Raw genomic sequence first — 57,844 nt, 5'->3', positions numbered from 1 at the left:
GTGGGAAGTTGAGAGCCAGGACACGGGCAGCTGAAGGAGGGTGCGAGCTACCTGGGAGCCCCATGCACTCCCAACGTGGCCACCATCTCTGTGTGATCCTGAGATTGCAGTATGCAATAGCTGGGGGCAACCAAGACTGATGAGAATTTTTTATGACCAGCAGTGGTCACTGGGTCCAACGGGTTTTCTGTTCAGGGATCCTGCAAGTTGTCATTAAAAAGAAAGGTGCCGATGTGAGGTTGGAGATTCAGCCTCACTCTGCTGTGGCCCAAATAACTGTCCCCCGACCCTGCCCCAAACCTATGCCGAAGTCTCAACCCCCACTGATGGTGTCAGGAGCAGGGTCTTTGGGCAGTGCTTAGATCACCAGTGTGGCGCTCACAAATGCAACTGGTGTCCTCGTAGCAGGCCCTAGAGAGTTCCCCCATGTCCCTCACCACATGTGGCTGCAGCAAGGAGGCCCACTGAAGCTGGCGGCTTTGGACTCCTGGACTCCAGAACCAGCCTCAGAACCGGAGCAACAGCTGTCTGCTGTCTCTAAGCCTCTGGTCTGTGTGTTTTGTTACAGCGACTGGGATGGACTAATACAAGCCTGGGAGCTCTGCCTGGGGGCTCTACCTCAGCAGAAACCCCCAGCATCTGCCTGGGGTCTCAGCCAAGTTGCTCAGGATCTGCGCTTTCTTCTGCAGGATGAACCAAGACAAAGGTGTTGCTCCGGGCACAGGGATCATGGACAAAACAGCTTGCTTCCTCTCCTTCCCTGTCCTCTCTGCACCCTGCCCACCCCCAGATCCCGCCCTCAGGGGCCCTTGAGTCTCACTCACTCTCTCGTCTCCCAGGCCCAGTGAAGGATTCTGGAACGTGCAGGGCCAGTCTATCTGTCCTAGGACTCTGAAGAAGGCAGAGCTGCCAGTGGCCAGTCGCCATGGCCCCATCAGACAGCACCTTCTGTGGGATCCAGGAGGGCCACCAGGGAGACAGACATCGCTTTCTGGTGGCCCCTCAGCAGGGAAATGAAGTGTCCCTTTCAAGGGCCCCAGCGTGGGGAAGGGGCTTGGAGTGCACTTGGCACTGTCTGGGGCTGTGTGGGGCTGCCTGGCGTGCCTGTCCCAGTTCCAGGGACCTGTGTTCCCGTCCTCCCGCCTGGGCCTACGCAGGAAGAGCCTGTCCCCTCACCTCAGCTGCCAGGCAGTCAGCTGCACTGAGGTCCATGACTGTGGCCAGAGGCCTTGAAGGGAGGACTGCAGCCTGCTTGGCAGCCAGGGCTTGAGCTCGGCCTGCCCCTGCTCCCCAGGACCCCGCCATGTCTGTCACCACTGGGGCATCCTCCCCAGCCCCCAAGTCCTGTTCCTTGGGAAGCCATGACCGACCACAGGCAGCCAGCCCCACTGTGCTGACCTTTCCTGCAGAGCTCACTGTGCAGGTGACTCAGCATCTGACCCCACCCCAGCTCAGTCTGCAGGTGCTAAGCACAATGGACTCTCACTTCCAACAGAGAGCTGCCACTTGCCTGCTTCCCCAAGCTGTCCATGTGCTGGCCGTCACTGCCGCAGAGGCTCCTGTGCTTGCACCACCTCCCAGGTTAAAGTGAGACCCTCGCTTCCTGCTCCCATGACCTGCCTCCTGGAACACCTCTGCACCCCCCTCGCCCTGTCACAGACCAGCTACCACAAGCCTCCCGCTCCATGGGAATGAGCCTGTCCAGGCCCTGTAGGGGCAGGTCATCCCCTAAGGTGACGGCTACCCACCCAGATCTCCCTAGCAACCACTGTTCTTCAGGGGGATGCCTCATCTTTGGCCTTAGCTATCTTGGAACCAAGTCTTTGTCCCGGGGCAGTGCAGTATGGTGGCCTGGCTGGGCAGTGGGCATGGGCTGTGCCTGCCATGCCAGTGTGCACCTGAGGTGTGGCAAGCCAGGGCTGAGGTGAGCAGGGCGCCTGACCTGTCACATGGTGGAGGCTGGCCTGGGCCAGGGCAAGGCCCACTCCACACAGCACGGCAGCAGGAACCCCAAGCATCCCGTGACCTCACCCTCCCACTTCCCAACCAGTGGCAGGGAGATAGATACAGGGCAGAGCTGAGGGGAGTTTCAGGCTCAAGACCTGGCCAACAGTGACCCACCACTGGGTTGGAGAGAGCCTGGAACTGCGGGTGCGCTTTGCCAGACTCTGATGACTATAAGTTTGAACCATTAGAAATTGCACTTTTCCAAACCCCAATTAGCTTAAATTTGGACCCACAGCAGTGACCCAATTGCTATATAAACCCTGGACTAGCACCCTAGGGGGCCAGCCCTCGGGGTTCTTGAGCCTCTGCCATTGGCTGTTCCTACTTGCTATTGCCTTCTGTTGTTAGGTAAACTCCATTCTCCAGATCTGTCAGATGTGAGCTGCTGGGTGAGCAGCGACCCTGCACCCTCGGTCTGGCTGCCACCCTCAGCCCATGTGGTAGTCGTTCCTGCTGTGGTCAGCTGCTGTCACTGACAGGGCTTCCTTGGCTGCACAGGCCTACAGCACACAGATTCCACCCAACAAGAGAGCAGAAGTTACTCCAGTTTCAGTCCAACTCTGGTGCTCCCAGGGACCTGGCAGCACCCAGGTACCCAAATCTCCAAAAAGAGGGTCTAATGAGGACTCAGGCTTCGACACGGGGAGCATCCCAGACGGCTCTGACCAGGGAGGCTGCTACAGAGGTGAAAAGGCAAGCTCACATGCATGCCAGGTCATGAGCTGACCATAGACCCTCCTTACTTGAGTTGAGCAAAAGAGCCCTCAGCTCAGCTGGCTGGTGCCAGCTGCTCCTGGAGAAGAGAGCTTACTCCATACATGGTCATGCTGCAGGACAAGCTGTGCCCTGCTGCTAGGTGGGCACTGGGTGGGCAGTGGCCTTAGAGATTGTGACCCACTACTGGGTTAGAGAGAGCCTGGAGCTGCGGGTGCACAGGCGGCCGGGGACCCAGAGTGTGCCGGCTGGGAGCCTCCCTCAGCCCCAGACGAGGTCCTTTCTCCTCACCAGGAGGCTGCGGGCCAAAGCCATCAGAACACCTGAGTCCCAGGTGCAGACCCTCAGCCACAAGGGGCAGTGGAGGACCAACCGGAAGTGTCACCCTGGTGAGGGATCACACTTGGCTGGCTCCCTGTGGCTCCAGATCAGGGAGCCGACTGAGATGGTGAAGGCCTAGAGCTGAGGGGGGAGGGAGTGATGGCTGAAGAACTTATATTTCCAGTGACAGAATGTTCTAGAACTGCCTGCTTTGTCACAACACATACCAAGCATCAAGCTGCATTTTAATAGACAACCGCATAGCATGTCAATCATACCTCAACAGCGCAACGTAAACAAAGGAGCTGTGTCCCATTGAGAGCCTCAGTTAACTCCAACAACAACAAGTAGCTTCTAAATATTATTTTTTCTTGTCCACTCCAGGCAGGGCACACCAGGAAGAAGACCCCAGTGTGTGTCAGGTTCTCACTATAAGTGGCACAGGTGGTGGGCACAACCTCCGAGGGTCTCAGCCGGGCATTGCCCTCGGTGGCACATGGTGGCTCTGCATGTGGTGCTTTCCACAGCAGTGCTGCCCTCCAGAGTGTGGCTCACAGCAGCAGCTCCCCGCCAGGTCTGCCAGGTCCTCACCTGTCACTCTGAAGGGTGGGAACAGCAGGAGTCAGGTCTGCCCAGGTGGGAAGATCAGAATCAAGCCTTCTGCTGGTGTCAGGAGACCCCGGGGGTTGCACGGAGTTTGCTACCTGGGTGCTCATCCAGGTCACTGTGAGGGTCTAGGTCTATGTTAACCCAGGTGTTGGGAAAGGACTGATGCTATTGGTTAAATTTTATGTTAATCAGGGTTTAGAAAAGTGTCAATGTTATTGGTCCAAATTTATACTAATCAGGTTTGGCAAACTTCTGATTCTATTGATTAGAACTTATGCCAATCAGGGTTTGGGAAAAGTACCAATGCTTTTGGTTAAACCTGGAGTCTGGATGTCCAGGCAACTCTGCTCCATTCCCTGTCTCCCTGTGGTTGGGAAGCGGGAGGTTGAGGTTGCTAGATGGTGGATATGGTGCTGTGGGCTTCCACGCAGGGCCAGGTAGGGCTGCTCTGCCCTGCAGGTTGATGCTCCCTGCCTCGCCTGGGCCTCAGGCTCACGCTAACATGGCGGGCTCCCTGTGGCTGCCGCCCAAGCTTGATGCCTGCACTCCCATGGGCTCCGGCTGCTATCCTGCTGCTCCAGGACAAGGGCCTGGCTTCATTACTGTTCAAAGAATTGAACACAAGAGATGGTATCGTGTGGCCGATTGAGAAACAACCCTGCGGTAGAGGTGACATCTGGTGAAGTCCTAAAGCTGGGAGCAATGATGTTTCTTCCTGGCCCAGTCCCCCTTTGAACCGGAGACCTATGTTCACCCTCCTTGATGTTTCAAAAATACAGGAGGAGCTGGGTGCGTGATGCACACCTATGATCACATCAGCTCCAGAGCCTGAGGCAGGAGGATGCCAAGGAAGGTCAGCCTCAGCAACTTAACAAGACCCTGTTTCAAAATAAAAGGGTCTGGAGATGTAGAGTGGTTAAGTGCCCCCTGGATCAATCCCTGGTACCAAAAAAAAAAAAAAAGAGAGAACAAAATATTGAAATAACCCTTATGATCAAGACCAAAATGATAAGGAGTCAATTGAGTTAGAAAAAAGAAAAAACTTCAGACCAAACATTCACATGTAAATTGAGGAATCGTTTCCAAGACTTGACAGCAGGAAATGGTTGTAGGAGCTGGTTTCTCACCACCCTGGCCTGAGTAAGAAGAGCTAAGCTGCCCTCTGGCTGAGGATGGCACTGTCCTTCCTGAAGTTTCAACACTTCTGGACCTCCAGCCGAAAGGTGGCAGAAGTTCTCTAGAGTAGGGAAGTCAGGGTCCTGGGGAGAGAGAATGGGGGCAGGGGAGGCTGGACTGATGTGGCAGAGCCCTACCCCAGGGGCTCCAGACCCCAGGGGGCTCTAGACCCCAGTGGACGCCCTGGCCACAGGAGGAAGCCAGGACACAGCTCCAGCACCGGGGAGGGGAGCTCGGCCAATACCGCCACCACCTGTTGTAACAAAGACCATGGTGTCTCGCGGACTCCTCACTCTGGAGCCCCCTGTCTTCAGGCTGTGCTTGGGTGGTCGTGACTGAAGGGACAGTAGGCAAGGTCTCAGGGATGGCCGTCCACTGCGCTCACAAAAACCACCCTAGCCTGCAGGGCCTCCTGGGCTCTGAGCAGCAGGTGCCCTGGGCCCCATCTGAAGCGGGGGAGCAGAGCAGCTTCAGAACAGAGAGGGCCAGGAGCTGAGGGGAGGACAAGGCCTCTGAGGCCAGCTGGGGAGAGAGGCTGCAGAGTAAGGGTCCAGGAAGCTGGGAACTCTACCAGCACCCCAAGTCAGGCACAGAGGACGGCAAGCAGAGCAAGAGGGTCTGAGGATGGCCAGCTCAGGGCTAGGGCGATGGGTTGCAGGCCTCCTTCAGGTGGGGCCATGCAAGAGTGGGCAGGAGGGATGATCTAAAAAGGACTATGTAGCCAGGTATGCTGGCAGGCACCTGCCATCCAAGTGCCCAGGGCCTCTGGAGGCTGAGTAGGAGGATCGAAGGTGGAGGCCAGCCCAGGCAACTTGGCAAGACCCTGTCTCAAAATAGAAAATAGAAAGGGCTGGGGATGTGGCTCCATGGTAGAGGACCCTGGGTTCAATCCCCAGTACCAAAAGAAAAAAAAAAAAAAGGACTGTGTTATCATTTCCATAGTAACTTTTAAAAGAAAATGTAACATTACTAAACACAAGTGGAAATCAGTTAGTTTTGAAATTTGGTGAGAATTCCTTTTGTGCACTAGCCAGTGACCCTGGTCAGTGAGGCCAGGTTGGTTCACTCTAAGGAGACAGGAGGGACAAATACATCCCATCCTGTAGTAAGCTGCACCAGGAAGAAAGGTCCTGCTGACCAGCAAGACAGCTGACCACTGTCCCATTGGACCACGGAGGCTGCCCGCGGAGAGCCCAGCGTAGCCCTCTGCTGCCTCTCTGCTGGGGCCTGTGTTCCCTTAGGCTGTGCGTCCTGGCTATGAAGCCAGCTCTTCCCAGGGGGCGGCTCTGCCCTGCACATGGGGAGCGGGGGGGCCCTCCTGTCACCGTCAGCCCTCAGCACCCAGGGTACATCCAATTCGGCACAGCACATATTTGGAAAGACATTCATCTGTGCTGGAAGTGAAAGCACTCTTTCTTTGCATAACTAAATGGTACAGTGTAGCGACAGTTGATACAGTGTTTCCATGGCCTTCTCAGGTATAAGGAGTCTGGAGAGGACTGGAGAGCATGGGGTGTGTGTAGAATATGTGCAAATAGATAAGGAACGCTAACGTCCTTGGATGTGTGTATCTGAAAGACACCCTGCAGACAGCAAGGACAGACACATGGACAGGCAGTCTCTCTCACACACATACACACACACACACACACACACACACACACACACACACACTCATGCTCAGACCACAGCATGTGCCGAAAACGCCTGGGTTGGAGGGTCACCTGTGAAAGAGACACTGGAAATGGCCCCCAGGGTCGAAGGGCAGGCTGCTGGGGCCCACCCCAACCCACCCACTCACCTCAGAAGCAGAACCCAGCCTGTTTCCTGGTCCAGCCTCTCCTCCTGAGGACGGGCGAGGTCCCCGAGTGGCTGGCAGAGCACGTCTGGGGCATGGCCTCCAAGTGGAAAGGGGCCACACTGAAGTGGGGACTGGGAGGCCAGCGAGATGAGGACAGCTCCGGTCCTCAGGCCCTCCAGTGGCCCCATCACACCAGAGAAGCACAATGGTTGCAGAAACGCATAATCCTGGATTTAGCCCCACCTAGCTTCATGCCCAGGCTCTCTAGGGGGAAGGTTGTCCCTCAAGAGCTTCTGCTGGCACCTGCTAGCTCAGAGTAGCGGCAGAGGAGACAGCCTTGGCGTGTGGGTGGACACCAGCTGTTCAGTGGGAAAGTCATTCTCTTGACCAAAGGCTCTCCCGGAGGTCGCTCTCAGCACCGGTGGTGCCATTTCATGTGATCACAGGCACGGAAGTGCGGTGGTGAGCTGGTGGGGCGGGGGCCTCCGGGTGGACATGGTGCCTCTCAGTGTGAATCTTAGCTGAGAGAGGGACAAAGAACCAGGACGAGGCTGGGTGGTGGGAACATCAGCATCCCACCTGCATAAGACAGGGTCCCTGTGTTCAGGGTACAGGGCAAGGCCAGCATGACTGGGGCACAGGGTACACGGAGAGGCTGTTCCAAGCCTCAGAGAGGAGGGCAGGGCTGGATGGTATAAGTGACTAAAGGTGGCCAGGAGCGGGCTGTGTGTCTTTGCTGAGGGTGGGCTTGGGGCCTGCTGCTGGAGACGGGGCGTGGCACTGCTGCTTGAAGGACACAGTGGTGGATGGCTGCAGGAGTCTGGCTAGGAGCCTGGGGACGTCCCAAAGCTGTGGGTGTCCCCAGCCACAGTGCTGAGGCATAGAATTGAAGCTGACATCTCCTACCCAGAAGTCTTCTCTGCAGGGGCAGCAGAGAAAGCAAGCCTTGATGGCCGAGCACACAGACCCAGAATGCTGCTCACCAGAGCCGGTGCTAAGAAACCCTGGGGGGCAGGAAGGGGCTGCCCACCTGTGCCAGCAGGCTGCCCGCGCCTGAGAGCCTAGGGAGGAGGAGCATGCCCGGGAGGAGCTGGACAGCAGCACACGTCTCGCAGCCCACCCCAGCCACACACAGGCAGCTGGAGACCCTCAACCCCATGAAGACCTTCTCACACCTTCACGCATGTGTGTAACGCCTCCCAGGCTGGTGCTTCTTGGGTGGCACTCCTGCCCCTCCCCACAGAGACAGGCAGGTGAGGGCCGCATCCTGGGGGGATTCCAGGAGATGCCCTGGGGCCTGTGGACACTCCTGGGTCCTACTGCTGGTGCAGGTCTTCCTGGTCTTTGAAACGACTTGGCACACATTTCACAGTGGAGAAGCCACCTCCAATGGCGTGTCTTCAAAGGTCGAGAGGAAGGGAGCCCATTCCTCCACCTCCAGCAGGGCCAATGGAGCCTGGTGGCTTCTGAGGAGTGTTTGTCTCGACAGTACCCCTGGGGGTTGGCACCGCTGCCCGGGCTGCAGAGGGTCCTGGGGGAGACTGTGGGCCCTGGGCTCTGGCTCCTGTGGATCAGAGTTCAGGAGGGAAGGGGAGGAGGCCAAGGGGCCGGTGGAGCGGAGGTTGTGTCAGGCAGAGCTGGGAGCAGATCAGGGTGGATGGTCAGCTGCCTTACCTTGCTCACGCAGCTGGCCTAGCTGTTTACTAGCCCAGTGCCTAGCTGGCCCCTGACCCACTGTAGGAACCCACCTCCTGGCAGAGAAAAGCATCCCACGCTCCTATGGGCTCACACTCAGTGTGCCAGGCCCTGTCCTGACTCGCCCGCCGCCTGCCCTCCGTGCCTCCATCCTCCATGCCCACCAGCTGTGGCTACTTTAACCGTTTCTCAGGTCTAGGAGTCGAGTCCCTTTGCCAATGGAGCCATCATGGTGCTTCTTCGCAGAACTTCTCATCATGTGGACAGAGACCATTGGACGCTCACTCCTCCCCAAACCTCAGCTCTGCTTTCTGTCTCTGAATTCGACTTCAGGGCAGGCATGTGCTTTTGTGACTGGCTTGTGTCACTGCACATATGGTGCTCAAGGTTTGCTCACGCAGCATGCCTCAGAACTCCACTCTCCTCAGGGGCGGATAATATTCCACTGCCTGGATGTGCCACTTGCCGTAACTCTGACATACGCCTATCACAGATACCGGGCCTGAGGCCTCTGAAGCCCACGCAGGATCCTCTCCTGCGACTTGCAGAGGCTGCTGGGCCAGGGTGAGGTAGCTTGGAGCTCCACACTGATGGCATGAAGTTCTGTGTGGTCTGCTGTCTCATTTCCTGACCTTTGCAGCTGATGACCTGTGCTGGGTAAATGTTTGCTGGCATCTGATTGATGGCTTTAGGTGACAGTTGTGGAAGAGCCCGTGAGGGCCTTGGCCGTCTGCCTCCTGGGAGGACATTCCGGGTCACACCTTGGAGGCCTGGTATCTGAGGGTCCCCTGGCCAGGGCCACCCAAGTGCGGGAAGGTATAGGAGCCCCTCCTGTGGAGGTGGCCGGTGTCTGGAGCAGGGACTGGCTGAGGCAGGTGTGTTTCTGTTCCTATGATCTTTGGGGAGGAGCTTTATGGGTGTCAAGCCATCCTGGGGTGCCACTTGGGTGACCTCAGGGCTCTCCGAGGCCACTGGGTTCCAATCTCATGCTCTGTCCCACAATCCATGGTGGAGGTGAGAGATGACAGCCTCCTGTGTCCATGACACATAAGCTCCCCATTCGTCACTGAGATGCCCAGACAGCTGGCGCAGGGGCCTGCTCCCTTTTGTGTGCCCTGCCATGGGCCACAGGAGCCTGCGCCCCAGGAAGAACAGGAGGCAGGCAGGCTCACCTGGAGCACGGGATGGTCAGTCCAATGACGGACATGTGAGAGCCCCGCTGGGTTCTGGGGTGGCCTGGGGAGGACAGTGGAGGAGACAGGGCCTCCCAGTGGGCTCCTCGCTGCTTTAAGGACTGGGTAAGATGGTGTAGGAGGCCAGCAGGAAGCTTTCCTTCTGCTCGTTCTACACAAGGGGAGGCCTCTCCCCTGCGGCCAGTGCTGGTCCTCCTAGGCCACGTCCTCTGACTCAGCCTGGCCATTGCCATGAAGCCCCTGTAAAGCAGGTGGTCCTGCTTGCCATCGAGAGGAGCACAGCTACCATCCCTCACACTGAGGTCCAGCCAGGAGGTGCCGCCCGGCCTCAGGCTGCGGTCCCAGTGCCTGGGCCTTCTCAGTGTCCCAGAGCACTGGCCTCCCGCCGCCCGCAGCTCTGCCCTCCTTCTTGTCCGAAGTAGGAAAACACTAATATTTATCTTTCCAAATTTCTTTGCTGTGTTTTTGTTAAAGAACTGAGCGTTAAATAAACACCATTGCTGGAGTTCAGCTTTTGCAAGAGCTGGCGTGCCGGCCCGCAAGGACAGCCTGTGTCATCACACCGGGGGCTCTGTGGGGAGAAGGGTGACAGCATTTTTCCGTTCGGATGTCCCTGCTCCTTTGAACTCACTGGGTGGTGGACACAGCATCTACTGAATCCCCAGCCATGAGGGCCAAGGCAGGCATGGGACTAGACACGGGACCAAAGCAGTCCAAGAGCAGATGAACCTGAGGAGAGGCCACGCAGAAACAGGACCCTCCGGCTCTGAGTTCCCACGGCACTGACCCAGAAATAGCGCCCCAGGTACGTCCAGGCAATCCTGAGCTGGGAGGAACCACAGAGCCACCAAGAACACCCGGGAACTGGGCACTCGATCCATGAACGCTGTGTTCAGATCCATGAGACTGCGGATGGAATTTTATTGAAAAGGTCTTTTCAGGAGTGAAATCCATAAGCCAACTTAATGCCTTTAATAATTTTCACATACTATAGTTACGACATCTTGATTTTAATTAAACTGTTGAATGAAACAGTTTCCTCTTTTATTTCTCAAAAGTAATACTCCTCGGGCAGGTTCTGTTCCATCAGGTCTCTAATGAAGACCTGGCTGGCTCTGCCAGGGCTCCTGACCGGAGCTTCCTCTCATGACCATATCCAAACTCCCTCTGGTTCTCCTCCTTGGCCTGCAGCTGCGTCCTTCACTCCCACTCAGAATCCCCTGAGGCACGTTCAGCTGGTGCAGTTTGTGACATGTATTGTGGCCACTCCCCAGCTTCGAAGTCAACACATCTCCAAGGCCAAGTGTTCCTGGAAAGGACTGTGTCCCAGCATAGATCAGGCTGTTGCAGCACGTCGGCGTCCACAGCCACACTACATCCCCAAGTGCATCTGAGCTGCAATGACACTTTATTCACACTGAAGCCCAGGGGCCAATCCCCAGCCTGGACGGCTGCTCAGGCCATCGCTTGCTTCATGGAAGTGCCCTTTTCTTGCTAGCCACAACTAGGGACAGCTCCTGGTGGTGCAGGCGGCATGTTTGAGGCCTTGGCTGTCACGGAGCCCAGATGCCAACAGTGGGTCCCCAGAGCCGCATGGCTTTCTCAGAGCAGTCAGTGCCCTTCAGACCCAAGTCAAAAGCCGAGCTGTCCTGGGAGTGGGTGAAGGTGAGGTGACCGTCCTCCATCTCAAGAACACAGCAATTCCCAGGCCTGCATGGCAGGGCTGACCGGGTCAGCATGGACCAGGACAGAGCGGTAGCTGAGGGTGGGCAGGGCAGCTCCTCACCTCAGGCTCAGGCTGGTGCCGTGCGAGGACACACGTCTGTACTCAGCTGGAAAGTGTCCCTTCTACACCTGGAGTCCCGCCCTGAACTGTCAAAGGCAGACTCTTCAAGGAGGTTGGCCTAACAGGAAGCGCTATTTCTAGGGGAGTTGAGTCCTTGAAGAAAGTCTCTGGCCTCTAGCAGGGTCCAGTGGCTATTTCAGCTTGTTTTAGCTACACGTGACCGTCAGCACTGCCACCACAGAGCTCTAGCTGCAACCTCTAGAGGCGGCCACCCAGGGTGCTAGTGTGCAGCCACCCATGCCTGCCAGGAGCCCGGTGTCTTCACACCCTGCACCACACACATGCACACCCCACACCACACACATGCACACCCACACCACACACGTGCACACTCCATACCACACGTGTGCACACCCACACCACACACGTGCACACCCCACACCACACACATGCATACCATACGTGCTGCATGCACACCACACACCACACACATGCACACAAGCCACACCACATGCATGCATACCCCACACGTGCTGTGTGCACACACCCCACATCACACACATACACACCCTACACCACACACATGCACACCACTTGAGCCATGTGCACACACCCCACCCACACGCATGACACTCATGCACACATAAACACACCACACTACATGATGTGCACAAGCCTCCCATGGGTGCACATGTCACATGCACACACACGCACAGCTTTCCTTGAAGGGAAGGTCTTCCCATTGCGTTCTGCTCACTGCCTGGCCCCAGTTGCACACCCATTGAGCCGGGGATGTGGGTCGCTCCTCGGTGACAGAGTGGGCCTTGGGCTCTGGGAATGGCAGAGGTTCCGTGAGCACCCTGTGGGAGGTGTGATCCTCGAGGCCAGGATGCAGGCTCAGTGCCAGGCAGGGTGTGGTGCCTGGCAGGCGGCCCATGGGCATGGGGCAAGCCTTGGGGCGACAGTGCCAAAGACAAGGCTCGCCCAGGTGGCGAGGCCCGGGAGCCCATGGCCAGTGAGGTCTGTGGACGTTGTGGAGGGCGGGGCCTGGGTGAGCGGTGCAGGCTTCCTCCAGTGTGCAGCCAGGAGGCTGCGTAGTGACTGGGCTGTGGAGAAACAGGAGGAGGTGGCCCCACGGGATCTCCCTTCCCGAGGCCCCAGGGCAGAGATGGGCACCACCTGCAGGTTCTCCAACGGTCACTGGGGATCGTCATTGCAATGCCACTGGCAGCCTTACCCCCCGGGGCGTCTAGCCTTGTCCCCTCCAGGCATCAGTGGGCTGAAGACCAGCCATGACAGCAGCATGGCCGCTCTGGCAACCATCCCCCAGAGCTCCAGCCACCAGACCTCATGAGCCGACCCAAAGCCACCAAAGCTCTGGAAATCCCAGGTGCTTAAGGGCTCTGAGGCCAGGAACTCGGGATTAGGGCAAAGACCACAGGGCGGTGTCCCTTGACCCCCACTCAGGAGCTTGGTGCCTGGAGCTGGGGGCAGAGCAGACAAGGCCTCCAACTGTTGCACCAACACCTCAGCCCACAGCTCCCTCCTGGGCCTCATAGCTGGCCGCCAAATGTCCACTGCTTCTCCTTGAGACTCCTCAGAAGCTTGAGCCAGGCCTGCTTCATCCCTCCCCTGGTGGCACTGACCCCTACTGGCCAGTCCAAGGGCATCTGTGGCCCACAGCTGCCAGCCTTCCTCTGTCCCTGGCAGCTTTCCTGGGTGTCCATCCAGCTCCCCAGAGCAGTGGCCTCTATGCCAGTGGGTGGCATCTGGTTCACACACAGTGAGCATTTGCACCCAGTGTCCTCAGCTGTCCCGCACCCCTCACCTCTTTATCCGAATCACACAGCTCTCCCCTCGAGAGTCCATCAGTGTCCAAGCCCACCATCTGCACCCACAGGGTGGACGGCCAGGATAGACCTGAGAGCACTTTCGTCCTTTTGATCTGGCCACACGTTGCCGGTGTCGAGCAGCCCCCCAGCCCTGTCCCTGCCCTTGTCCCCTCTTCCGGCATGACCTTGGCCCCCTGGGGGGGGCTGATTCAGGAGGCCTGATGGTGGGCCTCAGGCTCACAGCCCAGCTGAAGGACAAGAGGGCCCCAGCTCTGGTGAACTTGGGTCAATGTGTAACTGGACGCTGCACCAGCCCATCTGCTCAGCTGAGGGGCCACATTGATTGCCAGGACTTCCTGGAAGGGGTCCCAGAGCGGCCAGTCCTGGCTAAACCTGCAGCCCCCGCCCTGGTCCTCCCCCACTTGTGTACAGAGTGGCCTGGGAACGGCTCCACCCCGCTCTTGAGTATAAAGAGGGCCTTGGTGGCCGGCCAGGGCAAAGCTGCACTGGTCCAGGGCTGACGCAGGAGGTAAGTGGAGACCTCAGCTTCCCCTGGCTGCAGCTGAGCCATGGGCTGAGCCAGGTGGCCAGGGGCAGAGCTGCTGGAGGGGCTGTTCTCCTTCATCCGGGATCAAGAATGAGGGTTTGTGGCGGCCACGCTTCACAGGGGACGTGCCACCTGCAAGGCCAGACCCTGAGATGTGGCCGTCCTCCCCAGCCATTACCTGGGCTCTGGAGAGGGCTTCTTCCTAGCTGCAAGCCAGGATCGCCTCTGGCTCCTGCTTCCTCTGGTGACCTGGGGCTCGAGGGTGAAGGACCTGGCCCAGGACCAGTGTCCCTGTGGCCAATAGTCCACTGCGTCTCTTCTCATCTGAGGGGACAGCAGGCTTCATGTACAGGCAGTGGACAGAGAGGGGCTTGGTCTCAGGGCCCTGCAGGGCTCAGGGTGTTCCACCTGCATGACCCTTAAGCAGAGTCTCTCTCTGGTCCTGGGATCGAGGTCTGAGTCAGTGCAACCTGTTCACCACTCTGTTCCTGAATCTACATAAAGCCAGACTCCAGACAATGCTGGCTCTTGGGCTAGGCCCACAGGGACAGAGCCTGACCACGCAGAAGTGCTTCCTGCTCCTATAGGTGGCGGAAGGCGGGCCTTGGTGTTCCTTAAGAGGCAACGTAGTTGGGCCTCAGTGCCACCTGCTGCACCCCGGGGTCTGGCTGAGTCTTGATTCTGTCTCCTACTGGCTGTGGGCCCTGGAGCAAGCCCCTGGATCTCTCTGTCCCTTGCGACATGGCACTGATGACTTTGCCCAGCTGCCTGTTTGGGGCCACCTTGGAAACGAGGCGGAAATGGCTCTTGTGGGGCTGCCTTCACGTGGGAGGAGACAGACAAACCTTCACTTCTGCACAACACAGCAGTAGTGCTTCCAGGCAGCCTCCAGAAGGCCAGGGTGACCGAGACTAGCTGGCTGGACAGCGGAGACACCGCCTGCCAGGGTGGCAGTGTACAAGTGTGCGCCACCCTCGGGGGAAAGGCTGGACAGGGAAAGGCTGGGAAGGAGGGCTGCCCCCTTCGCTGGCCCTAGGTCCCTGCTGAGAGTGAATTCAGGGCCACCATGCTGCTCCCAGAGGATCAGTATGCAGGAGCAGCAGGTGGGAAGGCTGTGCTCCCCACGTCTCCAAGCCCACAGGGTGCCCCATGAGGCCAGCAGGGGCCTGTCTGCACAGGAGATCCTGGGGCGGGGGCAGAGGCCCTGCCCTTTTGTCCACTGCATGTTTCATGAGAAGAGTAAACTGGGTCTGATGCATGGGGAAGAGGGGGAGGAGGTGCCAAGTCAAAAGTCAAAGGTCGTTGGCAATAGGTGAACTGAGCAGGAGGGGACACAGGGAGGCCTCAGTGTCCTGGTGGGGGTGTGGAGGTCAGGCAGGTGCCGGCAGCTTTGCCTCACCAGGAGATTCTGAGATAGTCAACTGTGACACGAACAGTTTCATTTTGGCTCAGATTTGGAATTTCCAGCCCAGGATAGGACAGACCTATGATGGGGTGCCGTGGAGGCCAATGAGGCCACTCCTTCGAAGGGCTCTGCCACCTCCCAGCAGCACTGCCCTGGGGCCAGGCCTTAGGGGTGTTAATCCAAGTACCAGTTAACTCAAGGACCTGGGGTGTTAATCCAGGCCCACAGGGTAAGGCGCAGACAGCTCGCCAGGCAAGGCCCATGAATCAGGGCTGAGATGGGTAGGACAGGGAAGGCCAGGCACAGCAAGGTGGGCAGAATGGCCTCAGTGACAGGGCAATGTAGCACGCCCCCTGCAAGCAGAAAATGAGATGCCACATGTCTTGACCTGAGCCACCAGCAGGACGAGCTCCCTCCCCTCAACCCAGAGGAGCAGACAGTGTGGAGGGCTGGGCAGCCCAGCTACCTTCCCCTGCCCAGCCTGGATAGCTCCATCCCTGGCCAGCTCCATCCCTGGCCAGCTCCATCCCTGGCCAGCTCCATCCCTTTCTGCTCAGCTGAGGCTGGAGCCGTCTGGGCACTGAAGGATAGGCCTCCAGGGCTCACCTGGCTGCCCTGTCCACTGTGGCTCGGGCAGGGCTCTGAGCCCTGGCTGCACGTCAGAGCCATCAGAGACTTAAAGGATCTATTCCTGGCCCAGCACAGACGAGTGAGGCCAACTACAAGGAACAGGACTAGACAGGCATTGTCCTGGAGACCAAAGGGCCACTGGATGGGAGGGTGAAGATGGCCTGGAGCTGGGGATGTGGGGAGAGCCGGGGTTTGGGTCAAGCCCTACAGCAGTTAGGATCTCAAGGACACTAAACCATCCAGAGTCACTTGATGAGCATCTCAGCAGGGAGCACAGGGGTTCCACCTGGATCTACTGCAGGCCCTTCCTGCTCCCTGGGAGGAAGCCTCAGCCCCCAGGGCTCTCGCCCACAGCCTGGGGCTTCAAAGTCTGAATCAACTGTCTCACAGCCCAGATGCTGGTGTCCAGGGTCAGGGTGCAGCAGGCTTCTCCTGCTGAGGCCTCTCTGGTCTTGCAGACACCGCCCGGTCCTAGTGTCCTCAGTGGCTGTCCCTCTGTGTGTCCCACTGTTAGGATCCCATCATAACTTAAGCACCTCTTTAAAGACCCCATCTCTAACTATGGCCACTTGCCGGGGTCCTGGAGACGACTTCAATGCATGGACGGAGACAGGGCAATTCGGCCCCCAGCCAGGTGTTGGCGCCTGGGCTGTGAGGAGTCTGGCTCCCCACCTCCTGTCCACCACCAGAGCACCCTGGGCACCTCTTGGCTCTGTAGTTCAGGGAATGTGGGGTAAACTGAAAGTCTGGCTGGGGACCTCCTGGAAAGTCACCTTTACCCTTCACAAAATGTTGTTTCAGGGTACAGACGAGTGAGTGCTGCTGTGATCAGAGATGGCTCCTGCTGGTGTGGCCCTGAAGGCCACAGTCCTGTGCCTCCTGGCCTGGGTTGGCCTGGCCACTGGTGACCGGGTGTACGTACATCCCTTCCACCTCCTTTTCTACCCCAAGAGCACCTGTGTCCAGCTGGAGAAACCCGACCTGGAGACACCCAAAGAGCCGACCTTCACGCCTGTGCCGATTCAGGCCAAGACAGCCCCAGTGGACGAGGAGGCCATGCGTGCCCAGCTGGTGCTGGTGGCTGAGAAACTGGAGGCTGAAGACAGACTGAGAGCCCAAGAGGTGGGGATGATGGCCAACTTCATGGGCTTCCGCATGTACAAGATGCTGAGCGAGGCATGGGGCGCAACCAGCGCGGCTGTCCTCTCCCCAACGGCTCTCTTCGGCACGCTGGCCTCCTTCTACCTGGGAGCTCTGGACCCCACGGCCAGCCAGCTGCAGTCATTCCTGGGTGCACCTGGGGAAGACCAGGGCTGCACCTCCCGGCTGGATGGGCATAGGGTCCTCTCTGCCCTGCAGGCCACCCAGGGCCTTCTGGTGGCCCAAGGTGGGGCTAGTGGCCAGGCCCCACTGCTGCTGTCCACAGTGGTGGGCCTGTTCACAGCCCCTGGTCTGCGCCTGAAGCAGTCCTTTGTGCAGGGCCTGGCCACCTTTGCCCCTGTGGTCCTCCCGCGCTCTCTGGACTTGTCCTCAGACCCAGAGCTGGCCGCTGAGAAGATTGGCAGGTTCTTGCAGGCCGTGACAGGGTGGACAACAGGCAGGCCTCTGGCAGGGGCCCGAGCAGACAGCACCCTGATTTTCAGCACCTCTGTCCACTTCCATGGTGAGGAAACCCCTGGTCACTCTGCTGTGCTGCCACAGGGTGGTGTTCTAAGTCCCACACCCTTAGCAGACGGCGGGACGGGGACAGGTGTGCTGCTTGGGTGTCCTTGGTCCCTGAGCTCTCTGCAGCTCCAGTTTCCATGGGAGCTGACCGCCAACTGCAGGGACTCTCTCCGCCTCTGGGGCAAACGCTGAGCTGAGTGGCAGGAGGGGCACCACCACCTAGGCTAGCTGCGGGGGTTTACTTCCGTCACTGTGGCTAGAGGAAAAATCCTGTGTCCCTCTAGGCAGCTCCACTGAGATACCTTGGGGACCACGCAAGGGGATGCTCTGCTTCTTGCTCATATGGCTTCACACAGTGGCCCTTGTCACCCTCCCACCGAAGGTTCTGAGAGTCAAGGACAACGCCACTCCACTTTCACAAGGCCCCAATCCAGAGAGCAGAGCTGTGTTCAGCCTCTTAGGACAGGGCGATGTACAAGTGAGGCCAAGCAGGGGTCAGGGCCGTCGTGGGGCCCCTGTTGACCAGGCTTCCCTGGGGCCTCCTGTGGGCTGCCTTCACCTCACTCCACCACCCCAGTTCACTGGTCCTCAGTCCTGCCTGTCCCTGGGCAAGAGAGGTGCAGAGCTGGAGCCTGGATTCCAGGGCTGGGGCCTGGTCAGTGAGCGGTAGTGGGGGCTGAGCACCACCAGCAGGTTTAGGGGCTGCATGAGGACCTTGGGCCTCAGGCAGGAAAGGCTGTGAAGCTGCCATGGTGGACGGTCACCACTGTCCACTGTCCAGTCCCACTGGGTACAGCACCAGGGTGAGCCCTTGTGAACTGTGGCTTTGGGCAACAGCTGGCCACTCTGATGAGTGGGCTGCTGTGGTAGGGTGTCAATGGCCGAGGCTGGGTGTTGGGAGATCTCTGTACTTGTACTTGAACTATGGCCCTAACGCTGCTTTAAAGGGTCATGTTGAGTAAGGAAAAGCTAGGTGAGCCTGGGCTGGGCAAGGCAGGTCTGGTGGGCTCTTCATCAGGAGCCCAGGGCCAGTCCCTGAGGGTGGTTTTGGATCTCAGCCTCAGGGCTGGTATCCCGGGTGCAGCAAGTGCACCGGCTCAGCAGCCAGGCTTGGGTGGAAGACGGGCAGCCCTCGGGTTCTGGCAGGTGTGGGCCTGAGCCCGGGGCAGTGGTGGCCGCTGGGTGGGGAAGGAGGCTAAGGGTGGGGAAGGAGAGGAGCAGAGCAGCCTGGCCAAGGCTGCCCAGGCCCAGGCCCCACTGTTGCTGCTATGGTCTACAGCCTGCCCGGCTGCTGACCATCCCCTCCTATTCTGTCTGGGCTGCAGGGAAGATGAAAGGCTTCTCGCTGCTGCCCGGGCCCCAGGAGTTCTGGGTGGACAACAGCACCTCAGTGTCCGTCCCCATGCTCTCGGGCACTGGCACCTTTCAGCACTGGGCTGACGTGCAGAACAACTTCTCCGTGACCCGCGTGCCCCTGGGCGAAAGCTCATCCCTGCTGCTGATCCAGCCGCACTGTGCCTCTGATCTGGACAGGGTCGCAGCCCTCGTCTTCCACCATGACTTCCTGGCCTGGATGAAGAACCTGTCTCCCCGGTAGGAACTTCTGAGTGCCTTGGAAACTGGGGGAGCTGTGCCATCTTAGCCCAGGGTATAAGGGTGAGCACAGTGGGACAGGCCCAGGATGCCAGGCTGGTCTGGACCTGGGTGTCCACCAGAACCTCCCAGCCCTCCATCCCCTGGGCTCCGCAGGCGCGGCTGGGAGAAGAGGAAGCACCCGATTCTCAGAGCAGTGTGAGCCCAGGTTTTGCGGGAGAAAACACCTAAGCCACTCTCTGAGAAGGGACTCAACTCCACACTCAGGCCCGTCCCGACACCCCAGAGCCTCCGGGGACTGATGTTGGGAGGGCCTGGCCTCAGCTGTTCTTCTTTCTGTTGTGGCAGCCCCTCCTGCAGAGCACTGGCCTCCTCCTGTTGGTCCTCTAGACTCACGGGCCCAGGATCTGGCCTAGGGCCAGCGCCAGGGAGAAGAGTCGGGACCCTGATGCCAACTCTCTTTGAGAGTTTATTTTTTTTTACTTTTGAGTTTTTTAGGTTTATAATATTGTAATGATAAATCAGTATGCATTGAGGGTCTTAGTTTGAATCGTGGTGGAATACACCTGACCTAAAACGCTCCACCTTGGCCATTCCAGTGTCCTGGCATGGAGCTGTCTCCATGGTGGGCCTCCACCAGCAGCCTGTCTCCAGAGCCCGCTAATGGTGCAACACTGACACTGGCCTGTGTGGTGCCAACCCACCCGATATCTGGCAGCCCACAGTGCCCTCCGGCCGGCCATAGGTTGCCCACCTCAGGTCCCTTCTCCCCTGGGGTCGAGCACCAGCCACTATGCAGAAACACAGTCATTCATACGTCTGTCCGGGGACACTTGTGAGGCTTCCCCCATGGCTTGAAGCCTCGGCTGTGGACATGACACACTGACCAGGGCTGGCTGTGTCACCAGAAGTGCCTGTGTCCCTCAAAGTTGCCAGAGGAAGTAGCTGGAGGTGGAGGTCACTGGAGCTAATGGGTTGGCACTGCACAAGCTGAGGTCAAGACCACAGCCCAGAGTCTCCGTCCAGAGCATCCTGCAGCCAGCTGGGGTGACACCTCTCAGGACTTCCTAGGAGTGCCCCCACACAGCCAGCCTGAGAAGCGAGCAGAGCAAAGCCCAAAAGCTGCCTAGCCAGTCCCCAGGACAAGCCCTGGAGATGTGGGCCCTTCCCATGCCATTTCCTTTAAGCTTAAGGATTTCTTTGTATTTGTTACTGAGGTTTTCCTAGAGGTGAGGATGGCCTAGCTGGGTGAGGGCTAGACTTCCCCTTCCTCAGGGGCAGGAGCAAGGAGCATATACCCCTGGGTTCCTGGGAGCCCTTACCTTGTCCCCTGAAGCCCCCTGACCACACATCTCCCCAGGGTCATCCGCCTGACCATGCCCCAGCTGGAGTTGCAAGGCTCCTACGACCTGCAGGACTTGCTGGCTCGGGCCAAGCTGCCCACGCTGCTGGGCGCAGAGGCGAACCTGGGCAGGATCAGTGATGGCGACCTCAGAGTGGGAGAGGTTGGTGCTGGCCTAGGGGAGGTGTGGATGGGACACAAACGGGGCTGTGGGTGAGGCTGTCAGAGCAGGAGGGAAAGAAGACCTGCAGGGGGTAGGCCATGTTGGGAGGGACGTGGCCAGAGCCCTCCAGGATTTCCCAGGGACAGTGCAGGACAGCAGCTCCTGCCCAGCCTTTTCTCTAGTGCTCCAGGAGTGTTTGGGCCCTGCTCAACCAGGCCAGGACTTGGGGTCTTCCCTGGAAGTTGCAGTGGGGGTGTCCCTGGCCAGGCTCTGTCCTGCAGCTTCTTCTGTGCTCAGGAGCCACTCTCTGGCGAGAGAGCCAGGGATCCTGCCCAGCAAGGTGGTGGGTGGAGACGGAGGGCACAGGCAGGGGAGGCAGGAACTGCCAGAGTCCTGTGGTGGGCCTGCAGGCGCCTTCCCTGCCTTGGGCCCTGTGTGCCCGAGGGCAGAGGCCATTTCCACTGCCTTGCAGGTGGTGAACAGCCTTCTTTTTGAACTCAAAGAGGATGAGGAAGAGCAGCCTGCAGAGTCTGCCCAGCAGCCCAGCATGTCTGAGGCCCTGGAGGTGACGCTGAGCAGCCCGTTCTTGTTCGCCATCTATGAGAAGGACTCGGGTGCCCTGCACTTCCTGGGCCGTGTGGACAACCCTCTGAATGTGGTGTGAGGCCCTGCAAGGCCACTGTGCCTGGCCATCCAAGTTGAGGCCAGCAGAAGAGCAAACCTGGCAGAATCGGCCACCTGTTACCACCTTCTCCTCCCCGCCCCTGGTGGTTCAGCATGGCTCCTTGCCAATGTGGCACCTGAGCAGACACAGGTGTGAGTGGAGAGTGAGGGAGGCAGGAGCCTGTGCTGTACCAGGACGATTCTTCAGAGGGGGAGTCTGAACAGATCCACTGTCTCTGAAACCAAAGTGTCCTCTTCTAATAGAAATTGGGCTTTAAGATTAAAACACATGTTGTCTCATTGCCTTGGGTTTATACTCAGCGAACTGAATGTGAGATTGTAGTTCCTAAAATGCCTTAGTTTTTCTTCCCATGATACCTGTGGTTGCAGAAAGACACACAGACCTGATTTCATGCTAGAGCAATCCTACCACCCTGGCTGATAATCCTCAGGTGGCTAGTAACATCCTCCACTGTGAGCAGGGCTGCTGAGCCATTCAGCTGACAGTCCACAGAGCTCTCGTGACCCCTTGCTCTTGGGGGGCAGCCCATGTGCTCTGGGTGCCTCTGCCAGGAGCAGGAGAGTCAGGCTTGTGTGGTGGAAGGCCTGTCCGTCAGGGGACCTAGAGGGGAACAGGGCCGAGGGCTGGATTGCTGTTCAGGGGGTCCCAAGAGCAGAGGGCAGGGTCCTAAATATTCTCAAACACTTGGCCCCTCAACGGATCAGACCGACAGTTTCTGTCTCAGCAAAGCCAAGGAACAGGTAGGTACCGGGCAGGCTGGATGGCCTTTGCGATGCTTCTACCTCTCTCAGGAAAAGTTGAGGGAAGCCATAGCCCTGGTCGTGCTGGACACAGGTCCAGGCCCCAGGTCCCCAGCCAGCGGCTGCAATTCTGCAGAGGCTGAGTACACACCAGCCTCGGGAGCTCCTGTGGAATAGAGTGGCTCTGCTCTGCGAGTGTAGGTAGGTGGCAGGGTTCCCAGAACCACAGCAGCCCTGTTCCGTGGTGACTCCTGGCTGGTGGGGCAGCCTGGCATGCGTCTCTAGTACCTTCACTTAAACAATCAGCTGCAAGGTGCCGAGTTTCACACCAGGGACCCAGGGACCCAGCCACTCTGCCCCTGGCTCCTGGGACGTCCAGTGTGGCATTGCTGTGGCTGGGGTCCCAAGGTGTTGCCTTCTGTGAGAAGGTGGCCTCCTGCTTTGCAGGTGGAGCAGTGCTGCCCACTGCCATGCTTTCTGTGCAGTTCTAGGTGGACGGCTGGGTCAGGGAGATGGCGCAGTTCACCGGCACACCACGACAGCGGCAAGCATGGGGTCCGTCTGCCCTACGCACTCTTCCACTGAGCTGAGAGAAACCTCCCTGGGGTGCAAAGTGCCCATACATGAGACTGGGGTCGGCCACGACCACTGAGGCCCGGGTGCTGCGGAGACCTGCAGTGACACGGCAGGGCCTGGTCTGTGGTGCACTTGCAGGGTGCAGGGAGTGTGCTCAGCACTGCCCTCTGCACAGCATCCTGGTCCCCCTGCTTCCCCTGTCATGAGGGGATAAGCTGTGGGGCAGCCCTGCCTGGGCAACTCCAGCATTCACGGGAGCTGCAGCCACTTTCTGACCAGGAGGCCAGCCTGAGTCCAAAGCAGCTCCAAAGCTGACTTACAGCTGGATCCAGTCCCAGCTGGGAATGGGCTGGAGGCACCCAGAGGTGGAGATGTCAGCCTGCTCACCCAGCTAGGCCTCAACCACCTGGGGCACCTCCTGCTTCCTCCCAGTGAGCTGTATTGAGTGGGTGGGTGGAAGGCAGCGGCTTCCAAGAAGACACCCACCTCCCTACCCCAGAGCCTTTGAAGGGAGCATGACCTAGGGCCACCTGTTTTTGCACTTCTGCTTCCAGAAGTGTGACAGACTGGATTTCTGTTGTGTTCAGCCACCACCTTGGTGGCCACTTGTGCAGGCAGACCCCGGAGATGCAGAGTGGCTCCCGGGGAACCTGGAGCTACCCTGAGGTGTGCTCAGTCTGCGCAGCAGGGGGAAAGCGGCTCTTCCCAGCAGGAAGCACTACTGTATTTTAAACCATCAACAGATGAAAGAAAGGAGAGCTGTAGACAGCACTCTGTAACACCAGCTTCCTCCTTCCTAAGCCCCAGGCAGACACTCCGACAGAGGACTGTCACTACCCAAGGCCACCCTCTGCAGAGGTGGACACAGGGAGGGTGGGAAGCCTAGCAGGTGGTCAACTGGTCTGGTACCACCTTGCCTATGTCTCCAAACAATGACCTACCTTGGTTCCCCACCTGTGAGATGAAGACAACATGCCTGTGCTGGGGGCTGGGGCTGCACCCCACCTCCTGCTCTGAGGCTAGTGAGAAAGGCAGAACAGGGGGCTGGGGACTTAGGGTCCATTGGGGAGCCACTGGCTGGGAGCCCCCTGTCTACCAGCGCCAGCCTACCAGGAGGGCAAACCCCTGCCCACCAGTGGTGGCCTATCGGGAGGGCGACTCGCTGGCCTGCAGAAGGCACCTTCTGGTATTGGTTCGGACAGAGCTCCCATGCCCAGGGAGGTGCCCTGTAAGGGACCTGCAGGGGAGCCGTGCTACCCAGGGCGAGGGAACTCATGGGAGGACAGGATGGCGCAGGCTTGCAGCAGGCACTCCTTTATTCAGGAAATCATCTCCTCCTCCAGCTCTGGCTCCTGATAGGTCCAGGAGACCAGCGAGAACAGTGGTGCTGGGTCCCTGTCCATGAGCAGACAGTGTGTCCACTGGTGCAGCACCATGCAGTCCCAGCACTCAGCCAGCCTGGGACACAGTTGGGCCCCACCTATGCATGAACTCAAACCCTGCTTTAGAATCAGTTCTTCCACGCTAAGATTTACAATAAAAATAAAATCATCTGATCTGTAAACTACAGTAAAAAGTTTCAAATGTCTTAAAAACTGATCCATACAATGGAAAAAGGCCTTTGTTCTTTTTGGGTGAAAGGAAATCCAAAGGTTCTGAGGTGGGTGTGGGCGTTGCTGGGCAATGCTGGATGCGCCTCTCTGCTGGGAACAGAGCTGCTTTCTTCCCTTGGGCCACCAGGACGTTATGGCTGCTCCGTGGCTGCCTGGTCCTTGGCAGCGGCCACCAGCTCTGCCAGGGCTGTGAAGCTTTTGATGTTGCTTGTCTGCAGGCCCATCTTTTGTATCTGCAAAACATGAGAATGAGTCATTGTCCTGCGGCTTAGCCAGACGCAAAGAAACATACACGAGAAGCTACCAAACACCTGATCAAGTCAGAAGAGGGCAGTGCCCTGAGGACCTGCAGGAACCTTCTCCTTTGGAAAAAAGGGTCGACTTACTGCAGAACTTCATGTTTTTTGGGTCAAACCCTCTGAATCCTAAGAAGCCAGTATGTTACCTAATCTCAGTCCTTCAAATCAGACGGATGAGCACAAGGGCCTCTTTTGAGGACTTAAAAAAAAAAAAAAGTTCTCAAGAGGAAATTCACAACTAAAAAAAAAAAAATGAATTGTTCTCTAAGTTCTCTAAGTGGAGAATTTCCAGACAAGTACTGGCCTGAGTTCTTGCTTTCTCCATGCAGCCTTTTCTTGGGACCTTGAGATGGACAGAACACACTGGTGCTGACCTACTATGGTGACTATAGCCACCAAGTGCCTGTTAGGGCCTGTTTTTGTTCAAGAATAATGTGTGTGCACAGAATGGGAAGAAAAGGCTGGGCAATACTTGGCACCGCGCAGCTGGCCTGGCACTGGACTGTGGGAGCCTGTCCCTGACTCCCCTACCTGTTTCCCTTTTGCTTATTTACTCTCCATGTCTCTACAGCAAACTTTTTGCTTCTCTTATGACATGCAATAGGCAATGGGCTTTGCAGGAGACATCCAAAAGCTCAGAACAGAAACTTGGGTTCCAGGAGGGCCTGGGCAGGGACATGTGGCTTGCCTCACTCCCCTTCTCTGGCAGAGTTCTTGTTTGAGGAGCGATTTCTTGGGGAAAATCTGGACAGGGGCCATCTGGACACCAGCCAGCTTGAAGATGCTGAGAATGAGGCTGCCCCACGGATGGGCTACGCCAGCCTCACCACCCAGGAGGGAAGCAAGCAGCTGTAGCAGCTCACTTCCTGCATCCACAGGAGGGCACTGCTGTGTTCTCTGTAGCCACTGGTAAGCATGTTAGGGCAGCACGGTCCCTCCCAGGCACAGATGGCATGGAAATTGCACCTGTGACCTGCATAGCTGCCAGCACAGCAGTGAGTTTCAATGGAAACTCTCGGCACTCTCCTGCCTCTTTTTCTCCTGCTCCGGGTACAAACCCTTTAACCCAGAACGGCCTGGGCCCAACTTTCCTCTCCCAGGCCATGGGATTGATGTCCTGGCCTCGGCAACAGCACCTGAGGGAGCGCCAGGTCCCTGTTGGGTCCTGGGACCCGAGTTTGGGCTGCTGGTTCTGAGGCGGCTCCCAGTACCTGCTCGCCCAGGTATGCCACGTCCAAGGCCAGCTGCAGCCGGATCTTGTCGTCATCACTCATGCCACTGCTAGGGCCCACGGGGCTGGCTGCAGCGGTCTTTCTGGCCTGCTTCAGCCTCTTCAGACTCGCTTCCATCTTCTTCACAGAGCTTAGGACATCTGACACAGTCTCACAGTACCTGGGCAGACACAGGTATCAGTGAAACTAACATTCGGAACCCTTGTGGCCGACTCTGAACAAAGATGTTCTTAAAATAAAATTCATTTCTGATAAGACCCAACTGTGGTAAATGCTGTCTCTGAAGACAGTGGGAAGGGTCTGGAGTCCCTAGCACAGCATCTCTCCAGAACTGGACTGTTGGGACTCCAGGCTGAATGCCAGGAGAGACTGACAGGCCCTGTGTCTTCTCACACCCAGTGGAAACCTGCAGTGTAACCACAGCCAAGCAACAGAGGTCATTTCAAACCCTGAAGGGAACAGGTCATCTTCCAAAGTGTAAGACTCCTAGAATTTTAAGTAAAATTCTGTCTTCAAAATACTCTGCATATAATTTTTAAATCATAAGCAAGTTACATTTCTAATTCTATAAGCTGGTCATTTGGCATTTGGAATACATTTGCCCACAAAAACATTCTACATCATTGTTATGTTCTAAACTAATTCATTAATGGCTGCTTGATGCATAAGAACTGAACATAACATACTGCAAAAATTAATACTTAAAACAGTTAACAAAATTGATAATGAAACATTTTTTGCTTATTCTTTTTTTGGTAGAGTGCTAGGGATGGAACCTGGGGCCTTGTGCATGCTGGCAAGTGCTCTTCGGCTAGGTTACCCCAGCTTCAAATGATACCCTTTAGTGTGACTCGGCACCAGCGTTAGAGAAGCAGACTTAATTAGATGAAGAGGCACTCAAGGGCTGGGGCTTCAGAAACTGCCATGCCAGCTGTAGGCTGCTTCTAAACGTGTGCGTCCTCATTTAGGTCGCACGTAGGTCTTTCGTGTGTATGAACTCAAGGGGCATGACCAGAGCTGTGCTGGATCAACAGAGCTGAGGACAGGGAGGGCTTCAACAGGGCAGAGGGGCAACAGCAGCACAGATAGTGCCCGGGACATGAGGCTTGCAGAACACAGGCCAGCTTGGTGGTGGTCTGGGTGGAAGAAAGTGACCCTGAGCTGAGAGCAAAGAAGGAAAAAGGGTGTGGTTGAGGTGCCCAGGAGCAGGCAGGTACTGTGGTGGGTCCACTACAGGTCCACGCACACCTGGGAATGCCCAGGGGCCTCTTCCAGGGGCTCCTCAGCAGGGCGCACCTGTGAGTGCTCTCGGAAAGTGCTTCTTCTAGCCACTGCTGTACCAGTGAGGGTCTGAGCTTGTCCTTGTGTCCACTCTGGAGCTGGTGAAATGGCTTCAGTGCACTCTCCATGTAAGCAGAAGCTGTGGTGGGAACCTCCTGCAATAATGTCAACAGGGCACGTTCCAGGTCAGAGTGTGCACAACCACTGTCCTCCCAGACACTAATGGGAGAGGTCCACAGAAAGATCTGGGGCAGGAGGGCAGCCAAGAGCGCAGGCCCACACCTAGCAGGATATTATAGATGGATCAAACTGTCCATCTATAATATCCTGCTAATCCTGTTTAATTCAGGAACTGCTTCTACAGGTGGGGTGGGGCTGAATTCTGACCACCAGGGGGCATCAGTGAGGCTCATCAACAGACCAGAGCTTGAGAAATGGTTGAGTGACCAGCCTATAACCCTTCCTAGCTTTGGTTTCTCCACCCATCAACATGCCCGTGATAGAAGGAGCAGTGAGTCTGTGTAAAGTGCTCATCCTAACGCCCAAGCGAATACACCCAACAGCCCACAGGGCAGAAAGGGAGCTGGTGCAGCACTGGGAGGAAAGCAAGCCGGTCTCTCTACTTCCAAGGGGGCATCAGGTCAGAGGAAGGTGCAGACTGGAAGTGCTCTGCTAGGAACGGCAATCCCAGCCCACATCCCAGATGGATTGTGGATAAGACTGTCCTAACTAATGCCAGCTCTGCCACAGGGACCAGCCAGCACCCCCAACAGCACGCCAGACAGATGGCCATGCAGCAACGGACAGGACCCACCTAGCACAGGCAAGGCCCTCCATTCTACAACCCTTGTGGCTCTAGGAAGTGAACCAAGAGACGTTAAATTAAGTCTGAAATCTAACTTTACAACTGGAAAGAAAAAGAAAATCAGAGAATTATATGAGCTCTACTAAGAATAAGATGAGAACAAACATCAAATGTGGGAGACTGGGCATTCAGGGGGAACGCTCAACACTCAAACCCATGTCTGCTCTAGGACACAACCATGAGCAGCAGCAGTATGTGCTGCCTTCTAGCCTACAAAAGTCTTTTTCCTTTTCCCTTTTATTTTTGTGGTGCTGGGATGAAATGAAGGGCCTGCCCAGGCAAGTGCTCACCCCACGTAGCCTTGACACACTTTTTTAACTCAGTTTGTCTGAACTTATTTGGGAGAAAGACAGGAGAAAGCAGGTACCTCCAGGACAAGAGGGCATCAAGGTTATTTTGTAAGTCCAAGTATTTTGTAATATATGACATGTTTAAGTAGGATTTTAAAAATATTAAGATGCTTTTTTTTGAAAGGAAGCAAGAAAGTGCACTCTATCCCAGCCACCACCCACCTCAGCTATGGTGTCAGGGAGCCTGACTGCACCTGGCCTGGCCTCTGCCCTCTAGCCTGGCTCTGAATGGCTGCATGGAGCTATCTTGCCCTCTTCTCCAGCCCCCTCAGTAAGCTTTCCACTTCAGAGTTCTTTTTGGTGAATGATGCTGACCTTATTGGTTCTTCGGTAGAGCCGGGGTACCTCTAGGGCACCCTTCAGGTAACTGAAGCAAGACTCGCTCAGGTCCTGGATGACCCTGCTGCTCAGGGCAGGCACACAGGCTGACAAGGAGCTCCGGGAGTCCTCCAGGGCAGCTGCAGAGGCAGAAAGGCAGGACTGGTCACTATGCTTGGGCCCAGAGGTGAGCTTGGTTTTAAAGACGATCACAGTATACAGTATGTTCTACAGTAAACTAAATCATATAGCATTAAACACAAGATCTTAGGGGTCAAATCCACAGAGCAGATCGACAAAGGATTCACAACTAGAAAAGAAAGTGCTGATTCACACTTGTCCCGTAGTCTCTGAAACTTTACCTCAAATTATTTCTTATTCAAAGACTTGCCGAGTCTGAAGATCGTTTTTACCTGAGATAGAAGAGAAGTTCTCAAAGCCAATCATTTCCAGTTTGGGCTTAATTGTCTCCAAGAGCTCTGGAAGCTGGAACACAGACACCACATGCTCAATCACTCCTTGTAAATCAAGGCAGCGGCAATTCTACTTGCATCTATGAAGCTGGAACATTGTTAATGTGTGGTGAAACTAAAATCAGGACTCTTAGTGCTGTTCGTCAAGGGAACATGAGGCTCGGTGCCATCAAGAGGAACTGATGACACAGGGAGCCCACAGGCTCACAGCCACCCGCAGGCCCAGGGAATGGGTGGAAACCTTCCATTATCTGTGACACCAAGAAAGCCCACTATAAACAGCAAGCTCGAGGTGCACAAATGCACCAATTCAAGCAAATAAAGACTTAAACTCAGGGAAAGCAGAATCATGCACTCTTAACTTCACCCCGTAAAGTTCTTCAATTGTAAAAAGCAAAAGCTATGGGAACTATACAGAGAAAATACAGAAATCTTGATATGTCAACACTTTCAAATATTACAGAAAACATCCGAGTAAGTGAACTAAAAATAGCTAAGAGTTGTGCCAGAGCAGAGGTGAGCTAACCAACCAAAGCAGCAGGACTCTGCTCAGCATACCCCTGCTGAGGAGGGGCAGAGGTGCAGGTTCCCATGGTGCCCAGGGCACTGCTGAGCAGGAGGTACACTGGCAGAAGCCTCCATGGAGATAACCTGTCAAGGACGGCTGGGGAGGCACAGGACAGGCAAGATGCAACAGACTTTCGCGGGATACATGGGTTCCAAGGCCCACAAGGCCATAGGAGCCTGCCTTTGGCACCAGTCTCTTTCTGAGAAACCTGGAACTCTTCAGGGACAGGCTTACCTGCTCCTGAAGCCTGTCTAGGTCTGCGACCACATAAACCAGCTGAGTACTAGAAATGGACTCCACTGGCTTCTCCTCTGAAGGTCCCCTTCCTTGGTCTTCATTACCTCCTTGAGAGGCAGAAGAGTCTTTGCTACCAGCTACCAAAGGCTTTTTGATCTCCTTGGCACTTTCGTTAGAAATGGGCCTGCGAGAAAGCTGGACAAGAGTTCCAGTGGTTACAAGCTTGCAGGCTGGCAAGACACAGGAGTGTCCACACACATGTAAGTCAATAAGGAACACCAGCAAAGATGGACTAAGGTAAGAACTCCGCATCATCTCTGAGACAGTGACAAGCAGGGCTTGCACACAGAGGACAACTAGCTCCCTGTGTCTGACACTGAGGGCAGCAGCCCGCAGACGGAACCTTGCAGGGACCTGGTAAGGCTGGCACTTGGCGCTCAAGAGCCATGCTCTATGGCTACCACACATCTATGGACAGCCTGAAGCTTGCAGCACTTCACACACCTGGCCATTTGAGCAGGGGAACGGTGCCCTTGAAAAGGAAAGACTACTCCCCTTTTCATTTCAACTTCAAATACCAAGTGTATTTTGATTTCTAATCATTTTCATTAAAATGAACATGTTTTAATTCAGGCCCTGTGAAGATTTCTGGTTTTGAGAGAGTGTGGACTGGTCAGTACGGGGCTCTTCAGTAAGAAAACACAGAGCGTGGGACACCATACACCCAAGGGCAGCTGCCAGAGCAGAATGTAAGGCAGCCATCCGAGAGCGAGGAGCCAGCCTGCTGCCGTCCATGCATGCCACAGGGCATCTAACCCTCCTGTGGGCGTGAAAGGTCCCTGACCCTCACCTGTCCTAGGCACAGATAAGACGCATGGCCAGCGCTTACCTCACTGGCAAAGACGGAGAAGCGTGCCAGAATCTGCAGAGTGAGTCTCCAGAGGCGATGGGCCAGCAAGGGCAGAAACAGCTCGTCCGACCAACACCTGCTCAGGCTGCTCCACGTTTTGTGGGAAGCCAAGAGGCAAAACGGACTCCCAGCTAGGGATGGAGCAGAGACTCGGGCTCAGTCAGCTGTGGCTGCCGATGCCGGGCCCTTGGGGCGAAGGGCGGGCGTGTGTGAGTGTGGCATAGCGAGCCCAGAACTCATGTGTGCACGCTCATGCATAATAACACAGGCGTGGCCTTCCAAGGACTGCCAGGGAGGACATGAAGACCCCGTGGCTCGTCCTCCTGTCTTCATACACTTGGCCCCACACCTCAGGCATGTGGGTGAAAAGGCAATGCCCAGCACCTGGGATGTTGTTCCTCACGCACTGCGGGCCACCTCAGACCAGCTCTAGGGCAGCCCTCCAGGCCGAGGGCTGCTGGATCCATCTTATCTGCTCTGTCCACTCCTCTCCTCCCACCTCAGCAGTTGCCAGAGAGGAGTCACTTATGCACAACCACCTCTGACAAGGAGAGACTGAAACTAAGTGGAGGCCAACAGGGCAGGGGGACTGACAGTGGACACAGCTGTCCCAAGGAGAGCAGGCACTGACATCCAGAAACCCAGAAACCGTACACCATCCTTTAGTGGTCACCAAGAAAAACATGACAAAACTGACGCGGCCGTCAGACACGCACACATGTTCTGAAGTCTGCACACCTATGATGGTCACCTCCAGTGTCCAGCCCTGGGGCTGGAGGCTGAGCACATGCTCCCATAGGGTCACTCTTGGGGTCCTACATGTGGCCACCCTAAGCCAGTAAGAAGCCAGACTGCAGCAGCCTGAGCCCCTGGACTGCAGCCCTGATGTACTATGTTCAGCACCAAGAAGGACTCTGCTTCCTGTCTACAAGCATCTTTGACCCTCTCCATGTAGCAGCTCCATGAATCATAATATGTGGTTTCTTTTGCCTTATAGGAAAAAAACTTGGGTAGTGGTAGTGGCGGCAGTGTCCTGAGTGACAGGAAAAAGTCAGAGTGCTCTTGGGACCAAGGCCTGGCTGAGGGGTGGGCATGGCTAGGGGGACACCTGTTACTCCAGTTCTAAGAGGTCACCTGGTGCTTCTTCCAGCCCACGTATGAGCGCTGCTTCCAAGGATCCTGCCACCTCTCTGAACCTGCGAGGAGCAACACCCAAGTCAGCCCGAAGCACCGCCAGAGGCCCGACCCATCTTCCTCTTCCTAGGCAGCAGGGCTCCCTTGTGTGCCGAGGGAAAGGCCCAACACCTGAAGCAGAGGGTGCAGCAGAGGGAGATGGGCCGCTGTTCCACTCCATCCTTTGCCCCGGCCACGGAAGAAGGCATGGCAAGGAAGCTGGCCAGGGGTCTGCCCATCGGAGCCCAGCGTTCCCTCCCACTGTCAGAAAAAGGCTGATCTTTGCTCAGTTTGGCTTCCAGGACACTTGTACCTTCCACAACCAACACTGACTCCCAACAGGAACCTGCTGACCCCAAAGGCAGCTGCCAGCTGGGCACGTGCTCAGCAGCAGACGCGCTCTGGGAAAGGTGCATGCGGTGTGGGGCACTGACCGTATCTGGAAGTAGACAGGCAGGTTCCACTTGCTGTTGAAGCTGTGGTAGGCAGGGTGCGCTCGCAGCCGTTTCACACTGGCCTGTGACCCACACTGTCGCTCAAACCTTCTTAGGAAGTCCATGCTGATGGTGTACTTCTAGGAAGAACAAGGGGGTCAATGAAGCGGCTCAGCAGTACTGGGCAAACTCAGGAAAACGTTGGAGGGGAAGAGGTCTCGCACAGCAGTCCTGGGCCATGCCCAGGGCTGACGCAGCCATGTTCAGGGGAAACCCCAGGACACAGTCCTATGTCCAGAACTGGATAATGACAGTGTTCTCACCCCACCAGCACCTCAGCAGATAGTCCATTAAGTGGTCCAACTTGTCACTGAGCAGTGATGAGGAAAAGGTCAGAGTGCTCTCAGGAGAACCGAGAGCCACCTGGCTCTCACAGACGGGAAGTGGGAACTGCTCTAGGAGGAGCACAGTGGACAGCGGGCACTGCCGTAAGCCACCCAGCTGCCTGTCCAGGCCGCAACCACCATCACTATCACCACCAGCAGCAGGCAATGCCTCTTCTGCTGGGCTCTGACAAAGCTAGGGGCAGGACCCAGCCGGTCAGCACATGCCTTCTCGGGGCTCTCTGTGCCCCGAGTCCCCTAGCCCTGAACCACGCAGGCTGATGTCTGCTCACACAGGGGTTGTAGGCCAGCAGAAGCTACAGGTGTATCATTTCTTTCACCTAGATTTGGGTGGCACTCTGTATCCCTAAGGGTGGAGGTGTGTGGGGTTGGGACCAGGAGGCCACTGTGAAGTAAGGCTCTATCTCTGCATTCAATAGCCACCAGAGGGACAAGGGCACTTCCCTTTCCTTAAGAAACACTGCTTTAAGGCCCACAGCTGAAAATACTTCTTGAAGCCGACGGACACCTGTGGAAACTAAGCCCACCAGCACCCAGCACTGGCCTAGACTTATGCCAAGTTCTTTTAGAAGGCTGAGCTGCAGCACTTCCCGAGCCAACCTGGTCACCATGACCTGAGGAGCACAGTGGAACGCAGAGTACCCCACACTGCTCCTTCGTGAGCTACCCACACTCTGCTCATGCCATCTAACTTAGGAAGCCCTACGTCTTAACATCACAGAAGTTGTCCTCTGTCAAAAGCAACGCAAGCCAGCATGCGACTCAGCATTCTATAACATGAGGCCATTAGCCCAGAGGGTCACATCCTGACAAGAAGGCTTGCTGCGCTGTGTCTCAGCCGCCACCGTCAAGCCTCCAGGCCCAGGCTCCGTCTGCTCACCTCGTGCCTCTTCGTGCATCTAGCATTAGTGAGGGGATTAAGCAGGCAGATCAGAAGAGAAGCAAACAAATTCCAGAAATTATGGCAACTCAAAGCACAGACACATCTGAAGAAAGACCCAGTGAACAAAAGACAAGTCCCAAGGAATCTAGAGCAGGCACACGCACATGGAAAGGGAGGGAAGCAGCTCTGCAGGCAGGTGCTGAAGGAATGGCAGGAAAGCGCAGCTGGAGAGGAGAGGGCCTGGAGAGAAACCGCACAGAGGAGAGGTGCTGGCCTTCCACAGGAAGTCCAGCAAGTCCCAGGTGAGGTAGAAGAAAAGTCCACATGAGGCACGACACAGTGAACTAAGCACACCAGGCTCAGAGGATCTTCCACCAGCCAGGGAAAGGGTTCAGCCAGGGGGTCAGTGCATCCACAGCTGACTCGGTGCAGTCCACAGTCAGCGTCACATGTTGATAAGTCAATGCCCAACAGAACCACTCTCCCCAACAGAAAAACAGAAGAGTGACCCCCACACACAGCTGAGGGCTCACTGCAATCAAGGTTATCACCTGTAAGCCTCACTGCAAGCCTCTGGCACGGGCTGCAGGAGAAAGGGAAGGGCCCAGGAAGGATGGGCTCATACCCAACAAGAGCAAGCAACAGAGAGAGGGCCTGAGGCAGTTCTCAGAACAGCACGGTCACTGAGACCACGGATGCAACAGGAGAGCCAGCCTGGCTCTGAGAAGGCATGACTGGCATGAAAAGCGGTCAGGAGTAGGTAAAGACCGCCAACCAACTCAACTCAGTTAAATGAAGAAGTGAGAGGCCTTCCACCTCCTACCAAGGTTACTCAACCTATGCAGAGAAAGGATAGAACACCCAAAACAGCAGAAGGGAAATCAGAGTAAAGGGGGAAAGCAGATCCCCAAGTCTAAAACACAAAGGAGGCAGACAGGAAGGGGCCTCACTGACAGCAGCACTACATATCACCAACCAACCACATCTGAGACCAAGGCTTGCCCAGCAAGGACTCAACCAAGCTCTAGGGAGGCACAGGCACAGGAGGCCACGGCAGCAGTGGGCCAGAGCAGGAACGATGTTTGCAGCCATGGCCAGGACTTTCTAAAAGATACCATGATTCTTAAAGAGGGAAAGGCAGAGCTTCCTAATTTTTTTTTGAAAAAAAAAATGTGTTTTAAGGTAAACCACTCAGCAACTCAAGTTTCTGTTTTTAAGACCACAGAACCAAGAATGGAGAAGAGAACATGCTGCTTGCTCTGAAGTCTCAGGCCAACACCTTCGAGAACCAGGATTGGAAGTCACCTGGTGAAATGCGTCAGGGTTCCCAGGATTGAAGAGCGAGGGCAGCTTTTCCTCCAGTCCTTGTGCGATTTCTGGCCAGACCGAGTTCACCAAGAAGTCGTATCCAGGAACAGGGGTGGCTCTCTCACTGTAAGAAACTAGCAGGATTCAGTCAGGGCCCCACAGCCTCCAACGCCCAAAAGCAACTTCGACCCTGCAACTTCTTCCAGGAGTCCCTCAGCCCCACACCCACTCCGACCTTCTTCATAAAGACCACCGTGTGCCAGTTAGCTGTCCCCAGACTCGAGTTCCTACTTCACTTCTGGACCTCAGTACTGCGTCAGCCCCAACGACTCTCCTGGGTCCTGATTCCTATAGCTGGTGTCAAGGACGAGACAGAACCACTGTGCCCACCTGGGACTACTTCCCTCTCCCAGAGGCCACCATCATGAGCTTGTTTTGGGAAAGAGTGGTCTTGTGCCTTGGGAAAGAAAAGTTTGCAGTCAATAGAACACCACAAACCCCAGGGCACTGCAAATTAAACTAATCCAGTGACGTAAAGATCACCTTTAATTCTAAAAGTCTGTGACACTGCAGGTGAGATCCCAAAAGCAAAGCTTAATGCAAAAACTTGCAATGGCCCAATGTGCTTGGTGTGTGTTTTTTGCTGTTTTTAGCACTGGATATTGGATTTCTAAATCACAACCCTGGCACTGAGATAAATGCAACACTTCAGAGCCAGTGAGCCTGAGTTCAAATGGTGGGTCTTGGGCAGACCATCTCACTCCTGTGCTGTGGTTAGTCTTTAAAATGGGCACAGTAATAACTGACTGCGCAGGGTTGCTGCTTTACCAACATCTGTAAACATCCAGGATGGCATCCAGCACTCGGGAGGCACTGTCAGTCCTGGTGAAGGAAGACCTGAAAGCACCCCTGGCTCGACACATCTACTGCCCGCACCCGACTGCCATGCACTAAGCGAGACTCTCTATTTTAAGACAGTCTTCCTTCAAAATGTAAAGGGATAGATGGTCTTGTTTTGGCAAACCTGGGATTTTATAGCTAACTGCCATTCTGAGTGGGGACTCAGTGTTCTGTCAAGTACTAAACAACACCGGAAACTTGAACTAGCTGTCCTCCTCAGCAGAATGTATCCAGACAGGAGGTCAGCACAGAAACTGCCTCCTGTCCAGGGGCAGCTTCCATAAGCCCATGCAGTTCGCCTAGGTCCTGAAGAAGAACCACTGAGGACACAGGAGGTGAATGAAGGCAGTTGCCTGCTTCCCTCATGGCCAATGCCACGTGGGGCCGCTACAGACCCTTCAGCAGAATGAGAGACACTGCTAGGCAGCTGGCTGTGAGCCACAGATACCATAACACAGTCACAACACAGTCGATGTCAAGAGACAGGATAGCCTCATCCACACAGTAAATATCTAACTAAATCCCCCAAAGAAATGTTAAGACCTTACAGGACTAACAGTGAACATAGGGACTAAGAAGAGCTGGTGTGTCACTGGGGAAGGAAAGTCCTGAACACTGTAGGTGGTGCCAGTTTCCATGTTCTTGGGGGGAGATGGTAAAACAGAAGAGAACAGATATGGAGGCAGCAGGCATGGGCACCCAGAGGCCAGGAGTGTGCTGAGGAAGGTCTAGGCCCCAGGGCCCGCACTTGAGAAGTACAGGGCAAGGTGAACAGCAAGGGGCCAGGAGGTGCCTGGGACTCCTGAGCTTCTGCATAAATCTGCCACACTGAAGCTGCAGATACTGCCAACACTGGAAGATACTTCCACCTGACACGTGGAAACCAAGGCTAGGCTGTAAGTCTGACGATCGGCTATTCACAATCGTGGCTTCTTCAATTTCATATTGTCTTCTACTGGACACCTACCCCAAATCCAAGCTCAACACAATCCTCACAAGTGGCACAATGAGGCCTCAGTGCACTGGTGCAGTGGACACAGGATGGTGCTGGAGAGGCCAAGCAGAATATGAGGACTTGACCACAGATACTTTTTTTGTTGTTTTTAAGAAACATAAATTTGAGATGCCTGTCCATGAAAACCCTCAGGGACTCCCCTTCACCACTGAGCTCAGCAGGCTTTGGTGAAGCACTCCTGGGCGGCTGCAGTCTTCAAGGCACTACATGAGGAGGGGTGGGCCCTGATGGCAGGGTGGCCTCTTGGAAGAGGGATGTCAGCCCACAGAAGCAAGGGTAAGGTTCCTGGAACCCAGGGTATGACTGATGTTGACCATCAGGACAAAAGAGGGTGTCCCGGAAGACAGGGAGTCTTAGCTGGGGCTTCATGAGCAATGGGGATTTGGTGGGAAGGGTGGGCACCATGAGCACAGGAGGAGCGCTGGGGAAAGGGTGCAGCACTGTGTGGTGAAGCTCCATATGTGCAGGAGCTGCCAGCCCCGACCACAAGGAGCCTCCTCCACTGGGTCCAGGAGCAGGATCCTCTCCACCCAGCCTTCAAAAAGAAGGCCCAGTCTACAGATCACAGGACTCCCAAAGGCTGGACCATGGCAACGGCTGGAAGACTGGCAGACTCTGGAAAGCACTGAGAAGTCCTGGAGACCCACCATACAGAAGACGACCTCCCCATCGGCATGAAACTCATCAGTTGAACTGGTGTTCACACACTAGACCCCAGAATCAGAACTACAGCAAGTACAGAGGGGAAAGGGGACAGGCCCTGTTGCAGGGACTCAGCCTTGTTTCTAGCTTCACAGTGACTTCCTCCTCCATGAACCAGGCTGAATGTCCCTGCCCCACGGCATGGTGGCAGGAGCCACCAAATGAGGACGCTCCCGGAGACCCTGCTCCTGCAAGCCTGTCCTAGCAGCGGGCCGGGCGCAGCAGTTAGCAGGTGTGAGTCTGCAAGCCAAGGTGGGGCTGAGGTAGGGCCCTCAGGTTACCTGGAAACAGCGCCACCTGTGACTTCCCGAAGGAGGCGGCAGTGGTGGGGGACAAACTCCAGGAGCTTATCATACATGACCTGAAGGCCATTGGGATGGGACTCAACAAAATGTTCCACGATCACCTGGGAAAAAAGCATTTAAAAGTGTAAACTACATACTGCATATGAACAATTAAACAAAATACCTCAGAAACACACCTCCTGCGCCAGAAAACAGGCCTGATTCTAAACAGTAAACCCGGTCACACTCAAGGTCAGTTTCTAAGGCACAGCTGTGGCTTTGACCATGGGCAATGTTGGCCAGGTGATAGGGTCAGGTGATGGGGACTGACCTAAGCCAGGCAAGCCCCACATTTACCTGTTTCCTGCTGAACTTAAAAGAAAATAATTTATTTTAAGAAGAGCATTAAGCCAGAGCACAGGATTCCCTACAGAGCCTCACTGTCCTGCCCTGGCCTCTTCTGTCCTCCTTTAGCTCAGGGCAGGCTGTGAGCTAGGGGTGGGAGAAAGTGCATGTCACCATTTGAATACTGGCGTGAGGCTGGGAGTCAGAATAAAAAACTCTCACCCTCAGGTCACTGAGTATGACCTCCGCACATCCTGCACTTGCTGAGCAGAGAATGTTCAGTGAGAGACAGGCTCCACACACTGCGAGTAGTCTGTCCCCTGCATTCCCTCCTGTCTCCAATGAGGCCCCAACAGCAGTGGACCCCGTCAGCAGGGCACCCTGCTTTGGGTCTTCCTCTTGCCTTCCTGGCTCAGCACACTCCTTTGTATTTTGGGGGGCCAAGTGTTACCTAATCCCTGCACATCTGGGGGACCACCACTGCTTCCCTGTCTCTGCCCTCTCCCGTGCTCCAGTGCTGCCCTCAGCTTACCTGGGGCTTCCATCAGAGACCACTGGCTCAAACGCTGTCTAATCTGATGGGGGCATGACTGACTAACCACACCACAGCTGAAGCACATGGTGATATCCCTTCCCATTGAGGAGGACCCCTCAGCTGCGGCATCACCAGAACACCACAGAGCGTGCTGGGGCACACTGGTGTGCAGACAGGACTGGCCTCCTCATGGCTGGCCTGCAGTGACAGGGCCCCTCACAGGAAGACCTCTGGTGCACCAGCATCCTCCCAGCCCCCAGCAGAGCAGCGGCAGAGAGCACTGGGCAGAGAGCACTGCTCTCTGTGTGTGCAGGGCGCACCTCATCTACGTACGGCTTCACCAGGACCTGGCCGACCAAGGCCTCAGCGTCCCGCGTCTTGTCAATGGTGGCGTAGGTCCTCAAGCAGTGCCGGATGACGTCCACGTCACAGCTCTGCAGCCCTTCCAGCAGGAGACCCTCCAGAGACTGCTGCAGCACAGCTGTGATGCCTGCAATCCGCTGTGGGAAACGGCAGGACAGTCCCATCAGAACCACTCCTACACCTCCAGCGCACGCCACTGTGTCTGACCCCAATGAGGATGTGTGAGGCTTAAACACTGACATTTCCTGGGGCGTAAGAACAAACTCCCCTCTGCCCCAGTCTCTCTGTGAGTCTATCTCTGGTTCACCAAAGAATGGAGACCTGGCCTGGGGCTGGGGCTCAGTGGCAGAGCGCTTGCCTAGAATGTGTGAGGCACTGGGTTCCATCCTCAGCACCACAAAAAATAAACAAATAAGCCCGGCATGGTGGCTGCACACCTGTAACCCCAGGAGCTCCGGAGGATGAGGCAGGAGGATGGCGAGTTCAAAGCCAGCCTCAGCAAAAACAAGGTGCTAAGCAACTCAGTGAGACCCTGTCCCTAAATAAAATACAACATGGGGCTGGGGATATGGCTCAGTGGTCAAATGCCTCGGAGTTCAATTCCTAGTACCAAAAAGAAAAATAAATTAATTAATTAAAAATAAAATAAAATAAAGGTATTGTGTCCATCTACAACTAAAAAATATTTAGAAAAAAGAATATAGTCCTAATTGCAGAATGAGAAAAGGTTGTTTTTCTCTAAAGCTGCAATTTTGATAAACATTACAGACTTAAAGTCCAATCAAGGACACCGGAAAAATTACAGCTGTTTTACAACATACATCAAATCACATAAAATTCAGAGTCATTACTCTTGTAATGTAGGAAATGTGACTGAAACTTACACAAGATCTATAACATATGATACTTAGAAGAAAGGCTCCCAAACCCAAAATCAACAAGAAGTTAAGACTAGTTCCAAACCAGCACAAGCACATCCCCAAACTAACCAACCACCCTGCAGATGCCAGGCTAGGGGCTGAGAGGCAGCCATGACTCACCGGCCTCACCATGTCCAGCAGAGGCATGCCCTTGCTTTGGACTGCATGGAACTGCAGCTGGTTGAACTCTGTGGCGATCCTCTCCAAGGTCTGTCCAGTCAGCAGGGGGCTGGGGACGATAAGCAGAGCCTGATGCCTGGGAAGGTACAGAAGAGCACCACAGACAGCAGTGTGCCACCGCCCAGCTTGTCATGTGGCACCATGGGCACTCTGTCACAAGGTCAAAGCCAGGTTTCACTGCCATCAGTCTGCTCTCTCTCTCTGGGCCACAGGACAGTGCACTCTAGCTGGCCGCTGGTGGGCAACGAGTACAGCACAGGCCAAGTGTGAAGCCACAGGGCTGCGCAGCCCATGGAGGTGCACCTTTCCCAAGCTTCCCATTCCCAACCTCCATTCTCTCTCTCCCTCTCCTACCTGTTCCTCTCCTGTTCTCTACCTGCTTATTCTTTCCTCTTCTGAAATACCTCTAATATTTGTAAAATGCCCAAAGCTTATGTAATAGCTTACTTTAAAATTAAGTTATGCACAGCAAAATAGCAATCAGGCTATTTGCTCCAGGTCCTAAAGACACTCATTGCGTCAGGCCATATCTATCTGTGATAAATGCACTTCTGTCTCTAAACACACACTGGAGTGTCAACACCACTCAAGAGGAGGAAGCCAGCAAAGGAGAAATACCAAGGTAGTTCTGCTGGACAAGTGGCAAGTGAGCAGAAACACACAGAAGGTCCTGTCCAGACAGAGAGAAGTGGACCCCCTGCGGGAATGCTTGCTAGTCGCTAACATGCCCTGGCTGGGGACACCTTGCGGGAATGTTCGCCAGTCACTAACATGCCCTGGCTGCACCTTCTCTATAGCTCAAGGCTTGCTGATGCCTCTGAAGGTGACCCAGAGCTACACGAGCTCAGATCTGCTGCATTAGGATGGACACTGCCAGGGAAGGTACAGGAGAGCACCCAGGGACCAGTGAGTGAGGTCTCAAAGCTCTCCTTAGGTACCACTAGTTCTACACGGCAGGTGTAAAGAGGGAAGCCTGGCCTCATGTCAGGGGTCTTACAGTCTAATGAGAAAACATGCAACTTAGTCCATGGCTCCAATCCACAGAGAAGCTCCCTGGAGACTGCTGGAAGCACAGAGCATCTGAGAGGTCAGGGACGACCTCCTGGAGGAAGTAATCCTGCAGTCCAGCCTATAAAAGGTAACCTTTGCAGTGTCTTGTTGGGACATTCACTACAGTCCCAACTGGGCCCAAGTTTAAAGACAGCAGGGGAACGACAGTATCCAAGGCAGGAGAGATAAGTGAATTTCAAAAAAAAAAAAAAAAAGCACAGTGTTTCTGCAGTTAGCACAGTATCTTAAACAACCACCTCTCCACACCTTAAGCATGCTGTGAGCTGGATGTGGAAGACACAAAAAGGAATCAGGCAGACCACAGGGGGAGAAAGTGAAGGAAGCCTTGGAAGACAGACAGCCACAGGTAACTTGTGGAACGCACTTCAGCAGGGTTTACCATCAGGGAACCATGGTAGATCCAAACAGCAGTACAGAAGTGGCCAAGAGGGGCTTAGGAGGTCAAAGGTGAGCTGCGACTGGACCATCTGAAAAACCAGACGGGCAGCTTCAGGGTCAGTGCATTAGAGAAGGTGAATGGCCAGCCAGGAGGCCAAGCCTGAAAGAGGCAACAGGAGAGGGAGGCAAGAAGCAGACAAACACCTCCAGGTCTGCAAGGCAAGGCAGCCGCACCCGCTGCAGGACTGCCTAGTGCGCCAGAGGAGAGGAGGGGAGGGACAAAGGAAAAGTGAACCCTGAGGACTCCAGGCTGGGTCCTGGGGAAAGGAGGCACTGTTTCCTGAAACAAGAGAAGAAAGAGGAGAGTGTTTTGCAGGTGGAAAGAGGTAGGGAAGGGTCATAAGTCAGTTTTCAACAAGATCAATGCGAGGAGCCTGCAGAACAGACAGGAAACTCCAGTGGTTTGGGCTGACCATGTTTAAGGCTAGAGCAAAGAGCCCAGCCCTCCAGGGTGGTCAAGACCAAAACAGCAGGAAAAGGTACCCAGAGAGTGCAGACAAGGAATGCGGCCCTGAGGACTGACACCAGCAGAGCTGGCATCAAAGGGGACATGCAGCCTGGAGGAGGAATAGCTGGAATAGGCAAAGACAGAGAGCGGGCAGGGCAGGGGCTGGAGGACCATGCGAGGGCACAGGTGGAGGGCTGTTACTGTAGTGGGAGGAGAGCAGGCAGAGGAGCTAAGGACAATCAAGACACCACTGACTTCTCAGTGCTAAGGTGACAACACAAGTGATGCAAAGGGGCAGAAGCACCAGTACAGAGGCCTGCAGGCCCTGACCACTCCCTAGACACCCTGCCTGAGCAGGTGAGGTCTTGAAGCACACTTTCCTCCTCAGCTGAGAGGCAGGAGCCAGCTGTCGTAAGGCCCTCCACATCTGAGACAAGGTTCCTGGAAGGCAAGAGCAGGCCTTTACAGGATGACCGGCTCTATCTGGTCATGGTGGCCTCCTAGCAGCTGGTCCCAGCTTTCTAGGGAAGGGCGGTGGCTGCCAACAGGACTGAGGGCCTGCGAGGTGTGAGGTACAGGTGCCAGCCAGCTGCCCCCGGCCTCAGGTGGCGCTCCAGCAGTGCAGCCTCACTCCATAGGCGGCACTCAGCCCAGCTGGTGTGCAGCACCAAGCTGTGTCCTCCCACTGCACCCAGGACCTTCCTGCAGGGGTTCTTCTGGGGTCTGCAGAACCTATATCACTCATTCCTGAGTCACTCATCTGCCCATTGGTGTGAAACTCAGAATGGACGGTACAGACAGTGATAGCGTGACAAGGAAAAGGCTTTCTGTATCCAGTGGGGAGTTTCCACTTCATCGTCTAACTTCAATTACAACGTACTGTCCTGCTCCTAAATGACACAGGCATGCTGACCTGAGACACGTCAATGGCAATGCCTTGGCCTACTGAAAAAGGAGGGCTAAGATAAATATGGTTTCCGTAGATCAGCAGGACTCCGCTAGTTCATGGGTGAGCAGCTCAGAGGTAAAATCTTCCACAGCAGCACACTGCCTGAGCCCCAGAAAGGCGGGCGGGAACCGCGCCCTGCAGCCTCCAGGCCCCTCAACTCTGGCACCTCACTTTTCTTGAGCTACTATTAAAAACACTAGGCCAGGGCTGGGGTTGTGGCTTGTGGTAGAGCTCTTACCTAGCATGTGTGAGGCATTGGGTTCAATTCTCAGCACCACATATAAATAAATAAAATAAAGATCTATTGATAACTTAAAAAATATTAAAAGAAAAAAATTAAAAAAAAACAAACCACTAAGCTAGAGACTTGGATTTTCTTATGGGGGTTTCCCCTCAGAGGAAATGAATTCTAACTCCAAAAAATCTCCAGCCTGGGTGTGAAGTATTTAGTAAAAATACTTACCTGCTTGCTTCTAGTTCAGATGTCTCTTTAGAACTTTGAGAATTTAGGATTTTTTCAATTTTCTCAACAGATCGAATAACTTGCATCAGCCTCAGCACACACATCTATGAAAGTGAACATCAGGCAAAGAGAAAGTCACCAGCATGCTTCATCACAACCACCACGTCTCCCCGCGTAAGAGGAGGCAGAGAGCAGGCCAACACAGGACACTCAGAGCCTCCACGTCTTCACAACTTCCATAGCACACCGAATTCCCCAGAGAGCAAGTCTTCACTTTGCTTTCCAGAACCAGCACATTTCACTATTAGTTTACAGTTAAACAAACATGACATGTCACTGCTTTCCCAAACCTGCATCCTTCTTCCTTTCTACTTTCCTTATCTTAAACAACCTTTCTTTTGGTGCTACATTCATTTTCCTGAGACCACTCTTCAGGTTTTGTTTTGGTTCACAATCACCCACACACTCAAGGTTGATTCATTACAGACACCTAGAGATACAGTTATTCCTAAAGGAACGGGTGCTGGGCTGGGTGGTTCAGGGCAGACAATGCCTAGCATGAACATCCTAGCACGGACCATCCTCAGCACCAAATTTTAACAACAAAAAAACAGCAGAACCACAGGAACAGGAGCTCTCCTAGAGAGGCGCTACGTTCTCAGCTGGAAAAGCTGAGAGGAGCCTTTCAGGAGAACCATTTGGATTCAAAGGTCTCCAAATCAGGCTCGGGCAGAGCATATTCCAGGGTGAGAATTACAAATTCTAAATCCAACTAACTCAGCTAGTATGACTGACGATCACAAAAAAAAAAAAAAAAAAAAAATCACAAAGAAAGTTCAAGTTCACCCAGAGCCACTGCACAGAGAAGGCAGTGCCCAAACCGTGACACAACAGGGAGAACAGCCAGATTGGGCAGGCCTGAAGCAAGGCACCTCCTCCTCAAAGCTGGAGCCTACAGGGGCAGCCTGGGGGGGATGCTGCAAGAGTGCTCCGGCACCTCCAAAAGGCAAGAGGACACTGCTGGGAAGTGGCTGGCTCCCCTGCTCAGAAGCCTTCACGCCCTTGAGCCAGCTTCCTCCTCTGAAAAAAAGTGGAATTTTAACATACAACCACTCCGGTGCCTCGGAAACTCTGTCCTCTGTCTCTAGTAGGTAATGTGACTGAAAAGTACGAGATGGCAATGGGGCACAGGGCTGGCTAGACACATATTTCTTTAAAAATGTTAATGGCCCCACAAATAAAGCACAAGAGCAATATGCAATTTCCTTTTAGAAAATCCTTACTTTCCTCACCCATTTTACCACAGGACCTAACAGACCAGGAGTGAGAAGGCCTGGGCACTGTCCCTCAGCATGTGGCTGGGCCGCAGATCCCTGAGCTGGAGGAACACCATGGTCTTCCCCACCAAGGCCTTAGACCACAGGCCCCACAGTCCAGCAACTACAGCTGCACGAGCAGTGGAGGCTCTGGGGTCAGGTGTCAGGGTTTACCTTTTTATTCCTAATGTCCTCTTGTTTTGACATTCGTTCATCCACTGCCCGAATCCCTTCACTGACGGATGACCTAAGACTCTAAAACAATGAAGAGGGTGTACTGAAAAAACTGTTTTGTATCATCACGAAATTTACACACTTAATTCATTTCCAAAGGACTCAGTGTCTACAGGCAAGGACTGTGCAGATACTGACAGAATTTCAAAGTAGTAGGCACAACAGTCAGGTTACTCAGGCAAAGTGACACATGAAACCACGGTCACACTGGAGTAACTGCCAAAATAAAATAACCCAGGTAGGACAAATGCATAGGCAGTCAGGGCAGGGAGGGTAAACCTGGCAGCCCCTGGGCCTCTGGAAGAGGTTGGGGACCAGGCAGACCCAAGGAGCCTGCGGGCGCTGCTGAGCACAGAGGGGCCTAAGAAGACGGATGGGAACAGACACCCAGGCCTGCGAGGCACACACCCAGGTGCACCACAGGCCTGGGGGAGAAGAGCAGAACTCAGAGAAGGGCTGGCTTTGGAGGCATGGTCCAGACAGGTCTCTGGACCAGCTCCTATTCACTCTGACACTGACAAGTTGTGATAAGGATGGCCTCTGGGGAAATTCATGAGTCAAGAAGCCTGAATGGATGGCCAGGAAAAGGGAGAGGTCACAGTCAGAAAAACAGGTCAGGTCGGAAGCTGATGACTCAAGCCAAGCAAGGGATCATCAGGGATAGGACCAAAATGAGGAAGCCCCATGATAAACAGGACAGATCCCGAAGGTTCTTCAGGAAAGTAAATCCATTAATTCAACAAACATTAGGAATTTCCCATTGAATGTCAGCTACTAAAACATGAAAATGCAACAGAAAAGACAGTCTCAGCTCTCAGGGACCTCAGAATCTTAGAGCAGCTTCAAAAAGGAAGCAAAATTCTATGCCAAACCCTAGGGGAAGCTGTGGGAAAAGATGAGGACAGGGTGCTGGCAGGTGGCAAGTGAGAGCAGAAGTCAGGAGGGCGACAGATGAGATGGAGGCTCGGGAAAGGCCCATCCACAAGGCTGGACAGAAGAGTCTAGGGAGCCAAGGAGGGTATGGAATCTAGCAGTGGACCACTGCACAGACAGCTACCTTGACACACTTTTTAAAAATCAAATGAAATATAAATGTTCAAGACAAAGATCAGGACTTCTCTCGAAGTGAATTCTCTCTGGCCTCCTCCTGTGGACCTTACTCTGTCTTCCCAGCCCCACACAGCCACTCAAAGTCTCCTCATGTTGTATCTCAGAGCTGACCATGTGCAAGGCACTGTCTTAGGGACAGTACACAGGCAGTCCTGGCTGCACACAACCCAGTGGTCCACACAGGAAATGACAGTGTAGTGCACCAAGCCTATGACAGCTCATCTGTTATGTGAGGCCCAAGTTGGGAACTGACAGAGACGGGAAGGTGGCCCAAGGGCAGAGGACAGGGTAGCATGTCCATTGTCCCAAAGGCACAGAAAGCTAGTTAAGGGCCTTGTCCATGCCAATCTAAGGGCAAACTGCCAGAACTGCCCCTCTACTGTTCATGGCTAGAGGTGGGGAGTCCCATTCCCATAGCCAGCCTGGTCTGAGAGAAACATAAAAACACCATGTCTATTAGGGTTATATTAACTTCACATCATCCTCAGTTGCACTGGGCTAAATGGCTTCTGTGAGCTACTCTAGGAACCTAACCACACATGAAATATCAGTTGGGGAAACACTTGGACAATCACAAATGTTTAAAACACAGTGCACTTGCAAGCTGGTGACTGCTTATTAAGGAGATGTTTTCAAAAAGCCTCTTTCTTCCCGCATTTTAATGCTAACTCTAAGAATCTGTCACCTTCAAATCAAACATTTTTTTTTTAGGTTGCACTATCACATGCAAACAAAAAGAACCACTTATTCCTACTTTTTTGAGTGTGAGTGCTGTAATCTCTGATCATTCAAAAACATCAACAAAACAGCACATCATGCTTTGGGTAGACTGTTAAATGTCATTTGGGGACTTACCAGAACCTCCTCTCGTAACTGTCCCAAAGGCACAGAAAGCTGGTTGAGGGCCTTGTCCATGCCAACCTAAGGGCAAAAGACACCGTGGCACAAACACTTGACAGACAAGAGTGGTGGTAAGCATCTATCTAATGGTCGAAGAAGAACTAGACTTTTTAAAAAAATCGTATTAAAAAAATCTGCTTATACATGTGAAATCCACAAAAGTAAGGGAAGTTATCATCAACAAAGGGCTCCCTTCGCACATCTGCCTCTGGATGAAAGTTCTTAATGACTGAAAACTTTTGGAGGTGAACTTACGACATCCAACCAGTTGGCATAAGAGCCAGATGAACAACAGCTTGACTTGAGAAAATCTGAATTAAATAGGACAGGAGTAAAGTTCCTGGGTTTCTAATCCCACTGAAGGTTTAGCCCGTAGTGTGTTTCCCAAAACCAGCGTGGCTCATTCAGTTTAACGCCTCTCAAAATTTCCATGGAGGTGTTTACTTTCTGTACTTCTTTCCATGCGTAGATTTAAGAGCAAAATAAAATATGACCAAGAAGACTACAAGGCAAATTTTGGGAGCATTAAAACCCAAGCACTTCTAAACTACTTTTACAAACTAACGTATTCAGTGCAACCTTTCTCACAGTTTATAAAAATCAAGCCTCCCGGAGATTCCTAGTGACCACTGCTAACTTGGTTCTACCTAGCACACGTATCTGAAAGCAAACTAAACATTTCCTTGAGGACAAACTAGCTGGTTCCAGTGCATTTTCCTGGGGCCAGCAGCAGCTGCCACTATTCCACCCTGGTACCTTCACTCTTGGGCCTTGACACCTACTCAGGACAAGCAGGAGGCAAGTCCTGGCTAAGCAGGAACTACAAATAAGAAGGTACACCAAGGAAGTCCAATTCTACCACTAAAAGATTTCTAAGCACACTCCGCATGAGAGAAATCACAGGTGCGCACAACAGGGACACCGAGGCTCTGTTACCAGGTTTGTAGAGAGGTTGACGAAGTCAGCATAGTCCTTGTTGATGAGCTCCACCATGGCTGTTTTAAGCAGCCTGTAGTACAGCTCCAGGTCATCCCTCAGCTCCTCTAGCTGCACCCGCTTCCTGCAGTCAGACACAAAGTGGTCGACGTCGAAATCTTCCTGGAAAGTAAAACCAGAAGAGGGAAGAGTGACTGCGGTGTCCCCAAGTTTCCTATGCAGAGGGTAGAGACAGCACTCCAGTCACTTGCAAGCCAGCACTGCGCCGAGGGAGCACCTGTTGGTCACCTCATGAGGGTGCCCAGAGGGGCCCAACCAGGAACTCCTCTGTGGCCTCTACAGAGGACTATTTTCAAGATGATATTTCAGCTGGATGCTTCTCAAAACAGGAAGAGCTTTTTTCTCCTGAATTTTATAAGTGATAAATGTGCAATGCAAGAAAGGATTTAAAAAAAAAAAATCAACCAACTTCCAAGCTTCAGGGTTTAGCACTACTGATGTGTACTTTGTCACTATTTAACACCGAGCTTTACCTCCTTGCAGACCTTTTCCCAGACCACAAACACACAGGTGTGCACACACAACCTTAATATGCAGGCCTGTGTGTAACTGTTTCTCCCAAGCACCACCACCTGAGTGTGTCTGTGGCACACAGAAGTCTGCATACAGAAGTTTGAGGTCAGCCTGGGCAATACAGCAAGACTCCATCTCAAAAAATTAAAACAATAATATGTAAAGCTGGTTTAACATCAAAAAATCTATTAATCCATCACATCAACAGAGAAATGTGATATTAACAGATGCAGAAAAAGCATTTGACAAATCCACACCACTCATGACAAATGCATTCAGAAAACCAGAAACAAGATGGGAAAGTTCCCTCAACTCTACAAAGAACACTTACAAAAAACCCACAGCTAAACTTCTGTCAAGGGAGAACCTAGACTACTTCCCTTAAGATGGGGAACAGGCAGGAATGGCCCTTCTCACTAGCCTGCTCAATACTCCACGTTTAAGCTATGGAAATAAGATAACAGAAGGACTACAAGATGTACTGATGGGGAAGGAAGACATAAAATTGCTTTTGTGCTCTGATGATGTAATGGTACAGAAAACCCCAAAGGAAACCAACTAAAAACAACAATGCCCCTGGAACTCATTCACAACAGTAGCAAGGCAAGTTGCAAGGCAAATATTAAAAAAAAAAAAAAAAGCTGTTCTCCCATAGACCAGCAGGGAACAAGTGGATTGAAAGTAAAAGCACAACACAGCTGCGCGTGGTGTCGCATGCCTGTAATCCCAGCAGTTTCAGAGGCTGAGGCAGGAGGATCATGAGTTCAAAGCCAGCCTCAGCAAAAGCAAGGTGCTAAGAAACTCAGTGAGACCCTATCTCTAAAGAAAGAAAATACAAAATAGTGGTTGAGTGCCCTTAGTCTAATCCCCAGTAACCCCAACAACAACAAAAAAGCACAACACACTCACATTAGCACACAAAGTACAATTTTAATAAATTGCATGAGATCTACATGAGGAAAATTACAAAACTCCAATGAAAGAAAGTAATGTAAGACCTAAAACATGTAGAGATATACCAGTTCATGGGTAGTAGAAAAACTCAATATCCTTAACTCGGTTCTTCCCCAATCAAAATCCCAGGAACTATGGGTTTATTAATAGAATGATTCTAAAGCATATTTGGAAAGGCAAAAGACTGAGACTATCCAACACAACTCTGAAGAAGAAAAGCAAATCCAGAGGACAGACACCATCCTTCCTTAACACTTTCTATTAAAGCTACCGTCACTATGACCACTGGGTCTGGCCAAAGAACAAAGACCAGGGTAACAACAGAGCACCCAGAAACAGCTGCACAGACAGAGTAAGCAGATCACTGACACAGGGCCCAGGCAAAACCAGGAGGAAAGACAGCCACTTCAAAAGGGATACTGGCAAAACTGGACCTCCATGTGTAAACAAACCCAGCTGGGCTCAATGGCACACTCCTATAACCCAGCAATTAGGAGGCAGAGGCAGGAGGCTCGAAAGTTCAAGGCCAGCCTGGGCAACTTAGCCAGACCCTGTCTCAAAATAAACTTAAAATGCTCTAGGGTGGGGGTTGCTGGGGTTGTGGCTCAGTGGTTGAGCGCTTGCCTAGCATATGTGAGGCACGGGGTTCAATATAAAAATAAAATATAGGTCCATCAATAGCTAAAATTTAAAAATTTTTAAATTAAAAAAAAAAAAAAGCTCTGGGGATATGGCTCAGAGGTAAAGTGTCCCTGGGGTTCAATTCAGTACCAAAAAACAGAAATGCTGAAACATAAACTGTTTACACCTTTCTCAAAAAAATAATTCAAAATGGATCACAGACCTAAATTTAAAACACAAAATTATAAAACCTCTAAGAGATGACACAGGAGAAAAGTCTAGATGATCTTGGCTTCAGCAATGACTTTTTAGATACAACACCAAAAACAATTTAGGAAAGAAAATATTGATAAGCTAGACTTCCATTCAAACCAAAAGCTTCTGCTCTACAAGACACTGTCCAGTGATAGAAAAGACAGACACAGGCTTGGGGAAAATATTGGCAGGACAGATACCTGAAAAAGGAGCTGAACCCCAAATATAGACAGAAGTATTAGAAACAACAGAAAATCTTGCAGCCTATATGGAAAACGGCATGAAGGCTCCTAAAAAGTAAAAGAACACCACCCTTGGACCCAACAACTCACTGCTGGGACATATCCAAAGGAAATAAAGGCCCTCTCGGAGGAACCTGCAGGCCATGTTCACTGCAGCTACCACAGGTGGCCTGTGTCCACCTCCAGGTAAAGGCACAGGCAAACAGCGCACACCATGTACCTGCCCAGCGAGGAAGGGAAGCCTACCATCTGCCACCAAGCTGATGGACACGGAGGACGCAAGCCAGTGATGCGAGACACAGGAACACAGGTACCGCATGGCTCCCCTTATATACAGCACCTAGGAGTAGCAGAAGGGGGGGCATCAGGGCTGTGGGTGGGGTCCAGGGGTACAGACTTCACGGATGAGATGAACGCACACCAGAAAGCAAACCTACAGCATAACTGTAGTTTAACAATCTGGCTCCAAAGAGTGGATCTTACGCCCTCTGACCACAGGAACGGGGAGAGTCAGCACAGAAGGGTAGTATGACTCTCAGTAGTCATACTAGCATGACTATGGCAATCACTTCACAAGCATCAGAGAAGTTGGACACCATTCTGTGAGGATGACCTTAGGCCTGAACCTAAGCAACTCCATTTTAAAAACTCCAATTTGATACCTGCAGTCTCACCAGGCACAGCCAATGGAACCCTCCAGCATGACCCTCAGGCACAAACAAGTCACTTCCCCAACCCTGATAAACTCAGAATGAAGCCTCTGGCAGGCTGTCCTCTGGATAAGAGGGAAAGGTGGAAAAGATCAAGGTGGGGACCACCAGAGCAGATGTTTTAACCCCAGGATAAATGATGTCACTAAGAGATCCGGGGGCAGATGATAAGGATTGAAAAGGGGGGTCAAAAGCCCCCAAATTTGGTATAAATAATAAAGCAAATGGAGAGACATTCAACCAGCCAACATTGATGCCCTCACACTGAGGCCTGATGAGGACGTGGACTGAGATCCCAACTCTTCTCATCGTTTGCTGATCCTCTGCATCTTCCTCTCTGCTCTCAAACTCTTCAGTCACATCTTGACCCTGGGGTGAGTCACAACTTCTCCCTATGACACTCTCCTCAGTCACCTCCACCCCAGCAGAAGCCTGTCTTGGTTCCTGATCTGATCACCTCAGTCTGAGTGTGTATCTGCTGGACTTAAAGTCTAATGCCTGAGACTTTAGATCAGACACTTGAACTTAGCATGCAGAGGGAATGTCTGTCATGAGCCTGTCATGATTAAGTGTGTTTGCAGTGCTTAGAATTAATCTAGAATTCTTTGCTGTGAATTGATTATGTCTATTACAGTGCCCAGCATTAAGGATTGTTGTTTTCTTGATTAAGAACCTATAGAGTGAAATTGTATTTAGTGATTTGAGTGAATAAAGTATTGACTAGGGCAGAAGCACGTGGACATTTTTATTTCTCCCCCTGTATTGCATAAGTCGCACCTTTTGCTCATCATGACACATTTCTGAACATAATTTTTGTTTGCCAATCAGTAAGGGGGCAATAAGAAACAATGTAATTTAAAAATGGGAAAAGATCTGAAAACATGCTGGATATCACCTGCTCTTAGGAAGTTGGGAAGGTAAACAAGGTGCCAGGACGCATCAGATGCTGGCAAGAGTGGGCAGCAGCAGATACTTCCACTTCTTGCTGATGGAAGCTGTGATACAAACCCTTTCGTCACTGTCTCCAGCTCTGTGCATCCTCTGCCTGGCAGCCCACCTTCCCCCTCTGGCCACACTCACTGCGTCTAACCTATAGGCGAAGCCAGCTTTCCAGACGTGTTAGACTAGACTCCCTTCCTTAGTGAAAGGCCTCGGCCTCAGCCCTGCTCACAAGGCACATGCACCTCAGCTCTGGCTCAGCTCTGGCTCCTGAGCTCCTCCTATTGAGACAAGGTGCCTTGTTTCTACTTCTCCAAAGCCAAAGCCTGAAAGTCAGCAGACCCCAGTTTGCCCTCACTAGGGGCGTGACCTTAGGGAGGTGAACCACTTATGGGCCTCAGCTTCCTCATCTGTAAACCAAGAAAAGAGTACCAGTTTCTTTCCTTTTTTTTTTTTTTCCAGAAAAAACACAGAATGTCAAGAGCTGGAAAGAACTGCAAATATTAATCAGATAAGTGCCCCCTATTACACTAACAAAGAGATATATCCCAAAGAAGCCAGTGTTCTGCATGGTCACATGGGCAGTCAGCGGAGCTGAAACTGGAGCCTGTACCTCATGCTGTCACTATTCAATCAGTAGTGTCACTACACCAAGACGAACAGGTGGCCCTGGACACTTTTGCTTCAATATTCACAATGCATCCAAATAAAATACTGAGGAGTCTCAAAGATTGGTTCATCTCCCACTAATTCATTAACATATTACTGACAGTGACAGTCACAAGGACACTCCCAATTTCTCATGTCATTAAATAGGTATGAAGTGCCAGTCCAGAGGTCTAATAACGCTACCAAGTGGGGGAGGCCCTAGAAAGGACCTAAGTTCAACACAGGCAGATTTAGACTCCACAATGAAACAAACTGCACGCCATGAAGGATTACCTGCCAATAGAATGAGTGCACTACTATGGAATATTCTAAAATGTTTTGGGAAATGTTTTCTCATGGCCAGGTACACAGACCAGCCAGTATACTTGCAAGATCAGATACGCATTTTGAAAAGAACACCTTGCCTGCATTATAGAAAAAGGACTAGACAAGGCTACAAGGGATGAAGGAAACTCAGAAGCAGCCATGAGTACAATGGCCAAAAATAACAGTAACTCAGAAGGTCATGGAGATTGAGAGAAGATGAGTTCAAGAGGCATTCAGAAGTGAAATCATAAAGCCTGGTAACAGATTAGACTATGGGAAGGGGAAAAGAGGTGTCAAGAACTACTCATCTGGGGCTGGGGTTATGGCTCAAGTGATAGTGCACTTGCCTAGCATCATGAGGTACTGGGTTCAATTCTCAGCACCACATTAAAAAATAAATAAATAAAAGATATTGTGTCCACCTAAAACTAAAAAAAAAAAGAAGAAGCACTCATCTTCTGGCTGGGTGGTAGAGCATTTTCTGGATAGGTAAGATGAGAAGGTAAAAGGCTTCAAGGGAAGGAAGTTCACTCCTCTATTTCCCACACATCCAGCTTTAAATTTGCTGAGTTTGAGGTGCAGGGTTACCCCAGGACATCAGGGAGCTGAGTACACAGTATTGGAGATCAGGAGACACACATGCCAGAGACCACCTGCCTACAGGTGGTCAGTGAATCTGCACGGAACATATCACCAGGTACGTGAAAAGGAAAGAACACATGACTGAGCCTATAGCCAGCCATTCAGTGGCTATGAGAGGGACAATGGCTATTTAAAATAAAACCAGAGAGCGTCTCTGAAAAAGCAATGGTCTGCTGAGGTGAAGGAAGGAGATGGGAAAGGTACTGGACCAACATCTGCTGACTGTGAGAATTATGCAGAGGAATACTGGGGCCGTAAGTCAGCAGGAAGTAAGCTTGAGTGAAAGGTGACAACCGGAAGACAACTCTGAAGCCCAGGGTTCCAGGGAAGAGCTGAAGGTGGGGGACCGAGGGGAAGAAACTAAATCACAAGCACATGTATGAAAACCAATGGGAAGGCATGGGGAGGGGATAAGAAGGTTCTGTGAAGGTGAAGACACGCCAGCCAGCAACAGTGCAGAGTTCAGAAGGCCAAGCCCCAGACCACTTGGGGAAGGCAGGATTGAGGCTGTTAGCAGCAGCTGAGGATATACCCATCTGATGGCCTGTAAAGTCACACAAGGAGACAGAGGAAGGATGTGATTTCAAAAGCATGCCCATGTTCATGGGTCTAACTTGTCCTTGTTAGCATACCACCTTCTCTCCTACCACTGAGCCTTATGTCCTACTTCCTGTCAACCGGCTGCCAACCCTAAGGGTTAAGTAGCCTCCTGTTATTAATTAGCTCCAATGCCACGAATGTGACTATATAATTTCCAGCTTTAAAGTTGACTGTAGCTCCACAATGAACACTGCATGGAGCACAAATTCCTCAAATATCACACAAGGCCCATTCCAACTTGCAACCCCACCCTGTCTATCAGTCCAGTCTACTTTCCAATATGCTCTCACACTCCAGCTACTCTAAATGCAAGTTTTTGGATGCACATTTTTGGGTGCCAAATCTTACCTCCTCCTTCATATCTAGATTTGCACAAAGGAGGTTATCAGTCAATGTCCACTAACTGAATAAACAATTGCTACCATTTCCCAAACAGGCTGTCACCATCTTAGGCAAACTAATGTCCAGTCAAATGACTGGACTTCAAATAACCTCAACTCTGCTAATGCATACCTGACATCTTAACTTCATGCATAATACCTATACTGCTACAAAAATGTAAATGAGGCACAAATGTACAAACCACCCAGCAAGAACTCCACATATCTTTTTTGCCACAAAATTGTATGCATGTCTTCCTGAAGGAAACAGGAATTGCAAATAACTTTTTTAATTTTCAGTTCCACCTAGGATATCAACATTCCACACAGAAAAGCTGTTCTTTTATTTTCTTCTACATGCAAGTGGTTACATATATCAGAGCTACAAACTGCAGGACATATTGAGAAGTGTAAGTGCCATGAAAAAATATGAAACTTTTTGCATTCCTGTTGCTAATTCCAAGATCTGTATTATGACCTGTATTTTGTGCTTTCTACTTTCTGAAGCTGTATTTATCAAAAGTATCTATCAGCTCTGAGTGAGAAAGACAGTGGGACTAGGGAGTCAGAAAAGATGCTGGTCCTGGGCCTGAAGTCTAGAGGTGAACAAGATTCCTGAGGTCAGAAGGCCCCTCATCTCGGCAGTCTTTTCTTCCTTCAGGATACCTCTGCCATGATGTGGCCAGTTCTTTCCACTCTTTCAGGGCAGCTCTCAGCCGGGGGTGGAGCAACGGGTTTCTGGGTCAGTTAGCAGTCTCTGAAGTCTCTCAGAAATTCCATTCAAATCATGTTTTTCAGTAGATGCCTGGTGTGAATCCGCTGGAGGGGCACAGGTACAGCATCAGTGGGACTAGGTGGGACCAGCTAAGCCCCACATGTGGATACCTGCGCTCCAGAGGATACACAGACTTTTAGAACACCAGCGCTTGGGAGATGCGGACTGAATACAAGTATCAAAAAGAGACAGGTCAACTAAACAAGAAGAAAAAAGAATACCCCTTGAAAGAGTTAGCAAAGAAAGTGGAACAAGAGGCATTTTAGGTGTCTACTAAGTGAGCCCAAACTTTCTAATTCTGAAACTAGCTACTGAGTGGCGGCTAAAATCCCAATCTTAAGAAATCGAATGCCACCCATTTTGGACGGTTTGAGACAACCGGAAAGGTACGTCCAACAGGCAGGCCCGTGCCGGCTCCTGCCAAGCGCAGCCGGCTCCAAGGCGGAACCCGAAGGAGTTCACCCCCGGTGGCCTGTCCAGAGCTCCTCTCTCTGCAGTCAGCACCCTAAAATTATCCTCAACCTCGCTTGGGGTGCACCACGGGGGAAGCGGGTGCACCAGGGGGGAAGGGGTGCACCAGGGGGAAGTGGGTGCGCCTCGGCGCAGCGCCCAGGGAGCCCGAGCCGGGCCGGAGGGCAACGACAGGGCCACGGCAGGGCCTCCGCGCGGCCCCCGCCCGGCCCCGCCACCCAAGCCGCGCACCTTCATAAACTCGTCCTTGTCGAAGCACAGCGCATCCGGCCCAGTGGGCAGGCTCATTCCGCGCCTCTCCATCCCGCCGACCCTTCAGCTCCAAGTCCGGCCGGACTGCGCAAGCGGACGCGGCGGCCCGCCCCTTCGCGTGGCTCACTTCCGCCAACATGGCGGCACCGCGGGCGGCTACGCCCGGCTAGTGCCAAGAGCGGCGCGGGGCAACAGGCGCTTCCGGGCGGTGCTGTCCCCGGCGGCGGAGGACGGCACTGCAGCCTTGCGCTTGCCCTTGCAGGCGCCTTCCCTACGACAGTTCCGCCCAGCGGCGGCTGGGTTGCAGCTTAACAGGCTAAACCCGGTTCTGCGGCGCGGTGTCTGCCTTGCGCGGGCCCCGGGCCAGCCCGAGTGCATCCATCCTACTCGCATGTGGTGTATGGCCGCGCCCGCGAGCCCCTATCCGCGGTCGGAAGGCTGGCGTTCGCACCTTGTCACTGCAAAGGGGCGCCGCCCATAGCGCATGTGCGTGTGGACTCCCGGAGGAGCGGTGCCCCAAGGCTCCCAAGCCAACGAGGTTGTGGGGCACGGGGGAAACACACGTTTAACTTTAGGTTTATTAGTGAGAAAATCTTCAGCCACATGCAGGTCTGAAATGTATGTTAGAGCAGACTCCAAATATCACATTGTTTCTTTCTCCTCAAGCTCGGGTTGGAAAAAGACAACATTGCTAACTCAAAATGCCATTATCATCACAGAGTGAGAAACTGATGTGACTCCATTTTTGTAGATAAATAATAGCAGCTTCTACCTCAAGGCCTGTCCTAAGGAAGGGGGCGTGACCCCTGACCTTGGAAAAACCCACAGAGCCTTTCCCACTGTTACCGCTGTTGACCGGTGACGAGTTCTTGCTTCCCCGATGTTGAAGAATAACACCAAAGAAGCACGCCGAGGCAAGGTCAGAGTAGAAATTAGAAATTTATTAAAGGACAGAAGAAAAAGACTTCTCCCGGAGGAAGAAGGGGACCCAGAAGGTGGAATCCAGTTGGCGGGCAATGTGTTCCCCTTTTATAGGTTTGGTGATGGAATGTAGGTTGGAAGGCCTAAGGGGTGGGACACAGGTGGGCCTAATTATCACCTTTTGGGGTGGGATTATCACTTCTCTGGGATGGGCTATTTCCAAATCTGTTGGGGCTGTTGGTTAACATTTCTTTGAGGTGGACTTTGGCCTAGGGCCTTTTCAGAACTTCATTAACATTCCATGAGTTGTCCTGTTTTCCCTGAGTCATTCCCAGCATGGCCTCCATTTTAGATTTCACTGGATATTAGACCCGATTTACCTAACTACACTGACTACCTAACTTTAAATCTGGCTTCACCACCCTGCTGAGTTGTTTGTCTGCAAATAACAGGAGAGATCTGTGGCACCAGGTGTCCCTGACTCAGTTAGGCTAGGTGAAGACCCATAGCAACCCCCCTAGCAACCACCAATCAGTGTGAGACAGGAAAAATACCTGGGATGCCAGATGACCCCCCCCCCCAGTAGTTTATGGTGGT

The 57,844-nt window shown here is 53.4% G+C and overlaps 2 protein-coding genes across 7 annotated transcripts; one reads left to right on the top strand and one right to left on the bottom strand.

Annotated features, from left to right (window-relative positions):
- Positions 1 to 13,553: 13,553 nt before the first annotated feature.
- On the top strand, positions 13,554 to 21,444 carry Agt (angiotensinogen). Its single transcript, XM_005320380.4, has 5 exons — positions 13,554 to 13,663; positions 16,518 to 17,379; positions 18,707 to 18,974; positions 20,335 to 20,479; positions 20,952 to 21,444. Exons 2-5 carry the CDS (start codon positions 16,551 to 16,553, stop codon positions 21,141 to 21,143), a joined length of 1,434 nt encoding a protein of 477 aa, XP_005320437.2. The 5' UTR covers positions 13,554 to 13,663; positions 16,518 to 16,550; the 3' UTR covers positions 21,144 to 21,444.
- Positions 21,445 to 23,778: 2,334 nt separating this feature from the next.
- Positions 23,779 to 56,481, bottom strand: Cog2 (component of oligomeric golgi complex 2). 6 transcript variants are annotated; one of them, XM_078023026.1, is made up of 18 exons: positions 56,306 to 56,481; positions 47,938 to 48,099; positions 46,957 to 47,022; positions 44,932 to 45,012; positions 43,442 to 43,545; positions 40,013 to 40,148; positions 38,930 to 39,109; positions 37,727 to 37,851; positions 34,826 to 34,952; positions 32,234 to 32,373; positions 31,761 to 31,822; positions 30,606 to 30,757; positions 29,714 to 29,911; positions 28,852 to 28,924; positions 28,436 to 28,578; positions 26,873 to 27,060; positions 25,604 to 25,784; positions 23,779 to 24,326 (listed from the first exon to the last, which is right to left on the bottom strand). In XM_078023026.1, exons 1-18 carry the CDS (start codon positions 56,375 to 56,377, stop codon positions 24,225 to 24,227), a joined length of 2,292 nt encoding a protein of 763 aa, XP_077879152.1. In that variant the 5' UTR covers positions 56,378 to 56,481; the 3' UTR covers positions 23,779 to 24,224. The 6 variants fall into 6 exon arrangements, with proteins under 6 accessions (XP_077879152.1, XP_077879153.1, XP_021578763.1 ...); XM_078023027.1 differs by having other exon boundaries at positions 32,234 to 32,370; XM_021723088.3 differs by having other exon boundaries at positions 26,921 to 27,060; positions 56,306 to 56,480.
- Positions 56,482 to 57,844: the final 1,363 nt, after the last annotated feature.

This window comes from Ictidomys tridecemlineatus, chromosome 10, assembly GCF_052094955.1.
Source record: "Ictidomys tridecemlineatus isolate mIctTri1 chromosome 10, mIctTri1.hap1, whole genome shotgun sequence".
In the NCBI taxonomy this organism is placed as follows: domain Eukaryota; kingdom Metazoa; phylum Chordata; class Mammalia; order Rodentia; family Sciuridae; genus Ictidomys; species Ictidomys tridecemlineatus.
The sequence above is the reverse complement of the archived record's forward strand: the minus strand, read 5'-3'. Positions and strand labels throughout refer to the sequence as shown.

What these genes read in the sequence shown, in the direction of transcription:
- Cog2 (XM_078023026.1), bottom strand. Translation starts at nt 56,377, where the DNA reads ATGGAGAGGCGCGGAATGAGCCTGCCCACTGGGCCGGATGCGCTGTGC. An exon ending in AGTTACGAGAGGAGGTTCTG is followed by an intron (nt 45,013 to 46,956) that starts GTAAGTCCCCAA and finishes TCATTGTTTTAG; the next exon opens with AGTCTTAGGTCATCCGTCAG. An exon ending in AGGACATTAGGAATAAAAAG is followed by an intron (nt 43,546 to 44,931) that starts GTAAACCCTGAC and finishes TCACTTTCATAG; the next exon opens with ATGTGTGTGCTGAGGCTGAT.
- Agt (XM_005320380.4), top strand. Translation starts at nt 16,551, where the DNA reads ATGGCTCCTGCTGGTGTGGCCCTGAAGGCCACAGTCCTGTGCCTCCTG. An exon ending in CACCTCTGTCCACTTCCATG is followed by an intron (nt 17,380 to 18,706) that starts GTGAGGAAACCC and finishes TCTGGGCTGCAG; the next exon opens with GGAAGATGAAAGGCTTCTCG. An exon ending in GCGACCTCAGAGTGGGAGAG is followed by an intron (nt 20,480 to 20,951) that starts GTTGGTGCTGGC and finishes ACTGCCTTGCAG; the next exon opens with GTGGTGAACAGCCTTCTTTT.